Source organism: Euleptes europaea, chromosome 9 (assembly GCF_029931775.1).
Source record: "Euleptes europaea isolate rEulEur1 chromosome 9, rEulEur1.hap1, whole genome shotgun sequence".
Lineage (NCBI taxonomy): Eukaryota > Metazoa > Chordata > Lepidosauria > Squamata > Sphaerodactylidae > Euleptes > Euleptes europaea.
The window spans coordinates 60905548-60966495 of NC_079320.1; the positions used below are offsets into that span (position 1 = coordinate 60905548).

Consider the following 60948-nt stretch of genomic DNA (forward strand, 5'->3'; position numbering starts at 1 on the left):
GGCTGTCAAACTGACAGTGGGCGGCATTTTCTCTTTTAAAACAAGGCTTCAGAGGATTTGACAGCTATGTTTTTTAGCACGGCTTTTTTTATAGCCAGGACCCAGACAGTTATATAAGCACTTTCTATCCATCAAGTGGAATATGTTTCTTTCCCCCTCTCTCCCCACCCCCCCCAAAAAACTTGTTGAATCAGCTACCAATCAAGTAGAGTGAAGTGTGGTCTGGATAGGGTTGCCAGGTCCCTCTTTGCCACTGGCAAGAGGTTTTGGGGGTGGAGCCTGAGGAGGACGGGGTTTGGGGAGGGGAGGGACTTATATGCCATAGAGTTCAATTGCCAATGTGGCCATTTTCTCCAGGGGACCTGATCTCTATCGGCTGGAGATCAGTTGTAACAGCAGGAGATCTCCAGCTAGTACCTGGAGGTTGGCAACCCTGGGTCTGGAGGGTTGAAATTTGATCCTAAACTGCTGCTCTTCCTTCTACTCTGGGTGCTTCCACAAAAGAAAATGACTCAGGTCATTGTAGAGTCATGTTAGTCATGTAGCTTCCCACACTTTAGAACATTGGTTCCCAGACTTCTAACCGAGTCCTGTTATGAACCCATTAACCCACATTTCTCCCCAGAGTTCTCCTCTGGTTATTTCCTTTCCTCCATCACTGGACTTGTAAAATTATTGGGAACATTTCTGAACTTGCAAACATGGTTGTTGCAATACCTTACTTGTTCATTTCAGATCACAGTTTTGATTGAGCTGTTCAGCTCAAATTATCTCAAGGTCTTCCACGTTTTCTGTAAATGGATCCATGCTTCCTACAAACATTGAACAGCACTGCCAGAAAAAGAGTTGTCAGTCTAGCCGCAAATACAGTCACCAGTACCTTGTCTTTGTTACTGCTACCTTACGCAGAACAGTACTTTAAAGATATACCTTTGCTACAGCCATATCAGCTTGATACCACTTCTGTTTTCGATTGCTCTGGCTTTCCCCAAAGAACCCAAGTCATTGTAGCCTTTAGCGTTAGAGAAGTCTAGCTCCACACAGTTTGGAACATCAATTCCCAGAGTTCTTTGGGAGGAGGGAATTAACTAACTTAAAACTTAACTTAAACTTAAAAAACCTTTAATGGCATAAGGAGGGAATTAACTATCATTCCAATTGAAGTCATTTCTGTTACAAACTCATGAATCCTCTTACATCTGCCTAGCATTCTCTTCTGGTCATTCCTTCCATGAGTTTGGTGTGTTTGTGTCAGGTGTCCCAGCTAGAAATCCTTCCTGGCTAGAAATCAGGCATTTTCCAGCTTTGCCCTCTGCTGTTTAATGGTTTACTAGAGGATGTTCGCCCATTTTCCTCTTTGATAGCTTTTGGGAATTACTGTAAGATAGTGCTATTTCAGGGGGATTTTTTCTTAATTGTTGAATGTTGTTAATCCTTTTCAGTAGTTAAGGTAGACTGTTCACATGCTACAGTGAACACATGTACATCCTGCCTCTATGTGCATACATGTTTGTAAGAAAAAGCCAACACACTTTCACTTAATGAAGCTGGAGACAAGTACCTGGATAAATGTGAGGTTTGTATCACATGTTCAACAGTGTTATGTATTGACTGTAACATGAGAATTACTGCCAGATTCCAGTCCAGCAGCACCTTAGAGATCAAGAAGATTTTGAGGGGTATGATCTTTCAAGTGTCAGAGCTCCCTTTGTCAGATACCAAGAGAACGAGAATTACTGAATGCACATAACAAAGAACAATCAAGTGTACACTGTATACAGATTGAACACGTGCTCACTGTAACTTGTGAAGAGAGCTAATCCTGGCATTCAAGGTGCATATTTTCCAATTTTGGCACATGGAGACCCAGGTGTTTTGAGGGTTTGTGTTTATACACACTGAAAAATACGTGCTGTCCTATTTACAAAAAATAACAACTACATGCATCAGGAAGATTGCAGGTGGCATCGTCTCCCCTTACGTACTGTCCAAGCATGAAAATTATAATTCTTGAAAAGGGTTGTTGTTTTGTTGGATATGTGAAGGAAGAGATTTATTACTTTGTTATAATGATAGATTATGTGAGGCTTTTAAGTTTGTCATTGTTGTTAAGTGCACTGATCTCTATGAAAGGCACATTTTGCCACTACCGTGAAGAGCTTTGAATTCCTTCATGATCTGAATCTCATTTACACCTTTGCTCTTGATATATACCCACATGCCAGCCAGTTGTTTTCCATTACCCTCCTTTCTGGAGGCCCATGTTTACTATCCAGCACTTCACCTATCCAGCTCTTGCCCTCTTGGATGCTTGGCCCGAAGACGTGCGCAGGGCACCTTCCTTGTCTCGATTCAGAAAGGCTTACAAATATGCTTTATTCCAGGGTACTTTAGGTATTTAAGTTGTTGACTAAATTTATATGGTTGAACTGGGATCAGAGCTGCCCAGTTTTGTGAATGGGTGTGACTTTGAGGATTCATTTATGGATTGCGTGGTGCTAAATTATTGTAGTTGTTTTGGGGCTATTGTGGGTTTGGTAGCATGGCATTTTATTAAACTCTATGATTGTTGTACGTTGTTTTAATGATCTAGGTCAAGGCTCCCCAACCTTTTTGAGCCCGTGGGTAGGGGTGTCAAAAAAAAAAATTCGGTACAGTTCGGATTCGGCCGAATTTGACCCTTGTGGGGTCGGTACGTGCCGAAGTCCGAACTCCCCCGCTTGGATCCCCGGTAATTCGGGGGGATCCGGAGTTCGGGGGAAAATTCGGCCGAAGCGCGCCTTCAGGGATTCCCTGAAGGCGGGCGGGGGCCCTTTAAACTGATCTGAGCCTCCCAGTTGGGAGGCGCAGATCAGTTTAAAGGGCAGCCCGCCCCCTTCAGCGGGCTCCGCTGAAGGGGGGCGGGCTGCCCTTTAAACTCATCTGAGCCTCCCAGCTGGGAGGCGCAGATGAGTTTCAATGACAGCCGCGCCTCTCCAGCGGGCTCCGCTGGAGAGGCGCGGCTGTCATTTAAACTCATCTGCGCCTCCCGCCCGGGAGGCGCAGATGAGTTTCAATGACAGCCCGCCTCCCTTCAGCGGGCTACCCTGAAGGGGGGCGGGCTGTCATTGAAACTCATCTGCGCCTCCCGCCCGGGAGGCGCAGATGAGTTTCAATGACAGCCCGCCTCCCTTCTGCGGGCTACCCTGAAGGGGGGCGGGCTGTCATTGAAACTCATCTGCGCCTCCCGCCCGGGAGGCGCAGATGAGTTTCAATGACAGCCCGCCTCCCTTCAGGGGAGCCCGCTGAAGGGAGGCGGGCTGCCCTTTAAACTGATCTGAGCCTCCCAGCTGGGAGGCGCAGATCAGTTTAAAGGGCAGCCCGCGCCTTTCAGCGGGCTCCCCTGAAGGGAGGGCCGAATTGGCCGAATTTATTCGCGAACTCCCGAACTCGCTGAATTCGGCCCCCCCGGTTGCCCGCCAGATTTGAGTTCGGATCCGTCCGAACTGAAAATCACCGAATCAGGGGAAATTCAGTTGATTTTCAGTTCGGACCGAACCGAATTGACAGCCCTACCCGTGGGCACTTTTAGCATTCTGACACGGCATGGTGAGCACAGTAACAAAATGGCTGCCACAAAATGGCTGTGGCTGGAGCGGGAGCCAGTCATAAAATGATTGGCATAGCTTAGCTTCAGTAACACAGTGCAGATCCTTGTGCTGTGGTGGCAGTTTCTGCCAAAGCAACCTTGTAAAATATCTGAACAGCCAATCAAATCTCCAATGGTCAATTAGAACCCTTGCCGGGCAAAAGCTCTACCTGGCCTCGCCCACTTCCTAAAAACACTTGGTGGGTGCCAGAAAAGGTTTTGACGAAGACTGAGGTACCCACAGGCACCACACTGGAGACCCCTGATCTAGGTATACGTCTTGCACACCATGTATCGAAGAAGTGCGGTAAACATGCCTTAAATTAATAAGAGTAATACTGAACTGTAAATATGTCCTTAGAAATTCTGATTCTGTGCTTTAGCATTTTGCTCATGTTGAGCTAAGCGTCTGCATTTAATACCTTTTTTTCCTGTAGCTGGCTCTTCCAGGTGAAGCAACTCTGTTCTATAAGCAAGTAATCAACTGCATGCAGATCGTGAAGTATGCATGACTACACATTTATCTTTTGATCAAATCATTTTTTAGTCCATGAATATGTTATTATAGTCAATGATGTTTTGATTTGCAACAATAGTTTTGCAATTTACTACATTCATTTTTATGGATATACTGCTTAGCCCTTGTTTCCCTCATAATTCAGAGTAATTTACACAGCAGCCTACTCATTTGTCTTACATATTAGTTTCTGATTTTGTTTACGCTACTTGGGCCTTTAATAAAGTGTTTGAAAATGCTGAGCGAAAAAGGAAGGAGCAGTGTTCGTAGTCAACCGAGAGGTGATTGATAGATGCTGTGTAGTTGAACGGTTTGAAGCTATAAGCTACTCTGCATCCTGATGAGCACCTGAAACACACTTCTTTACAATGCATAATCTTGGCTCAGGCTGCTGTTCTTGTTTTTCTTTTTTTACAGTTTTTTCAGAACATAAGAAGAGCCCTGCTGGATCAGATCAGTGGTCCATCTAGTCCACCATCCTGTCTCACACAGTTGCCAGCCAGTTCCTCTGGAGGGCCAACAACAAGGAATGGAGGCTGAGGCCTTCTCTGATGTTGCCTTCTGGCACTGGTATTCAGAAGCTTACAACCTCTGAATGTGGAGATTCCCTTTAGTCATTATGGCTAGTGCACAATGATAGACCAGTCCTCAATGAATCTACCTAATGTCCTTATAAATCTATCTATGCCTGTGGCCATGGTTACATCATCTGGTAGCAAATTCCACTTTTTAGTCACTCATTGTGTAAAGAAATCTTTCCTTTTATTTGTCCTGAATCTACTACCCATCAACGTCATTGGGTGCCCCAACTTCTAGTATTTTGGGAGGGAGAAAAGGTTCTCTCTGTCCATCCCATGAATAATTTTATAAACCTCTATCATGCCCCCCTTAGTCATTGGTTTTCTATAGTGTAAAGTCCCAGACTCTTCAGCCTTTCCTCATATTTGCCTCTTTGACTTGCCAGTAATGATAGTGTTATGGAGTTCCTATTTTCACAACAACTAAACTGTAGGCTCACTGTAAACTGTAAGTAACCCTTTTCAGACATTACCATTTTATTGGGCCAACTGCATGTAAGGGGACATCTTACTATGTATAATAACTGTGGGCAGCATTATATCTGAATAGGGCAATGCCCTTATTTTCCACCTTCAATACGCAGGAATAGAACATGAGATTTGTGATAGTACACGTTTGGGGGTACCAGCGCTGGAAAATACGTGTGTTGTCCTATTCAGACAAAATGGCGACAACACAAAATGGGGATAACATCTCTCCTTATGCACACCTGGCTTGCATCTAGAAAGGGCTATAATATACTACTACAAAGCCAATGTAAACATTCATACAAGATGACTTTGCGCTTACCTGCTCTGTTTCATGCATTGTCCAGTTAGCTAGATCAACCAGTAGATTATCCAGTTAGCTAGATCAATCATGCATTGTTCAGTTAGCTAGATCATGTAATTGTGGAGGGAGTGGTTCCCTAATGGTTACCTATTGATGGGATAGGTTGCGACTCTGTAAGATGCTAAACAGTTCCCATAAGGGATTGGCTTTGATAGTGTACTTCTGAAGTGCCCCAGAAAATTTACTGTACTTAAGATACTGCTTGTTGAATGGTCTGCAAATGTAGAACATGGTTTTTAATTTAATGGTAGGGAATTTTTTTTTACAGGGATTCAGGAAGAACAATTTTCTAGAGGTTCCATTGGTGTGGTCATGCATTAATTTGGAGGCAATTTCTTTAAAAATGCAAAGAATTGAGAAAGAACATAAAGAACAGATCCTTAAAATTATTGCTGTATTTAGCAGCTTTTAAACATCATATTAGCATGCATATTTTCTGTGAATTTATATTTTACAAATATTTTAAAATACCAAATCTGAAAATGCTATCCATCTGAATCACTGGCCTTCTCACCAAAATATTGATCTTTGGCATAACATACGATGTTTAAAATTACATGTAACAAATTATACTTTCAAAATCATAATAAATATATATTTTAGCATTTAATAATTAAAACAGATATTCACTACTCAGTGACCCATACTGTATGTAGCCATCTGAGCAAATATTTCAAGGCATGTATACTTTCAATTTGATTTCCCAGTTTGTAAAGGAGAAATGAAAAAACTTTGTTTAAAAAATACTAATGATCAGGCTACAGAAACTTGAATACTTTCTCAGATGCATCATAAAACATTACTTTATGATTAGGCATAATGCTCAATAAGGCAAAATTTTTGCAAGAGTTTGAATAGCTATTTTTATTTTATTAAAATCAGATGGTCTGACCACTGTTACTTTTCTAATACCACTACATGCAAAATAATGTCTGTACACAATGAAGCATCCTTTAAGATGGAATCACAGTGAAGAAAGCAGTAATACAGAATTTATTTGTCACATGATGTCACAATAGGAGAGCATGGGCTATTTACACAGTGGTTTGTTTGATAAGAATGGTTTGAGTGTAAACAAAGATGAAGTCAAGTGCCTTGGGACATACATTGACTGGCTTGTTCAAACGTCTAAAGTTTGTGGTCACTACAAACTTAAATGAGCTAAAAACAACACAAACCCTCTTTAAGATAAAAAAGATTCTGTTCATTTGCCCAAATTTAAATGAGGGTTTCAAGCGTGTACAAATGTGTTTTGTTTGCATCAAGATCTACATTAACTTATATAGTACCACATGTCTCAAAAGAATTTTGATTGGGAGCTGCAGCTTTATAGAATATAACCAATATTTAACTTTTTCAAAGGTATTAGGTTGGATCTAGTGGAAACAGAAGAAAAAAACTGTGCTATTTAGCTTGAGCTAAGTCAAGCTTATTGTATACCCACTTGCCCTTGCACTTGCCCAAGATCTTTGCAGTTCAGTTTCTGGTCACTAAAATGCAATGGCGTCAAACATAAGGCCCAAGGGCCAGATCTGGCCCCTTGAGAGCTCTTATCTGGCCCGCAAACCAGCCGCCCTTCCCCACTCTCAATCTGGGCTGGCGAGGCATGGCCCGGCCCAACCAAGTGACATGTCATATTCTGCCCTCGTAACAATTGAGTTTGACACCCCTGCTTTAATGCATAGGATGGACATTACAAGGCATTTGCATGAGACGTCCAAGTGGAATGGCAGTGTCTTCTTGTTTCTCATTGTGAATGGCATATTTCTGAGGCAGCATTGCCCACGTATGTCCCCTACTGTCTTGATTAGTCCTAACCCATCTCTAGTTCTTACATAAATGAAACAAAAGATTAACGACTATTTGTTCTGTACTTCTATGATGTTTGGAGTTGTATTAATGAATGACTGGGCATGTTTCAGCCAAAGAACAACACTTGTTCCATCATTCCCTACAGTGAGAGATTCAAGCAATTTTCTCATTTGCATCAACAGGACTTTAAAATTCTTAACTTTCAGTGAATCACACCCACAGTTTGCAATATACCATGGAGTGCAACAGGAGGATCTTTATGTGAAAGCAGTTACTTTGGCTCAAAATACTGTACACAAAGCCGTTCTGAGACCAGCTTTGCCAGAGAGAATGGGATATCATAATAAATAAAAATAAATGAACACAGAACATCCAAGTGCATTTGTACATTAGGGGACGCGTGTTTCATTACAGTGGATGAACTGAGCAGATTTAGCATTTATGTACAGTACAATTTAGCATTTATGTACCGTACAATGTCTGCAGATTGACGGTAACAGAGTCTCTCTTTTTACACAGAGTCGACGTTCACCAAATTGTTGTTTGTGACCAGTGGTGAGGGTTTGCTTTTGTTCCTCTCTGCTGCATCATTCGAGCTCTCCTGGAAGAAACCTTTCGCTGTACAAATTGACAGAATAATTCGTTTGTATTCACGTCTGAAATTCTGGTTCAGAAGTCCATAAATGACAGCATTAAGGCAGCTGTTGAAGTATGCCATATAGTAACTTGAAACGAACAACCACTCTGGAATCCTGGGAATTACTGTTTCTGGGTTGACAGCCACAGCAAGGCCTATAAAATTCAAAGGGGCCCAGCAGACTGCAAAAAGCACAAAGACCACAAACATGGTGACAAAGTTCCTGAAGTCATGTGGCTTTAGTTTGGGGTTGTTGTCAGGTTTCACCCTCCGCCGCACCTGAATGACTAGGATCCATATCCTCAAGTAGCAAAACGTCACTATGGCTATCGGGAACATGAAATGGAAAAATACAACTGCTATTGTGTATGCAGAGCTGACTGACTGGGAAAAGGTACACGAGTAGATCCTTGCGTCATACTGAAGAGATCCCACAAAGAGATTGGGCACGATGGCAGCAAAGGTCAAGACCCAGATAAGAATGACGTAGCACAAAGAGTTCTTGTCACTATATAATTTGTCATACTTCAGGCTGTGGCAGATGTAGCAATATCGGTTGAGAGCAATTCCGGTTATGTTGAATATGGATCCAATAACACTTAGGCCTATAAGAAAGCCGCTGATTTGGCAGTGGATGTATCCCAGATTCCATCCATTATGAAAGATTGATGTCAGGACCAGAGGGAATGGGTAGATTGCCACAACCAGGTCAGCAATGGCTAGGCTGACGACGAAGATGTTTCCTGAAAAAGAAGAAAACAGACTTATATATTAATGACAGTAATTTTTAATGAAGCCACATTTCCGTGGAATGGCCTATTTTATGCAACCATGCAACCATGTTTTAAGATGACAGGTTTGGTCTACAGATACTACAGCAACATAAGGTGGTAGAGTGGAGGTGGAAGAGGTGAGTGTACCACTTCAGACTTTACCAGGGAGAATATAACTCCTGAATTCTCTCTTAGGCCATTTATGCTTGGTAATTAACAGCGCGCTTCAGGCTGAAGCGCCCCGCATATTTTTTAAAAAGTTTTTTACACTGAACCATTGTTCAGGAAGTGACTGCGAAGCTGGCACATACCTGCTTCGCATTTCTTAAGAGCCCCTTTAACACGACCTTTTGTGTTTGCTCCGCCCCCACCTTGAAGAATCCCCTGAAGGAAGCATGCAAAATCACAGCCGCGCGTTAGCTATGCAAACGGCAGTTGCTAATGGAAGGAATGAAGGAGCAGGCGAGTGGGGGGGTGTAATTGCTCCTTTTGTGTTGGGACCATGAATAGGCATTTTAAAGGTCACATTTTTTAAAAAGAGCTTTGAGTGAGCATCAAAATTGACCCTGCATAAATGGCCTTACAGTAAAAGCTTCTTGTGTGTAGAAAATGTAACACACCAAGGAAGCTAATCTAAGCAGCCCCCTCCCCGGAATTTTTTATTTGGAGGAAAGGTTTCTTTTTTTACAATTAGAATTTTTTTTTTTAAAAAAAAGCTCCCTTGTCTCTGTATTTGAACTGGTATAGTTTTTTCACCGCCTCTGATCTCTATTACCTCTTTTATATGTTCTGCTGCTGTCCAGATTCTCCCTAAAATGCTTAATTCTAAAAGCCCGCTTCCACTGGCATAATTCGTAGTTGTGTAGATGATGACAGAAGAACATTAATACGTAAATAATTCGCGGGGATAAATACTGTCCTAGCTCAACTCAGTTCAGGCCTTACAAATAAGAAAGCTGGTGTACTTCAAAGCAGTTCTTGCGACAAATAGTTACACATGACAAGAACTGTTTTTATTATGTACGTTTTTAATCTACTAGCTGCCTTGGTGGCCTGATGAGGGCAGAAAGGTGGGGTATAGAATCTGTAAATCAATAAACTAAACAGTAGACGGACTGCACATACCTCCAGTAGGTAAATTAGGTTAGATGATGTCAGCGACTGATGTTTATTTGAATGTGCATTCACTTCTACATTGTTATAGTAATCATGCTTAACGATGTGTGGCTAGATCTAGACAGGGATAACTGGTTTGACAGCCTCAAAAATGGTACCCAACCAATCAAAAGATAGACAAGTCCTGTAAACTCCACTAACTCTTTGGAACATCCGCCACTGATAACCGTCTCTCAGATGTGAAATGCTTATTTTAGAAACCAGCTTCTATATATAAACTTGGCTGGTGTATAAAAAGATTCTATGTCATGTGAAAATTTAATTATGTGACGGGGGCATGGGATTTACTTCTGAGTAACAAATTAAGTCTGGTATTGCGGGTAGCCGTGCAAGAGGATGTGAATGGCTTGAAGCCCAGAGACTGTGCAATACGACAGAGAAGTCACACGCCTCAATAGCTCTTCCTTTCTCCCCAACTAAAAATAGGCCTTACACTTTACATTATTTAGCAGTTTTTACAAGGCTCTATTTTAGTAGCTCAGTCAAGAGAGTTTTACTCTGCGGTAGCAGCTGTCACATTAGTAAATTAACTCAGCCAAGTGGCTAGGGGCAGGAGCTAGAAGTGGGCCTTGTCAGTCCTGGAGGACGTGACCCAGATAGACCTGCAGCTGGACAGCTCCAGAAACAAACCTTGTGAACTGTTGAGATCAAAACCTCCCCAGTTCAAACAGCCTGGTCATCAAGTCAGACCAGCAGGAAAGTGATGCAAAAAGGAGAGGGCCATTCCAGTGCAGTCTACATTCTTCTTGTATGGTAGCCTAGAACTCTGATTTTGGAGGTCCCCAGTTCTGGTCTCACCTCTGCCACAAACTCACTGGGAGAGGCCTTAGGCAAAGCAATATTAGCCTACGTTACAAGGCTATTATAAGAATTACAAGATAACATATACAAAGTGCTTTGAATACTGAAAGTGCTATGTGACTAGTAAACAGTATTAAATGTTTGAATATGGCATAGAAACTTAGGTCGTTAATGAATGGGTACTTTCACTCAAGTTCACCCCTGGACTGTCTTGGTTGCATGTATGAGTTTTCCGTCCGCTAGAGATGACCTCGCAGCCAGTCCTCACAAATCCCGGGTCTTCCTGTTCCTGTAATAACCCTGATTCTTCAATCTCCCCCGAGATCAGCCCGGGTGAAATCTCCATGCATAAGCCAAAGCACGCAACAGGGGAGTTGGGGTGTGTGTGACGTTTTTCTTACAGTAAGCACTACAGCCAATGACAAAGCAGTGTTTAAAGGAGCGAGGACTCAAATGCTTCTTGGTTTTTCATCTCCCAGCTAGAATTCTGAGTATATTTGTCACAAAAAAGGGTTTTAAAATGATGTTTGGGTTCCCTCCTTTTGTTCCTTTAAAAGAGCTCTTTTTTAACATAGGCAGGTTTCCATGTGGGGGGGAGAGAGGGGAAATGGAGGTTTTTCTCACAGTAAGCACTACAGCCAATTACTTAGCAGCATTTTCAAGGGGTGGGGACTCGCGCTTCCAGACTTGAGCATGGTGATAGTGCTGGTGCATAGCTTTTTTACAGAAAAGTGTGGGATGAGCAAGCATCGAGGCTCAGGTAAAACTCCCATGCATAAACAACTTTAAGCAGAGAAGACTGGGGAAGAAACTGTGGATCGATGTCATATTTTCAAGGAAGTGTGACACAGTATGTTTATCACTCAACCTAGTTTATGACTGTAATGACAGCCCCATGAATATATTGAAGTGGACCATTAAAATGTTTATTGTAATTAAGGAACCAATTTCTGATCACTGGATGGAGCAAAATATAGGCAGATAGTATTCTGAGAATGTGGACAGGGTCATACACTACACAGATCCCATTCCTAAGGCCTCACTCAACCAGTAACCATAGGATTGGGTCCTACTGTTGGAGATGACAAAGGAGACCTCATCCCTGACAATCTGATTTGTATAGGATAAAAACAGGTCAGATCTGGTCAATACACAGGCCGCTTCCAAGTTTACAAAAAATTTAGCCAGCTGTCCACAAATGGTAGGCTGGGAATTACTTTTTTCATGGAGAGAAATAAATATTGTGGTGACTAGCAAAAGCTCTTTAGATGCTTTCACTGATCCGAGAAGTATTCACTTGCTGTTAATGGATAGTTGTTATATAACAGTTAAGCTTTCCTTCAATGCAGAATTGAGAAGACTAGAAATGAGCAGAGAGTTCAGAACCTCTTCAGGAAGCATTAGTCTAAAGTAAATAGATTATCAAATGATGGAGGAAGCACATAATACTGGTTCTTAACCCGAAACAACCCTAGACCCAGAACAAGTTCTACTGAACTTAGGACTCTTGCAATATTTAAAGTTTAATTGCTTGTCTTAAAATTCCGTTTTGCTATGTATTTCACTGATTGACTTTTGAATAATTCAGAATACAGTGTATTTTATACACTGTATGGTAGTTACAGTTTTGATTTGGACAGATTGAATGGCTGGATCATCTTCCCACTGCCTCCCCCCTATTTTGCTATTTTAGGCTGGGATTATGAAACAGATCACTAAACTGGTGGGGGTGGCAACTGAAGCAAGTGCAGGATGAAGAATTAACAAATGATAAAAGAGGATATCACACTTAGGCAGAGTCCTACAAATGATTCCTATTGAATAAAACCATTTCCTGAAAGACTTGGGCTTTATGCCCTGTTTATTGGTCCTCCAGGTCAACTGGTTGGCCACTATGTGAAACAGGAAGAAGAGCTGGTTTTTATATGCCGATTTTCTCTACCTTTTAAAAGGAGAATCAAACCGGCTTACAATCTCCTTCCCTTCCCCTCCCCACAACAGATACCTTGTTAGGTAGGTGGGGCTATGAGAGAACTGTGACTAACACAAGGTCACCCAGCTGGCTTCATGTGTAGGAGTGGGGAAACCAACCCGGTTCACCAGATTAGAGTCGGTCACTCATGTGGAGGAGTGGGGAATCAATCCCAGTTCTCCAGATTAGAGTCCACGGTTCTTAACCACTACACCATGCTGGCTCTGGTCTGATTCAGCAGAATAGTTGCTATTAGAGCTGTCAGGTTCCCACCAGGGCAAAGGATCCCCAGCTTTGCTATCCATTGATGGTGTCATGTCACTTTGGGGGGGAAACCAGGAAGTGATATAAGCCCACTCTAGCTATTGCCAGAAACTCTGTGGTAAATCTCAGGTAAAACCCAGCTTCCATAGCACAGTGATGACTTGAACCTGGGTCTCCAGATCCAAGTCTGACAATGTAACCACTAAACCACATTACACATGAACCAGAGCCCTGAAGAAATCAGGGTTTTGTACAGCATATACAGGGCTAAATATGCATGCACAATGCACTCCCCCTTTCAACTGTGCTTACTGGATCACAGGTAGTACATGCTCCTGATATGCACATCTGGCATTGCTCCTGGTTTATGCAATCATATTGTCTGAAGCGGGCATGTGCTGAGGTTTGGTTTAAAATCATGATGGCAGTAAATTTGACCAAGTGTTTAAGAAAGGTGATCTCTGAAATAAAGTTTACAAACACGATGGGTGCATTGCTTAATTTTAGCACAATGTACATGAAAATACCTAATGCTTGTAAATGTTTCTAAACTGTCATAATTTGGCACACTACCAGTTCTACCCTTAAAATATAAAGATGCATTACATTTGAATTGCTACGACAGACTCATTAGGTTTTGGGGGGGAAATGATACACTAAACTGTACTCTGAATTCTCCAGTGCCTTTTGAAAGCTTCCAATGCCATTGACTCCTTTCAATTGCTGCATTAATCACTGACAGATATTTTAAGTACCAAGGTGTAAACCTCAATCTGTTATGACAATCAACATGAACAGTTTATTGTCTCCCTTGATTTATCTCAGCTATTCATGTAAGAAGTGTACAGAAAATTGCTTAGTTCTATAGATTTTCAATTTTCAATATGCAGAAATCCAGTCCATGTGACAGTCAGTGGTACAATTCTTTCCCCCACTGGTGTTATCCTAATTGAAACTAGGCTTGGAGGCTTCGAATGACACTAATGGTAGGAGGAAGGGGCTCTTCGGTGGACAGGTCCAGTTCTACCTCTCTCTGCAAGCAACCAGTTGGGGCCGATGGAATACTGGGCGGAGGGCTGGCAGACAGAGCTAAGGGAGATGACAACGTGAGGCAGTGAATGAGAAAATAATGACCTGAAGAAATAAAAGTTTGTAACTAATAGATTTGGAAGCATGGATCAAGTTAGGGATCATAAGTTCAAGTGTTAAGAAATGTTATATCCATTTACCTGAATCACTCCCATGTTGTTTTAAGATTTCAACAAAAGTCAATTCTTTTCCGGTTAACCCCGCTGACTGAATGTCTACTGCCTCAGGGAGAGGAATGCACACAAACATATATCTGTCAGGCCTCAGCCTTTCTATATACATACATATATATATACATATATATACATATTCTATATACATATATGTATGGCTAAATGGTGGCAGTGTGAGATTGAAGCAATGTGTGGGTCCCAACCCCAATAGCTCTGTGAAGTGTCTGAGTGAGGGGTGGTTGATAAGAAGACTGGGCTGCCCTGGCTGATAGTGTGTCTGAGAATGGTGTGTGAAAGGATAAAGGCACTCTATTTATTAAGAAGAGACAAGATGGGTGACTGCCTGACCTGCCTATACACCTGAACCTATGTGATAGAGGTTGCAGTGGGTGATAGTGTCTGTGAAGTGGGGTCATGGGCTCCTTTGCCTGTGATACAGGGACCAAAATAAGAATAAGATTTGAGTCCGGTAGTGTTTTAAAGTCCAGCAAGATTTCCAGGCAATAATCCTTTGAGTCAACACTCCCTTGGTCAGAAGGGACAAAAATAATCTATGTATTTATTTAAAATATCATCCCTCTTTCACCCATACAAAACAGTACCCAAGGCATGTAGCAAAACCATTTAAAATCCAGAACTATCAAGCACTAAAAAAAACCACCCAGATTTTTTTTTAATCAAGGATCACAGAATCATAGAGTCGGAAGGGACCAACAAGATCATCTAGTTCAACCCCCTGCACAATGCAGGAATTTCTGAACTACCTCCCTACCACACTCCCAGTGACCCTTACTCCATGCCCAGAAGATGGCCAAGGGGCCCTCCCTCTCATGATCTGCCTAAGGTCATAGAATCAGCATTGCTGACAGATGGCCATCTAGCCTCTTCTTAAAACTAAGAACAACTTAGCTGGCTGAAGCAATAAATAGTGCTCATTTAAAAAAATTTTCCTGACCATCTGCAATTACATGACCCCCTCCCCATCCTTCTTAAAATGTTCTGTTTTACAACTCTTCTGAAAGTGATGAGTTATACAATCCTCATAATGGATATACCATAATGGATACAATTTTGACAGTGTGTACTACTATTTTGGATTCAGTTTAATATGGGAGCTAGACCTTTTACTCAGAAGAATCCAAGGTGGCCATTCTTGTTGCTAAGCCAGTTCTGAATTTTTGTTATTGGCACGGGACCCAAAGGGCCCTAAATCCTTTATACATCTGTCAGGGAGTGTTTATCCACAGAATCAATACATTCCTACTATAAATATCACATGTATACAAGAATAAGCAAGGCTGATTCAAAAAACAGCCAAGATGGGTGACTGCTTGGAAATACATATGAGCCACTCTGAGTTGCTCAGAGGACAGCAAGTTAATCATAAAAGAGAAAAACAAAAACCAACCAAACAAAAAATAAACCTCCATTAATACAGACATGGAAACTGAAACCATAAGAGAGTTAAGGTTATTTAATGGAAATTATGTTAAATAATCTTGAAATAATCAAGATCAGAGGTTTGAACCCAGATCTTCCAGCTTGTCCCTCATTTCCCATGCCAGCACTAAGAGATGGCAAGGTTCTGGCCAGAACAACTTTTTGGGGAGTGGGAGAGAACCATGTTTTCCTTCAACTCTCTCAAAACGCCATTCCATTGCTCAGGGCCATCTTCTCTGACTGGCAGTAGCTTTCCAGATCACGGGAAGACAAAGGGGTTTCCCAACACCTACTGGCTCCTGGAGATGCCAGGGATTGGACCTGGGAACTCTAGCTTTCAAAACACTGAGCCGCATCCCTTCCCACAAGGCCTTTGATTTCCCACTTACCAGGTACTCTGTTGTGCTTTAGTCAAGGGCAGTGCAGGGCACTGACTTGCATTGCTCCAGTCTAAAGCCGCAAGAGGATGAGCCAGTTATGTCTCACACAATAAATATAAGCAAAAGGCCAAACAAGAACCACAAAAAAAATCCCTTTAACAAAACTGAAGTGCTAAAGATAGAGTGCTATATAGAGAGTGCTAAAGATAGTTTCCTTTGAAATATTAAATAACTCGCTTGTTCTCCCTCTTTACCTTAGTTTTAAGTTCACTGTCCTTTTTATAGCTGCTTATGTAGGAACTACGAGACCCGCTTTATTTTTGAAGAAGATCTAACAAGGCAGAAAACAACAAGGCCACTCTCTACCTGGGTAGCTAAAAGGAGGAAAAAATGAACTAAAAATAACTGTAATAACTGGCACAGTTTATACATTAAAGGCATTCTGGGGCCAAACTCTCCGTTTGATTGAATTCTGTATATAATTACGATGTGTGACACGATCATTCCAAAGTTCCATCATTTCACTATCAAGTAAGTTTAAAAAGTAAGGTCTATATATAGACTGCTAAAGATAGTTTCCTTTGAAATATTAAATAAGAACTCACTCGTTCTCCCTCTTTACCTTAGTTTTCAGTTCACCATCCTTTTTATAGCTGCACATGTAGGATCTACAAGACCTGCTTTATTTTTTGAAGAAGATCTAACAAGACAGAAAACAACAAGGCCATTCTCTACTTAAATGGGCGGGGGGGAATGAACTAAGAGTAACTGTAATAATTAGCACAGTGTATATGTTAAAGGCCCTGACCCGGATGGCCAAGGCTAGCCTGATCTCGTCAGGTCTCAGAAGCTAAGCAGGGTCAGCCCTGGTTAGTATTTGGATGGGAGACCACCAAGGAATACCAGGGTTGCTGTGCAGAGGAAGGCCCTGGCAAACCACCTCTGTTAGTCTCTTGCCATGAAAACCCCAAAAAGGGGTCGCCATAAGTCAGCTAGGACTTGATGGCACTTTACACACACACACATTAAAGGCATTCTGGGGCCAAACTCTCTGTTCGATTGAATTTTGTATATAATTACAATGTATGACATGATAATTCTAAAGTTCCAGTATTTCACAAATCAAGTTAGTTTAAAAAGTATCAATACTACCGGTGTCATCATCTAGGCCCGCAAGCAGTGAGGCTAAACTATGGTCTACTGGACAAAGCCTGTGTGGTGGGGGGCGTCAAGATTGCCGTGAGCATCACATGCCATTCCCCAAGGCTGAAGAACGTTGTAATTAATAACAACGGGGCGTTTCCCCATGCCAGTATGGATGTTGTCCTAACACTCCCCTCCCCATTGCTTAAGGATTGTCAGCCTTCAGGTGGTGGCTGGAGATCTCCCGCTATTACCACTGATCTTCAGGTGATAGAGATAATTTCCAGTGATGGAGATATTTAAAAGGGCCACTTTGGAAGGTGGAGTCCATGGTATTATACTTCATTGAAGTCCCTCCCCAAACCCTGCCCTCCTCAGGCTCCACCCCCAAAATCTCCAGGTAATTCCCAACATGGAGCTGGCAATCATAGGAGGTGGTGAGTGGGGCCGCAAAATGAACCCACGAGAAGGAAAAGGCTAAGCCTGAAAACCTGTTTTGTATTCATTTATTGGAAATCACATTTCTGCAACGTGCCTGAGTGAAAGAATGTGGAGCAAGTGGAGAATGCTTCACTCCCCATTTTTAGTCTCCTTTCTTCATTTCCTCTCAAATCAGGAATGAGGGCTAAAAGACATCTGAGACACTCAGGCAGACTTAACCCCAGAAGCTGTCACTAAAGAACAAGAAGTATTTCACTGCAGAGGGTCAAAGGGACGTGCGGATATAATATCTTGGCAGTCTTAAAATGGCTTTTCCTCACCTTACAGTAACGATACACATTTTGCTACCTGGTGTTAGGGGATAAGTTTCTAGATGAGAGGGAGTGATTTGCAAGCATAGGTACTTCTAGCATCTTCCAATTTAGGTTGCAAGCACTGACTGTATTGTCCGCGGATGCGTAAATAATGAGAGCCGACACCAGAGCTGGGATAATAAAAGGGCCAACTTTATTTAATCATTCAATAGGGATCTGCAGCGCACAAAACCAAAACATCCCCAATAACTGACTGCAGTGCGGGCCATTGTGGGGATGCTGAAGAGTCAGGCCTCCTCTTGCTTTTGCATCCCCGCTCTAAGGGCGAGACCCACCCTGGCTCTGAGCTCCGAGCCGTCACATGTGGTACGGCTCCCGCTCTTCCTTGCCAAGCCTTTTTAGTGCTCGAGGGAGGTGTGCCGCGTCCAATCCACCCTAGCAGCGAGGTCTATAGGTAAAGGATAGCGGCACCCCTCAAGGAGTTCCTGTCCCAGGTCCCTGCCAGGCACCGAGGCCCCAGTCCTGGTTTGAGGGTTACTCCTTCATCTTCCCAAGTGATGCCTCAGGGTGCTCACCGGAGTTGTAAAATGAACCATGAAGCCACCTTTCTCCCGCACTGCTCCCGCATGCTACCTACCACTTTCAGAGCAGGGTAGGCGAAAAAACCCCTTCGGCTAGTTGCCAATGGTGCCTGGGGGGTAAAAAATTCCTACCCGGCCCCCAGATGGGCGACCAGCTTACGCCTACTCTGAAACACGGAGAGGGAGGGTGGGATGTCTGCTCCGTCCGCTTCCAAAGAGGGAGGAAATTTCCACCCCGGCGCTCTTAAGCCCTTTCCCCCAGGCCCGCCCTCTTCCCCACGTCAGGCAAAGATGCAAGAGGACTGGCTCTCTTTTCGCGCCCGCAGACAAAATGCGCCCCTCCCCTCAATTCTTTGAATGCGGGGAGGGGGCGGTCTTGTCCGCGGATGCGTAAATAATGAGAGCCGACACCAGAGCTGGGATAATAAAAGGGCCAACTTTATTTAATCATTCAATAGGGATCTGCAGCGCACAAAACCAAAACATCCCCAATAACTGACTGCAGTGCGGGCCATTGTGGGGATGCTGAAGAGTCAGGCCTCCTCTTGCTTTTGCATCCCCGCTCTAAGGGCGAGACCCACCCTGGCTCTGAGCTCCGAGCCGTCACATGTGGTACGGCTCCCGCTCTTCCTTGCCAAGCCTTTTTAGTGCTCGAGGGAGGTGTGCCGCGTCCAATCCACCCTAGCCGCGAGGTCTATAGGTAAAGGATAGCGGCACCCCTCAAGGAGTTCCTGTCCCAGGTCCCTGCCAGGCACCGAGGCCCCAGTCCTGGTTTGAGGGTTACTCCTTCATCTTCCCAAGTGATGCCTCAGGGTGCTCACCGGAGTTGTAAAATGAACCATGAAGCCACCTTTCTCCCGCACTGCTCCCGCCACGGGGGGCGGATCAGCCCAATGCTTGGTCCGCCCCCAGCCCCCACTTGCCCTCTAGGCTGCCAGGAGGCCCCGCTGCAGATCCCTCAAGAAGATGTCATAGCCTGCATCTGAAAGATGGACCCCATCAGGTCTGTATAGGTGTGGAAAGCAATGCTTGATTTCCGGATGCGCAATATGCAAGCCATTCCCTGAGACTACTGCACGCCGTATTTCACCATTCACCTTTGCCCGAGCCCTTTCCAGGTGCCCTGGGGCCAATGCGCCCTTCCAGACCCGTCTCTGGAGCATGTCTGACCAAACCAACCGTACGCCGGGCACCAGGGCCCTCAGGTGCTCAAAATCCGCCAGGGCTTGCAAAACAATAGACTTTCCAGGCCGCTTTCCCATGTCATTCTCGCCCAAGTGGATGACGATTACTTGAGGTGGGTGAGACGCCTTCAGGTGGTCGTGGAGGGTTGGCAATAACTGTTCCCACTGCATGCCCCTTCTGCCCAGCCATGCAATCAGCATCGTTTCGCTTAAACCCAGCTGTGTGCCGAAACCCCCTGTGGCTGCCCTGCGGCTAGCCCAAAAGATAATGCTGTGGCCACAGATGAGGACCCGCCTCCTCCTGCGCTGGCAGCCTGTAAAGACAAAATGTCAGTGTGCCAGCAAAGAGGATCCCTGCCCCGGACCCACTCCTTGTAGCTGTGCCACCGCGACCAAAGGCCTGACATAAGACCTGAAGGCTGCTGATCGCCACCTGCCAACTGCCTTAACCATTTCATCCCCATGTCCCAGAGTGGCCGCTGTGGAGGCCGCCCCAATGCGAAATGAGTGAGTACCAAAAAGGTGAGGGGGGGCTCCCAGGCTGGCTAAAACTCTCTTCACCACCGCCCAGAACTGGTACCTAGTAAGTGGCTTGCCATCGGCATGCTGGAAAAAAGGCCCAGATCCCTGTCCCCGTGTTGCAACATAGCTCTGCACGGCTTGCACGGGGCAAATGGCCACTGATGCACAGGGGTACAATTGAAATACCTCTCCCTTACCCTTCTGATCAGTCTTAGATGCTCGGAGCGTGACCGCCAAACCCGTGGCCGTTACAGAAACATCCCGCATATGCAGTGCCCTGCCTGATTGATCCCACTTGGACTGCACTAACATTTCACTAATCCGCAGGGCCCCAAAGAAGGCCAGGAGGGCAGTTGCACGATACAGTTTGACCTCGAAAGCTGAGGCGCAGTGCGCTTCTAGGGCCAGCGACAGGCCTGCTAGCAACTCAGGGGACACAGGGGCCCTGGCATCTGGCTTCCTTGGCTTTTCTCTGGCCCACCCCTCTAGCATCCTCCGCACCCTAAAGTCGCCTGTCGTGTCTGCCTTCCCGGCTGCCTTTGCGTAGAATGCCAAAGCTGACAGGCGGCCAGATATAGTGGAAACCGTGTACCCTGTGTCGTGCAGCTGGACGCAGTACTGCATGAGGTGGTCCACCGGTATAGGCCAAGCCAGCTGCAGCTGCTCCTTCCCCCTAAACTCCTCAAAAGCCCGGAAACTCCTGGCATAGCCATTCCGAGTACGCGGAGCCAAAGAGTTGTTTATGGCACGCCAGGCCTCACCCCTCCAAGACTCCACAGTGCCACGGGCATCTCCTCTGGTGATTCCTGGGCTAGAGGGGCCAGGCTCCTGAAGCGCTCTATCTGAAAACGGGATAGTGCATCAGCGCAATTATTTGTTATTCCAGGAACATGGCGAGCTGAAAAGAGGATGTTATATTTGAGGCACTGTAGTACAAAAGCCCGCACCAAGGACATGACTCTAGGGGAGTGGGAGGACAGTGTGTTAACAATGTGGACCACAGCCTGATTGTCACACCAGAAATGCACTGAATGATTGGCTAGAGCCTCCGGCCAGATGTGAACTGCCACAACCATTGGGAAAAATTCTAGGAAAGTGAGGTCCCGTATTATGACACTGGCCTTCCATTCTGCTGGCCACCGCTCGGCACACCACCTGCCCCGGAAGTAAACGCCAAACCCATGGGCCCCAGCTGCATCAGAGTGCACCTGAAGTTCTGCCTCGAGCAAAAGGTCTTCCCTCCAGAAAGATACCCCATTGTAACTTTCCAAAAAACGGGCCCACATGCAAAGGTCCTGCCGCATGGCAGAAGTGACCCGTATCCTGTGGTGGGCGGCCCGCACGCCGGCCATGGCCCGGCAGAGGCGACGCACAAAGGCACGCCCCGGCGTGACTACCCTGCATGCAAAATTCAAATGTCCCACCAAGGATTGGAGCTCATGCAGCGTGACTTTCCTTGCCCGCATAGCACTAAGCACGAGGCCCCGTAGCTCAGCAAGCTTTTGGACTGGCAGCCTCGAAAGCTGGCCCACGGTATCCAGTTCGATACCTAGATAGGTCAGTTTGGTGGATGGGCCCTCAGTCTTTTCGTGGGCCAGGGGCACTCCCAGCTCCTGGCACAATGTATGAAATCGCTGCATGAGCTCCAAACACCCATGCGCCTCTGGGGGGCCTGCAAAAAGGAAGTCATCTAGATAATGTGTTACACCTGATAGACCAGAAAGCACCCTAACTGCCCACTCAAGCATGGAGCTGAATTTCTCAAATGCCGCGCATGATATGGAACAGCCCATAGGCAATGCCTTGTCAAAATAGAATTTGCCTTGAAATGAGAAACCTAGGAGATTGAAGTCAAGTGGATGGACGGGGAGGCGGCGGAATGCAGACTTAATGTCGCACTTCCCCAACAGTGCACCCTCTCCAAAATTGCGTATCAAACGCACTGCATTATCAAAGGATGAATATTTGACCGAACAAAGCTCCTGGGGAATGGCATCATTCACCGATCCGCCCTTTGGGAATGATAGATGATGTATCAGCCTAAACTCCCCAGGAGCCTTCTTTGGGACTATACCCAGTGGTGAAATACGCAGGTTTTTTAGGGGCAAGTCACTGAACGGGCCTGCTACTCTGCCTTCCTTGACTTCCTTATCAATTTTTGTTTTAACTACACCCTCCATCCCAATTAATGACTTCAGGTTCCTGGCCATGCTATGAACCCTAGGGCCCACCGCTGGGATCCGAAAACCATATGTAAAACCATCAAGCAAATACCGTGCGTCTAAGTCCTTCGGGTAGGCAGCTAAAAGGCGCCGGAGTTCGGGAACTTTAATTGGACTGGGCGCCTTTTGAAGCAGCACCTGTGGCAGTTCCCCCACCTCCTTTCTGACCCCAGCCCCGGTCCCCTCGACCCCGCCTATGGGGTCGGCCCTTGGGGCAGGAAGTGACGGGGTGGGGTTCCCTACAGATGGGGCATTCGTGTTTGTATCTGCAGGGGCGATGATCACAGCGGCCGGTGGAACTGAAATCCCAGCAAAGCAAGCGGGGTTGAACCGCCTGGCCCCCCAGGGGCCTAGAGCTTGGAGCACGATCGATGAGGTGTCCACTGTGGGACCTCTCACCCTGCACAGCCCTTGCAGGCATCATGCACTGCATCCACAATTCACCCTGCGGGACATCCCAAGCAAGTGCCGGGTTACGAGCCGCTCGCAGTCTGAAATTCTCATCGTATTGGAGCCAAGCCTGGCCCATGAACTCGCTATAAGCATGATTAATGATGTCCAGATACTTGACCAAGGCCAAGGCCCTGGATGGCTGTTCACGCACAATCACCCCCTGATAGATAAGGTAACCTACCAACCAGTTGGGCCAAGTGCAGTCCACTTTCTTCCTTCGCCACTTATCGTCATCTCTATGCCCTTCCTTGTCTCTCCCTTTTGGCTCCTCATCCCCATTCAGGAGTGAAAACATATCCACATATTCCCCTCTAAGTATTTTGTCTGTGAGGGCCTGGGGAAGGTGGGATCCCAAAGGAAGCCCCATCTCCCCATGTGCCATCAACTGAGGTTGAGGGCCCTGGCCAAGCGTAGCTGCAGCAGTAGGCTGCCCAGCCACTGTAGCGGGCCCTGTGGCTCCCCCGTCCAGCGTCCCCCGGGGGCAAGTGGCCTGCTGTCCTTGCCAAACCTGATTGACCACTGACATTGGATCCTGGGCAGTGGCAGCAGGCTGACGAGAAGGCTGCCGCCCCCGCCCAGAGAACTGCGTGGGCCCCAAGGCAGGCAGTGCTTCATTTGACTGGTAAGGGGGTGGCAAGTCCATTGCCTGCTCATTAACTAAAGACTCCCCAGTAGATGTTGTGGCCCGTGACTGTGTGTGCACTGGGGACTCACCTGATTCCGGGAGCCTGGGTGGAGAGCAGCTCTCCCTTGTTGGTGCAGGGGCAGACTCACTGCCCTCCCTGGGTTCACTGGCATTCCCCTGCTCCAGCGTATCCATACGCCCTGCAATCTCATCCATACGTCCTGCAATCACGGACACAATCTGGTAAATGGATTCCAAATCATGAGCCCCCTGTGGTGAGGCCCCACCCCGAGAAGGCGGCCTCCCTTGCCCCACGATTCCTTGCACCCCACCCACTGCTTGAAAAGCACCGCCCCGCTTCCCTTTCCGGGCGGTCGTGCTTCTGGCTTGGATGTGCCGGGCCACGTGGCCAGCAGCCTGCCCCTCCAGCGCTTTTTGAGTAGGTTTTCGTGCCCTTTTAGACCTTATGGCCTGTGAGGGCTGTGTGCCCTTCCTTGATCCCATGGCTGGTAAAGGCCCGAGGTTGAGGGGTCAGAGAAGGAATGCAGGGGCTTCCGATTCAGAAACGTGCGAGAAGCAGGAGGCAGATGCTGCAGCCGAGAAAAGTTTCTGTTCTAAAACGTGCGTGAGCGAGAAACAAAAGCTAAGCCACCAGCCCCTTAACAATGGGGGCAGTAGGACCCTGTTGCCGGGCAGCCCGTCCTCAACCCGGCTTCCTAAACAGGACAAAGGATATGACCCTTAAAAGCAGAGGAAACAAAAGGAGCGAAGCAGCGAGCGCACTTGGCAGGAGAAGAAAGAGGACTGTGTCTGGAGAGGCAGACAGCGGGAGATGCTGATACCCTCCGTGCACAAGCAGATGCTTGCCACCCCCTTGGGAGGACTGTACAACACGGATGCCGCCCCCCTGCCTTTCTCCCTCGCTCGGATACTTAGCCACGTGTCCGGGTGTGAGTTCCTCTGTTCCTCCGACTGCTATATGTCTGCTCCGTCCGCTTCCAAAGAGGGAGGAAATTTCCACCCCGGCGCTCTTAAGCCCTTTCCCCCAGGCCCGCCCTCTTCCCCACGTCAGGCAAAGATGCAAGAGGACTGGCTCTCTTTTCGCGCCCGCAGACAAAATGCGCCCCTCCCCTCAATTCTTTGAATGCGGGGAGGGGGCGGTCTTCTCCACTCCACACCTTTCCCAACACAGTTAGGACTACCCCACAGCTTTATGCCTTCTTACAGAACATGATTCTAGACAGATCCAAAGCTGAATTTAACCCATAGGGATGGATCTGTCTAGTTATTTATAAAATTAATTACAATTAATACATCCTTTTATGTATTTATAGGAATCATGTTCTGTAATTTTTCTTAAAAGTCTGTTTAAAATATTTATATCTTAAAAATCAAAAAAAAATATTTATACAATTAATTACATTGTCATAGAAGTTTACACAGGATACTTATCCCAGCAGACTTGAGTATCAACACCTGGTAGATTTTATTTAAAGAAAGGCCACAGTGCATGTTACTAAGAAATAGAGACTATGGGTCATGCCTGTGAACTGCAAGGCTGCAGTCAGGTAGGATAAGTTCACTATTATTCACAATTGTATTTACACAAGGGTGGGGGTGTTAGGCAATAGTATATACTCATATGTTGTTAATGTTTTAGAAATGAATAAGGGCACAGTCTGATGAAGCGAAGTTTACTCTGCGAAACAAGGATAAGACAACCGGGAACTTGTAACCATATTTTGTGCCATAATTACCATAACAACAACAACGCGAAGTTACAGAAGCTAGCGTTTGAAACCGGCTTACCAGCAGGAACGGGATTGGAGCCACCGGATTGGTTTACGCGGGATCAGCTGACCGCGATTGGAAACAATCTTGATTTATACTGCCTGAGTTGTGGCGAATTGAAATATATCCAATAAGACTTTGCGACCCGACTGCTGGTTGTAAGAATGATTCCCCCGGGGGTTTGTATGTTCTGAGATGAATGTATTATTTGAAGAAAATTGTTTATGTACATAGAGTTTTAAGCCTATAATTTTCAACACGTTTAGGCTATTTGCAGCTCAGAACTTTAGTGAGAAGAGTGCTACGCATATACATGTGCATATTGTGAAAAAATATAAGTAAATTTGAATAAGTTAAAACGATCAGTGGCTGTGTACTGAAATTATTTCCTTAGGGATTTACTATCTGGAGGTTGGCAACCCTATTTATCATATTATACTGTCCCTGGAGGAGAAAAACTATAATGGCAGCAGCTGTAAAAAAGACCCAGTTTGAGAATATTTTAATTAAGTTCCTGTACATATGGATAACTGCAAAATGCAAACACTGCAAAAAAGAAATGCAAGGCCTGGTGGCCCAAATGAAACTGGAGATAATTATGAAATTATTGCAAGGTGAACTATGTATTTCTAATAGTATAACTAAATCAGTAATTTTGATATAATTATAGAATTAATCTGAAAAGCTATTATTCTGAAAATGAAACCTTCTCCTGGTTGTAAATATTAAGATTATACCAGCAAGGATGAGGCTTCATGTAAAAAACCATGATTTAAATCTAGCTTTACTAGGATTGCCAGCTAAAGGTTGGGAAATACCTGGAGATTTTTGGGGCGGAGCCTGAGGAAGGTGGGTTTGGGGGAAGGGAGGGACTTCAGTGCCATAGAGTCCAGTTGCCAACGGGGCCATTTTCTCCAGGTGAAACTGATCTCTATCGGATGGAGATCAGTTATAATAACAGGAGATCTCCAGCTAGTACCTGGAACTTGGCAACCCTAAATCTTACTGACTAGTGATGAAAATAAAACCCATCCTGCAACAACCCTGTGAGGTCGGTAAGGATGAGAATGTGTGGCTGTCCCAAGGTCATCCAGCAAACTTCCATGGCGGAGTGGGGCTGTGAAATTGTCTCCCAGATCCTAGTCCGACACTCCCGCCACTACACCACACTGGCTCTCAAATCAACAAAGGGCTCCAAGCATCACTATGGGCAACTCACTTTCCCCTGGATTGGTGATGGTATGCCACACTAGAGATATATTAAGAACAACTTTACACTTGGCTTGCTTTATACTTTATTCTTTGTGACTTCCTAACACTACACTGATATTCAAATGCTAAACTTTTTAAAGATTTTTTAAAAACAAAAACCACTAGCATAATATGAGATTGTTCCCCAAGGAAGTATAAAGGATTTTACAGGCTAAGATGCAGATGGGTGATATCACCTAGGATCACATTAATCTCTAGTCCTGCCTTTGTCCAATTTTGCCAAACTGCATTGAAGGAGTTAGACTTGCAGATTTCTACTTATACTTGACTTCTATTTACAGGCTTCACAGTTAGCTACCATGTTACAACATGAAACCCTTTTCCCCCCTACTAATGAGATAGCGGCTTTATATTTGTAAACTACCAAAACTGTTTTTGTAAATTAAGGTTACATTGGACAGAGCCATGAAGCTGAACAGTTCAAGTGGCTGCTCTGATTGAAAAAGTGCAAAAATTGAAAGGGGGCAGGAACAATAACAGGCAAGAAAACTGACATAGGCCGTTTATGCATGGGAGTTTTATCTGAGGCTCATTGTTCGCTGGACCCACACTTTCCTGTTGGGAGTCTATGCACCAGCAGTGTCCAAGCTCAAATCAGGAAGTATTTGAATCCCTGCCCCCTGAAATGCTGCTTTTTAATTGTCTGTAGTGAGAGCAAAGTCCTCCCCCCAAACCCAGTTGCTGCATAAAAAAACATTTTATGAACGAAAACAAAAAACGGTGCTATTTGAAAGGAATGGGGGAAGAAACCTTCGTTTTTAAAAGCCTTCTGCTCAGAAAGAACTTTGCGAAAGCAGGAAGAATCCCCGCCCCTTGACATGCTACTTTGTAATTGGCTGCTTGCTTGCTGTGCGAGAAACCAAGCTTCTGCGTCCTGCGCTTTGCCTTATGCATGGGGATTTCAAGCGGGCTGAGCTCAGGGGAGAGGGAAGAACTGGGTTAATAGATGGGAAGTCCTGGGATTTGTGATGGCTGGCAGCGAGGTAATCTCTAATGGAGAGAAAACTCATGCATAACTTCAAGGAACAACCGAGACAGACGGGGGGCGGGGGGGCGGTGAACGTGAGTGAAAATACCCAAGCATAAATGACCATACACTTTATGGAAGAACCAACTCTGTGTTTTTTGTTACATCTTGTTAAATTGCTAGCATTAAATGTTGAGGATGAATGGCCCAGTTCCAGAAGCTTCAACACCGAGGGAGCAGTTTTCATCAGATGGAACACTATGTTCCCAGCCCTGGAGATAATCATTTCTCTCACGCCCTTGGCCCTTCCAGTGTAGGAATATCCATTGGTACGCTGGGTCAACAGCTGCCACCCAATTTTGCTGTGGATTAGTTAGGCCACACAAGGGCAGTCTATAACCATCTTTCAGGGGTGGGATGTCTTCTGTGGCATCCTCTGAGGCTTTTGGGCCCTATCTAATGAAATCTGCACAGGAGACTCTGGCCACAGAAACTGTTGCTGGCAATTTTCCCCTTGGGAGCTCCAATTCTCTCAATCTTTTTCTCAAATAATGCATGTCACTATAAGTCACGAAGTGGAAAACTACTAGATAAGAAAAGGATTTCTATGAAGGCTGAGAGTTTCACTTCAGGGAAGTACATTACGGTGACATTTAGTCATGTTAAATGTGCTGGTGGCAATGTAAGGGCGCACAATAATAATGTGGCATCAAATCCCTTTCTTTTCGGCATATGATGCAATGTCAACAGTGAGCAGTTTTATGGACAGCTTGTCTCCAAGGTATTTTTTCTCAGTTCAACAAATGCTCTTTGACTCCTTCACAGTAACTGCCTCAGGACAGCAAGCATATTTCAAATTCAAACAAATATAACAAACATAAGGACAGTGAGAGTTTTTCTGTAGAGGCAGAGGGAAAGAAATGGAAATGTATCCAATAGTGGGTAAAGTGAGCTTCTGGCTCAGAGACAGCGTCTCCCCGATATAAATGTACACATGCAATGTTATTGTGTAAAACACAGAAGACTCAATACATGTGTTATGGCTCCCTATATGGAGACTTGAAATGACTCAATTTGGCATTCATGTGCCATTATGCAGAGCTTAAACACAAAAGGGCTGCAGGAGCATGGAAAAAATATTACCTGAACTGCTTATTAAGCTATTGTAAATCCTGTAGTGATTACCATGGAGCACCCTAAAGCCACTTCTACAAGATGGCCATAAGGTACAGCAGCCCATGACGGTTCTTGACTCAGCAGACTGATGTTAGGTAATAATCCCTAAGAATATGAAGACTGTTGCATTTGTCAGTTCTGGCCACTTAGTTATGTTTGGAAGAAGGAAGTAGTCGGTATAAAATCGGAACTGTTAACAGTGGTTCCAACTATGATTATTTAGAGGAGAAGCTCTTATACTGGTGCCAATCATCTCTCCCTATGAAAATGTGTGTTAAGTGCCGTCAAGTCGCTTCCAACTCATAGCGACCCTATGAATCGATGTCCTCCAAAACGCCCTATCATTAACAGCCTTGCAAACACATCTTGCAAACTGAGTGGCATCAGCTGGATGTGCAAGACAGAGCTGAGTGTCATCCGCATATTGGTAACAACTAGGGTTGCCAGTCTGGGCTGGGAAATACCTGGAGATTTTGGGGGTGGAACCAAGGGAGGGCAGGGTTTGGAGAGGGGAGGGACCAAAGCAGGGTACATTTGTCATCTACAAAACAGCCATTTTCTCCAGGGAAGCTGATCTCTGTTGTCTGGAGATCTGCGGTAATAGGGGGAGATCTCAAGCCCCACCCGGAGGTTGGCAACCCTAGTGACAACCCAGCCCAAATCTCCAGATGACCTCTCCCAGTGGTTTTCTCGTAGATGTTAAAGAGCATACAGGACAAGATGGAACCTCATTGAACCCCACAGGCCAAAGGGCCAAGGGGCTGACTAGAAGAACCCCAGCACCAATTTCTGAAATCTACCCTTTTGACCTACAGAGCCCTAAATATTCCAGGCCTGGGGCATCTGAAGGATCTGCCTTATCCCATATTAAATATTTTGTACCAGTATATTAACATCTGCTGATGCCTTGCTACAAGTACATCCAGCTTCAAATGTCAGGCGGATAACTACTGAAGATAAGTGCCTTTTCCACTGTGGCACCCAGTTTGGGAATATACTTTCTAGATAAATTTTTCAGATGCATACACTGTTAACATTTGTGTGTATTAAGTGCCATCAAGTCGCTTCCGACTCATGGCGACCCTATGAATGAAAGTCCTCCAAAATGTCCTGTCTTTGACAGCCTTGCTCAGATCTTGCAAATTGAAGGCTGTGGCTTCCTTTATTGAGTCAATCCATCTCTTGTTGAGTCTTCCTCTTTTCCTGCTGCCCTCAACTTTTCCTAGCATGACTGTCTTTTCCAGTGACACTTGTCGTCTCATGACGTGACCAAAATACGACAGCCTCAGTTTAGTAATTTTAGCTTCTAGGGTCAGTTCAGGCTTGATTTGATCTATAACCCACTGATTTGTTTTTTTGGCAGTCCACGGTATCCGTACCACTCTCCTCCAACATCACATTTCAAAGGAATCTATTTTCTTCCTATCAGCTTTCTTCACTGTCCAGCTTTCACACCCATACATTGTAATAGGGAATACGATGGCATGAATTAATCTAGTTAACTTTTAAGGACCAATTAAAAACACACGGTTCACCTGAGATTTGGGAAGCACTTGGTTGGTATTTGCTGTTTGTTTTTTCTGACCTTGGTTGCTGAATCTAATTGTTTTATGTTTTTATTGTAACAAATATTGTTGTTAGCCACCTTTGGGGGGGGTTAAATTTGGTAGAAAAGCAGGACATAAATATACTAAATAAGTAAATAAAAATAAATCATTTATCCTAACGCCCCCCCCCCCACCTTGTATAACTAAGATATCTCTTCCTTGGCTTTGGTAGGGGATCAGAAAACTTGTAATTCTGAATATTTTTGCTGTTCTAAACTATTCAGTTTCAGTACTAAAATACACAAGATGAATTCTGATGCTCTGTCATTGAATAGTATGCCTGGAAGCAGTGGAATAAAAATGTTAGATTTTGTTCTAGTTACATTCATCTCCATGAGGGCAACTTGAAATTCCTTTATGGACAGTAGCTCTGGGTTACTATTCAGTAGGTTAACTCAAAGAACAGAGAACCTAGACTACTTTTTAATTTGCTTGAAATGAAGCATGAGCCACGATCTTTTTAAAACGATAAGATGGGAATCTTTGCATAGCTCAGTGCTGTAGCAAATTGTATAACAACTGACAAATTCACCAAATGCCGGATAGAAATGAGCATTATTAAGCGTGCTTCTTGTGGGATATAGTTGGAGGATTTGCTATAAAACCAGCAAAATAGTAGTCCATGTCAAGAGAAATTAGCATGTTAGGCTGATCTCTATATTTAAGACCTAGGTAGGAAGAGGGATAAGAGAACCATAAGAGCCCCCCCGCCAAGACTCATGAGAGGATAATTCTTGTTGTCCTTTGGCAATCCACTTACCCCCTTCTTTCTCTGGCTTCTCTTGCTCTCCCTCTTTTTCTCCAATGTAGCTGTGCTTTCCCCCATCCATCTGTTCATTCGTTCCCCCCTTGCCCATCTCCCTTTCTGCCTTCTCATCCCCGCCTGGCCCACTTTCTACACTGCTGCCTTATTTATCCTCCACTTCTCAACCCACACTTCCCGCAACCCACATCCTGCTGGATTTAGCCTCACTTTTCTTCTCCCCTTACACCCTACATGTCATGCTTTTCAATGACTCCTGCTGTCACATTATCCTGAGTTGATGAAACAATATCTTTATGATGGTGGAGGCCTTGCAATTCTGAGGCATTGCCATGGCAACAGAGATCTTAGATCATGGAATTAGATGTGTTTGAGGGGGTTTGCAATCTGTGTGCAGATGCTACTTTTAGGGTTTTGGGGGGTTAACTTGCCCTTTAAAAAATGTTTTCCACTTTTCTACAAACCTGAATTTCCCCTGGGTTTGCAGAAACCCATGTCATTGTCATTTTGTGGATTTTTTGATCTACACAGTGGGTCCATTAATGGCTATCGGGTACATACAGATGACAAAGAAGAAGACTTCGTTTTTATATGCCAACTTTCTCTACCACTTAAGGAAGAATCAAAGCGGCTTACAATCATCTTCCCTGCCCCTCCCCACAACAGACACCCTGTGAGGTAGGTGGGGCTGAGAGAGCTGTGACTAGCCCAAGGTCACCCAACTGCTTCATGTGGGGGAGTGGGGAATCAACCCTGGTTCTCCAGATCAGACTCCAACGCTCCAAACCACAGCTCTTAACCACTACAGCAGGGGTCCTCAAACTACGGCCCACGGGCCTCCTCCCGCGCCTTTCCCCCTTCCCCTCAGGTGCTCTTTGCCAAGCAGGGGGCCAGCCCAGCCCACCTCCCGCTCCAGGAGGCGGGAAAGGAGGGCGCGCGCCGGCGGCGGGGTGGTCTCTCAGCCCAGCGAAGGGGGGCATGTCGACCATGGAGAGGCACCTGGGGAAGGGGCGGCACGTCCTCCTGCCGCAAGTTAACTTTTCTTTGCCTGGGCGCCTGTCTGCCTTCCCGTTTGGGCGGGGGGGGGGGGGCGGCCGGCCCCCAACAGTGTTTGAGGGACAGTGAACTGGCCCCCTGTTTAAAAAGTTTGAGGACCCCTGCACTACAGCATGTTGGCTCTCAAACTGAGATGGAGCTAGGAATTGGCTCTGACAATACACCTGCTATATTCTAGGACATTCTAACTGGAATTCACTCAAATCAATGACCAAGCTTTCCAACTTCTATTACTAGTGGAAGGCCAAGAAGACCTACCACTCTTTTCCTATCTAGGTCATAAATACAGACATCAGACCAACAAGCTCTTGTATTTGCATCTGCCATTCATTCCATAAAATTCTTGCTGCTTGCAAGACACTGGGTTGGATCAAAGCAGCTTTTCTATTGCTGACCCAGGGCTAAATTGTGGGATGAGGCAGAGAACTCAACAATAATCAACAATAACCACGCTACTTAACAACAGAATAAGAGAAAACATTTTACTGGAATTAAATGGCCACGACTTAAATTGGCAATTGCTGAAACTGCATTGGTGCAGCATGGGGACCGGATCAGGAACACTGGCCGACCCCATGCGGCCGATGTGCACGTCCTACCCGCAGCGAACCCGCTGGGAATAGCAGGAATGGCAGTACTGGGTATTCACCTGGGTATGAGCCACTTGGTGCTCCCCCGCCACTTGGGGATCCGTCTGCTTAACCAAGACAACAACAAAGCAGGAAAAAACTGTAGCTCCAGCTGGGCGAGCCCCTTTTGTTAGGTAGAGCTGGCTGACTGGAGTGAAACTTTGACTCCAGCGTCTGCCCGCTCAACTGCCTCCCCCAGACCACGGCTCCCGTTAGTTCAATTTGAACCTCAATGGGCAGCCGCATGTCCAAGGGGGCAGGGCAGGCGTTCGCGAGCAAAGAGGCGCTGCACTCCCCTGCACTCAGCTGTCAGTCTCCCAGGCTCTGCTGTCTTAGTGGAGCCACCTTCCCCCCTCCCCTTCTTGGTGGCTCGCAAAACATGTGGGGGGGAAATCCCATCTCCTTCCCTTGCAACACCAGGCCTCCTCCCCTAGGGTTGCCAGGTCCCTCTTTGCCACCAGCGGGACGTTTTGGGGGTGGAACCTGAGGAGGGCGGGGCTTGTGAGGGGAGGGACTTCAATGCCATAGAGTCCAATTGCCAAAGCAGCCATTTTCTCCAGGGGAATTGATCTCTATTAGCTGGAGATCAGTTGTAATAGCAGGAGATCTCCAGCTATTACCTGGAGGTAGTCCTTGAAAAGAGCACTACATTGGACTGGATTACTGGAATTTGGACCTTGAATTGGAATTTGGACTTTGGACTTGGAAACTGACTTGGACTTTGACTTGCAATTGACTTGGAAATTTAGTTTGGAGTTATACTTTGGTGAAGCAACCGTTTTGTGTTATATTGTTGTCTTGGTGAAGTAACTGCAATGATTTATGTTTAGTGACGTGACAATTAGCTTAGTCATTAAAAAATTTTTGTTTAAATTATTATAGAGTTGCATACCTTACATTATAGTCCCAGTGGGGACAGTTTGGTTCTTTTTACCTTTATAATTTGAGCTGGTGCTGCCTATCTTTTTAACTATAGTTATTCAGCACACGTATTATTCCTTTAGCATTACCTGGAGGTGGGCAACCCTATCCTCCCCCCCCAGCCCCACTCTTTCACCAGCTCGCCAAGGGGGAGACCCGTGAAGGGAGTGCGTCTGGGCCTGCTGCCAACACCCAGGCTCCACTGCTGTGCTCCCAGGCTCCCCAACCTCTCCAAAAGGGTGATTCTGCCAGGACTGCTGCGGCCCCCGGTCTTCCGCTATCTCCCCAAGGGTGATGCTGCTGGGCCCAGAGGATCTCTGCCGCTGGCAGTTCAAATGTTAAGAGTGCTGTCTGAACATGTGCAGACAGTTATATTTTTTAAATTGGGAGAAGTTAAACCACCCTGGGTTTTTTTAAATTTTTCAGATTTTTCTGCAGGCCTAGGGGGTCCCCCACATCTGCAGAAAAACCTGTTGGGGTGTGTCCTCTATCTGAGGATTTAGATATCAGCAGGCGGGGACACATGTGGGAATTAAGATATATAGCTTGTCTAATATAATTTTTTTACTTAGCTTCTTGATAAAACATACCAAATAATAACAACAGCTAGCATGTATATTGCAGTTTAGAGCATCAAAGGCAGCTCACGGTAATTATTGCAGTAATCCTTAACAACCCCATACATGATTTTATCTTCTGGTTTGAAGCATTTCTCAAATGAATTGTTTTCTCTTCTGGGCTAGTGGTCCCATTTGTGTCAGTTCTTGTATGCAGACAGAATATTGAAATGGACAAGAAACTGTAACACAATAGGGGGGAATGACAGAGCTGACAGAAGGGCCCTGTGCAATGTCTTGCGATGGAATAGCCTGTAACCATGCAGTTCCTGCTTTTGCATATATTCTGGAAACAATCACTTTTCATTAGTCATCAGCAAGCCAGTGCAGGACTATAACCAGTAAAACATTGTCTTCTGCAAGTCAACGCTTTGTTTGTGGATATTGACATAACTGTAATGCGGAAAACCGATGCTGCCGATCTGTGCTTCCAAAGAATTTAGACATTTTAGGATGAGGGTAGGCAAGCTTTTTGGCCCAAGTGCTGGGAAAAAATGCAGTGTTTACCTGTGATGATGTTGGTATGCTGGCAATCCAAAGCAGGGTGGTAAGTGGTACTGGGCTAAACACTCTTGAGAACAAGCCAGGTCCCAGCGTGGTGTAGTGGTTAAAAGTGGTGGTTTGGAGTGGTGGACTCTGATCTGGAGAACCGGGTTTGATTCCCCACTCCTCCACATGAGTGGCGGAGGCTAATCTGGTGAACTGGGTTGGTTTCCCCGCTCCTCCACATGAAGCCAGCTGGGTGACCTTGGGCTAGTCACACTCTGTCAGCCTCACCTACCTCACAGGGTGTCTGTTGTGGGGAGGGGAAGGTGATTGTAAGCCGGGAAGTGGTACAGAAAGTTGGCATATAAAAACCAACTCTTCTTCCCTTAGCCCTAGATTGTGGCAAAGCAGATCTGGGGTGTGTGTGTGATGATGGGCATTAGCTGTACCTACCACCTGCCCTTTTTCCACTGGCCCCAGTGGCGCTTCCAGTGCTGCCTCAGCGGTTTGGCAGGAGAACTGCTACCTCATGCTGAGCCAAATGGGCTGTTGATAAACATACCAGGGATTGTCTATCCCTGTTGTAGGATATACCAAGCTGCTCAACCTAGATATTGGTTTTTTTAATGAGCTAATGTTAAATGATGTTTAGAAGACAATGTGTCTGCAATTTACAACAATGAGTGTGTGGTACCCGAGAAACTCTGGAAAATGTAAGCAATGCCTTTCTTCTGCAGTTATTTAAAGCAAATTAAATTACAGGTGTTGAGAATATCCTCTGGATATTACTCTGGAATACTACTCTGGCTAAAAACTGGCTAAAAAATAGGAAGCAGAGAGCAAGAATAAATGGTCAGTTCTCACAATGGAGGGACGTGAGCAGTGGGGTCCCTCAGGGATCTGTGTTGGGACCAGCGTTTTGAAACCTCCAGTGACCTGGAGATGGGGATGAACAGCAGGGTGGCCAAGGTGACAACAAATTATTTAGGGTGGTTAAATGGATCGTGAAGAGCTCCATAAGGATCTCTCCAAACTGAGAAATGGGCATTAAAATGGCAAATGAAATTCAATGTGAGCATGTATAAAGTGATGCATATTGGGGCGAAAAATTCCAACTTCACATATACATTGGTGGGATCTTGGAATGGTAGTGGATGAAACTGTCAAGCCAGTGAAAAAGGCAAATTCCACGCTGGCCATAATTAGACAAGGCATAGAGAATAAAACTGCTGCTATCATACTGCCTTTATACAAATCTGTGGTGAGACCACACTTGGAATACTGTGTACAGTTCTGGTCACCACACCTAAAAAAGGATATTGCAGAGCTTGAGAAGGTGCAGAAAAGAGCAACCAAAATGATCAGGGGACTGGAGCAACTGCCTTATGAGGAGCGGTTAAAACGCTTAGGGCTGTTTAGCTTAGAAAAAAGGTAGGTAAAGGGAGACATGATAGAGGTCTATAAAACTATGCATGGTGAGGAGAAAGAGGACAGGGAGAAGCTTTTCTCCCTCTCTCATAATACTAGAACATGGGGTCATCTGCTGAAGCTGAAGGGCGAGAGATTTAAAACAGACAAAAGGAAGTATTTCTTCACACAAGAAGAATGATGTAAGTAACAGCGTTAGAAAAAGGCCACAAGGAAAATAATCCTGTCCGTTGGGAAGTAGATTCTATTTAATGGTATGCTATTTTAACAGTTTTAAAAAACTGTTATTCTGAATGGTTGAAAAGAACAACACTCTATTCTGCAGAAGCAAATTCAAAATTTAAAGCCATATTTGGAGATATTAATTTGCACATCTGAGAGTAGAATGTGTCTGGAAATGTTTGGAATTTAAAATCACTTGGTAAACATTCTGCCTACAGCTAACTATTATGGACACATTCAGTTCATTGCCATTTCAGTGTTCTCATTAATCCAGCAAATAATGATTCCCCAAGCAGAATCCCCCTGTGTTGTGAAATTTTTAATTTACAAGAGTAATATATTTTCAAAACCCTAAACTGTTTATGCCCTGACCTGGATGGCCCAGGCTAGCCTGATCTCGTCAGATCTCAGAAGCTAAGCAGGGTCAGCCCTGGTTAGTATTTGGATGGGAGACCACCAAGGAAGACCACGGTTGCTGTGCAGAGGAAGGCACTGGCAAACTATCTCTGTTAGTCTCTTGCCATGAAAACCCCAAAAAGGGGTCGCCATAGGTCGGCTGCGACTTGACAGCACTTTACACACACACACAAACTGTTTATAGAGTCACGAGTTGAAAGCCAAGGAAGCACTTCTAGGCCTTTGCTTGCTCATGCAATAAATTGCACACAATATTTATGCACCTGCTAAGAGGCACTCATTTGATGTGAGACTAATAGGCTGGCATGCGCTGCAAATTTATTTGCTCAAAGTCAAGTCAAAATTAATGCTGACGCACCTGAAAAAGATGGTGTTTTGTCTGAAAAATAGCTGAGCCCCAGAGTGGATTTATTCTAAACCATTATTAAGTGGTTTAATAATGTTTATTTTGTGAATAGGAACACAAGCTTGTTTTGCCAAGTATGAGCCAGGTGACCCAGAATCTATTTTAGCCTCTTTATATGTTCAGATTGGGACCACTGGCCGAAGAACTATGCAAGTACCCAAAAACATACATGAGGAAGAGGATTGATAAACCATAAGAAGTTTTTCTCAGACAAAAATACTCATGAGCTAAATATTTATTTGCTACAATACACAGTAATTTGCATTCAGGCATCATGCTTCATAAACAGATGTGAGATCTGGGGATCACAGGAGCTAAATGGACAAAACCCATGTGGGATAGGGCTGTAGTAATGAAGGGAACTGTGCAAGATTGAGCTAAGTAGCTAGATGGATCCAACCCAAATCTTCTATGTGAGAAGTGAAGCTGTTTTGAAGAAATTAACTTCAAGTCAAATGGATGAGCACATCATCACCAGCTGTAACAGTGTAAATAAACTTGAAATAAAACTCAGATATGTGAAACAATGAAAGTCTGCTCAGTCAGGAAGGAAAGCAACCACAGTCATTTCAGAGCTCATACTGTTATGCTAGCTGGTGTGTAAAAACAAAAACAAAATACAATTTGGGCACATGACGTTTCTAATAGGATCAAGCATCTGCCAAAAGTTTAGAAAACTGCCATTTGGAGGAAACAACCAATGTGTTAATAGATTTGCTGTTATTAGACCTCTTCAGAACGGTATGATCTTAGTCAGGGCAGGAATGTTGCCGACATTTGTATTGTCTGCTTCAGAATATATAATTTTCGAGCTCATGAATTGAGCATCATTTTGTCAATTCTTCTTCTGAGGCTTTGGTTTGGTTCAGACATCAGGCAAGGTCACACCTTAATTAAACTAACTATGGTTAGTAGATCCTCTTCCGCCAACTACAGTTACTTTGGCTGTCTAAAACTAGGTACTGAAGCTAGGATCTAAACCCAGTAGGGAAGCATGGACAGAATGGTTGGGGAATAAAGCAAGTGGTTGGGGGTGGGGTAGGATTTCCCCCAGAGTCCTTGTGGGTCCCCAATTGCATCTGTCTATATGTAATAGCTTTCACATTTTACTTTTACTCTGCACTGCAGGACCGGTGTGGAACAACAAAACGTGCTATTTGTGGTTCCTTTCTGCACCACTGCTCTGTCATGCACTTTTCTGCACAACTGACCAGTGCCCTTAATGGGTGTCTTTACTTTGAGAAGAAGGGATGGCTGAAAACTACAATTCCCAGGGGGCAATGTGGTAAGATACACACAATCAGATGAGGTTTTTTTCCCAACAGCTGTTAGAGGGGGGTTCCGCACTTGTATTCCCAGCGATGAATTAAGAGTTTGAAAATGTTATAAAAAATACTGTTTGCACTTTCTGTGTATTCCCACCGATGTATTTAGAGTTTGAAAACGTTATAAAAAATACTGTTCGCACTTTGTTTGACCCCTGTGAAGACGTCTTCCAACCATTTATAAGCCATGGTATCCAAAAACCCTTTTAAAGCAATGTTTTTTATAACATTTTCAAACTCTTAATACATCACTGGGAATACAAAGTGCGGTAACCCCTAATGAACGCTCACCTAAACCGATTCTGAATTGAGCGGAGGAGAGTTCAACCACCACTTATTCAGTGCACCACTCTATAATGCTTCAAAGAATGTCAGAGTGTCAAGGTGCTTGAATGAACTAGTCCAGACTAGTTGGGATAAACTCCCGTGTCTATTACATCTAATAAAACATGAACACACATTCTCACATACTGCCTTACCCCAGTGTAATCAAATAACGACAGTCTCTTCAAAAATGTTCCATCGCCTAGTTTACATTCAAAGCTTGGATTTCTAAATTCCTCAATTTTGAAACTCCTAAACAGTGCTACTTTCTGATGCTTAGGCTTGCCAACCTCCAGGTGGGGCCTGGAGCTCTTCTGGAATTGCGACCAATCACCAAACTACAGAGATCAGTTCCCCTGGAGAAAATGGCAGCCTTGGAGGGGGGTCTCTATGGCATTATGCCCCACTGAGGTTCCTCCCCTCCTCAAACGTCACCCTCCCCAGGCTCCAACCCCAAGTCTCCAGGAATTTCCCAACCCAGAGTTGGCAACCCCACCAGATGCTACATCTCCCACTTATATGGGAGAAGGCATACAGACAAACCTGTAGATATGGAGTGTGTGAGAGAAAATACGAGACGTTTGCTGGAAACTATGCAGCTGAAGCTTTGAAAAATGTGATGGTGTAGCTAGATTGCAGTGGCTAATTGGATTCTGAACACGGCCTCAGTTGCTGTTAAATAGATTTATGAAGGTTACAAAAGGAACATATGTTTCATTTTGATAAACAGCAGTTTTGAACTCAGGTCATAGGACAGAGCAGAAATTTTAGAAATTAGAAAAAGCAGAGATCACAAATAGATTATTATTAGCCTCCAATCCCAAAAACACATTCTAGGAAGTACGTCGTATTAGATCCCATGGGCCTTACTTCTGGGTAAATATGCAGAGGATTGCGCTGCATGTCTGCCAAGTTGCCTAGTAACATTTCCTAAGTAAACTGTTTCAATTAATTACAATGTGGAATCTCTTGTACTTATATTTTGTAGAAGTATCATACATAAAGAAATATAGCTAAACCCAGCTGTTTTCCTCTCTTCCTTTATCTTTCCATATGCTAGCATTTGGGGCCTTGAATTATGCTTGATGACTGCCCTGGCCAGCCTAATCTTGTCAGATCTCAGAAGCTAAGCAGGGGCAGTCCTGCCTAGTATTTGGATGGGAGACCTCCAAGGAATACCAGGGATGTGACATGGAAGAAGGCAATGGCAAACCGCCTCTGAAGTCTCTTGCCTTGAAAATCTTATGGGGTCACCATAAGTCAACAGTGACTTGATGGCAAAAAACAACAATGCTATGACTACAGAATTGCATGGAAAAGCCCACCTCCTAGCCGTTGATCTCTTCCTTTCTCATTGCACACACCTCAGGGGAAAATGCCTTCACTGAAAAATTTCTGGTACCATCACTGTTACTGTCCTGGTTCAGGGTATATGCAAGGTGGGGGGGGGGGGGAGAACCTTGAGGCTTCACTGACATAACAGGCAATTTTGGACTAGAGAATTCATTTACAATTTTTTTCTGAATCATAGAAAAACAAACAGTGGCATGTGAATATATTTTGTGAAAAGCAGATTATTGCACCAGGGGGCGGAGGAATGTTCTAAATATTACTGCATAAAATCAAACCAGGTGTTACAATAGTGCCAATTTTGTAAAGTGATTGATTCTGTCTTTTAAAAAAAGAGAGACAGACCACGTTGCTTTCTCTGGTTCTTTAGGTAACATTCTTGCTGACCAAGGATTACTTTAAAAGTTCTCAGGCAGGTAGCTTGACACTTTAAACGGAGGAGTTCAATTTTGTGGGATGTGGGTTAATTTCTCTTAAATTGCCCTTCATCTTAATTACCAGATTAACAGATTACTACCTTTTTAATTGCATATTACACAGAAGTAAGTTACTATAATGGAAGACCTAACACAGAATGGAGTGTCTGATCAAAACTTGTCCTCAGAGCAAAAAGCATTAACCTTTCTATGGATACTGTTTGAGAGGCGCAGATCCATTTTTAACAGACCTGCTTCCTTTTTAGTGGATGAACAATAACGAGCAAAATGCAACCCAGAAATCAAAACCATAAGATCCCACCTTTGAAAATTGTTCAACAACAACCCCCACTAAGAGCCCTAGCAAAGAACACAGCCTTGCATCTGTTTGGTACAGCTTTCTGCAGTATCACATCTAGTGGAAGATAGCCAATCAACATAAGGCAAGGGGAGTGTGCGGAGAAACGAAGTTGAAGAGTATAACTATTCCAAATTATTATAAATTAAATTATATAAGCTTTAAAGTATAGCCTGAAGACCATTGGCTTTTGAATGACACCTTTTTGGTTGAACAATTGGGAAAGCCTTTCAAAGGAGACTGAGGTTTGACCTCCTTTCTCCCTTCCCTTCCCTTGTTAGACCTAACTATATTTTGACATTATATCTGCACCAAGTGCTAACCATGGCTAATGCTAGTCTGTTCTCCCATCTTATTAACAGCTTGAAACCAGGATCAGTAGAGTGCAGATTAAAAAAACGCAAGTTGTTAAAATGTGAAGAATATGATTACTCACCATATATATATTTAAATATTTACCAGTTCCACTTAAGATATCTGACCTATTCAAATAAATAATGGGGAAGGCAAAGAAAGATGGACAGAAAAGGACATAAAATTAATAAATAAACTAATGCATTTGTATTGTTCTTGTAAAAATCTAGCAAAGGTGAGATGTTGCATTGTTCTTCAGAATTCCAAAAACGTGGACCATTTTTCCCTCTAGTGTCTGATGCTATCAATTACAATTGCCTGAATGCATTTCTCAGCCATAATTTTAACAATTTCTAAAGTCTGAAATGTTACTTCAGGGCGCACAACACAGCTTTAACTTAAATCTAAGTCACAGAGGATTGGATCGAGCCAGCACTTCCCGATGAATAATGGAGCATGGGATTTTTTTTCTCCAGCTGCCAAGATCGCCAGTATCGCTACTGACCATATTAAAACTATGCTTCCCTTTGCAGGCTTGGGGCTGGATCCAGACTAAATTTTTCTGCCAGGGGAGGGGTTCTCCTTTCTTGTGGCAGACCCCCAATTTGTCATTCATGCTCTTCTGGAGGATCCCCTCCCCCAGGATCAGCATTTCAGAGAGATCTGTTGGTTTCAGTGGGTAGAGAAAGGCAGGAAAGCTCCATTCCACTTGGAAGCACCTTCCATTAGTGGAAAATTTAGTCTGGATTCAACCCGTGTGGCTGGAGATGTGGGTAGAAAAAGCTGTTTGGGAACAAGCCCTAAGAAGCCTAGGAGCGTTTTTTAGGGCTCGTTCTCCACAAAGCTTTGTACCTGAAGACGGGAGTTAGTATGCGAAGATTGCAGCCCTATATAAGGCTAACTGAATGATAAGAATGATAAGTCCAAGCCACCGATCCTCATAGATCTCCATCTCTCTTTCTTTAGCCAAAAATGATAGGAAAAGGTACCTAAGTTTCATTCCTCTTTTTTATTGGAAGGAAAAATAGGAAGGAAGCTGCATAAACACAGCAGCTTGTTTTTTAGGGCTGCCAGCCTGCTGGTGGTGGTTGGAGATCTCCCGCTATTGCAACTGATCTCCAAGTAACAGAGATCAGTTCCCCTGGAGAAAATGGCTGCTTTGGAAGGTAGCTCCTATGGCATTGTGCCCCATTGAAGCACCTCTCCTCCTCAAACCCTGCCCTCCTCAGGTTCCACCCCCCAAATCTCCAGGTATTTCCCAACCCAGAGCCAGCAACCCTATTGCTTTTGCATACCTGGGGCCATATAATTGGCAAGGGAAACAACAAGTGGTGGGAGGCATAAGATATAATACATATGCAGCAACCTCATGGAGACAGGTTCGACCATGTGCATTGTCTTAACAAAAGAAGTCACATTCTCCTCCTGTACCCATCTATTCTCTGTTGTGGATCCCACCTGGTGAAATGGTCAGCCTGTCAGGAAGGCCCCCAAATTTTCAACATTGCACAGAATGCATAAAACAGAATTCTTCATGAGGACCTTTATATAAAGGAAATAAGGTTGTAGTTTATTTAATACCTTGTTTTTATTATATTGTTTTAATTCTTATAACCCTCTTGTTATTACATTTTTTCTGATTTTGTAATCTGCCATGATTCTCACTTTTGAGAAAGATGGTCTATACATTAGGTAAATAAATACATATAAAAATTATACAAAATAACATGTTTGATTATTTTGATTACAAAATGCCAGTGCCAAACTTCAGTAATCTAACAACAATATAATCTGGTTAAATACGGTGATACTAGTTATGATTTATATCAGTGGTTCTCAACCTTTTTCAAGTCGCGACCCCCTTTTACAATTGCCAAGTAACCTGTGATCCTCGTCACATTTGCATAAATTTGCATAAATTTGCATAAATGACATTTTCAATAGGATAAAGAAAACACATTTTTTTTGGCAGTCCAGGGTATCCATATATATAATTACTTTAAATTTTAAAGTTTAAAACAAACAAGCAAACGGTACTACCACCTGTTGAGCAGCAGCTGTGACTGTGTGGCGCTGCAACCTTTCCTGGCACGGAGGAAAGAGTGCCTCTGAGCATGCACTGCATTCCTTGTCCTCCCCTCTCTCCCCAAAAACTCTTCCAAGCAGGCCGGGGCTCTCGCGAGGAAACCCCCTCTCTTGTGACTGGAACACTGCTTGTGCACAGAACTGCTGTTATCCCTCAAAGCGGAGCTCCGTTTAATCACCTCACAAGAGCGAAGGGCCGGGAAAGAGCCGAGGGCTGCTTATCCCGCTCGGACTTTTCGTGCCTTTTTCTCCCCTCCGCCAGTCACCACTCCGTCTGCGCCTAACCGAACCTGTGCGCTCGAGGGGGAAATCCCGAACTGCGCATGCACCTCGACTCTCTCCCCCTTGGCCTTGCCAGAGTGGAACTGATGACTCAGGGCAGAAAAGCGAAGCCACACTACAGACATGCTCACTTGGATTCCAGGCTGAAGCTCCCGCCCCACCCGAGCGCAGCTAAAAGTAAAAACAATGTGGCTGTAGCGGCCTCAAGGGGGACCGCCCTCTTCTCCTTCGAGACCTGACCTGGCCGAGCCAGGGGAGCTTCCTCGGCCTCCCACACATCCTGCCGCATCATCCACCCGGCGCAGGTGCTACCGCGCCCAGGGCTAGCCCGCCCGCCTCTCAGCTGGGCAGCGGGGCTACAGCTGGTGAGCGGCGGCAAGCCGCTGCGTCTCTGCAGCCCGGCTCCTTCTGGCTGTCGGCCGGCCAGTTCCTCACCTCTCTGCTTGGGGTCTTCCCTGCCCTCGTGGACTGCTCAGGGTTACAGGGCGTCCGGGTTAGTCCTGGACAGCCCGGGATGGGGGCTGTCCCAGGACAGTGGCGGCGACCCCCCAGAAAACACTTCGTGACCCCCTTGGGGGTCCCGACCCCCAGGTTGAGAACCACTGATTTATATGAATTTTATCAATTCATCCTACTATTGAGTACAGAAGAATCTATAAGGTTACTTGCTTTGACTCTCAGAGAAAGTAGGCAGACCATGACAGGGAGGGCATCTTGGCCATCTTCTGGGCATGGAGTATGGGTCACTGGGTGTGTGTGGGGAGGAGGTAGTTGTGAATTTCTGCATTGTGCAGGGGGCTGGACTAGATGACCCTGGTGGTCCCTTCCAACTCTATGATTCTAGGATACATTGGTGGTTTTTCTGTGTTAGGAAGCAAATTCAGCTAAGATATTAAACTAACTGCTTTCACTTCCACATGTTCCTGAACAAGGATGTTAGGTAGTTCATGGGAAGATATATTTGCACATCCAGGGAGCATCCTTAGAGGTGTTAAGAAACCAAGAATTCTAGAAAAATTCCTCATCTATAAGGTGCAAGAGCGTATGACTAAGGATATCAAGAAGCTTGTCATTTATGAACCTGCCATCATCCTGGTCCCACTCCAGCCTGACAGATTAATCCAAATACCTGCTTGCTGACTGTAAGCTCCTACAATGTTGTTTATGGGATGTTACACTGCTACATTTAATAAACATTGTGGCATGCTTCTTTTGAGCTTTGTCTGTGTGCATGTGTGCCCTTGATTGGGTGTTCACTTGAGGGCCCCAAGCACATGGAAATATATAATCAAATCCATTATCACAAAGTTTACATCAATCTTGCATTCCCTGAGGTATAATGATGTAAGAACATTCAGTCATATTGAAAATGTACCGTTAACGTACCAGCAGTGGAGGCAAATAAGCAGTAATTAGTCTAATGCTGTTAGAAAACTACTCCTCTTGCTGATGCTGCTCCAGGATAACTTGAGAGTAAGCGATGTGTGGATAATTATAACTAATTCAATTAAGCCAGATCTCATTTATCAATATTTCAGAACTCCACAAACAAAACAGGAAATATTTACAAGGAGAACAGTGCTATTCTAAGCAGAATTACATCCATCTTAAGTCTATTGAAATCTGCCCCAGCTGGCACTGAAAGACTAATGAAGAAGAAGAGTTGGTTTTTATATGCCGACTTTCTCCTCCACTTAAGGAAGAATCAAACCGGCTTACAATCACCTTCCCTCCCCCCCCCCCATAACAGATACCCTGTGAGGTAGGTGGGGCTGAGAGAGTGTGAATAGCCCAAGGTCATCCAGCTGGATTCATGTGTAGGAGTGGGGAAACAAATCCAGCTCATCAGATTAGCCTCTGCCGCTCATGTGGAGGAGTGGGGAATCAAGTACAGTTCTCCAGATCAGAGTCCACCGCTCTGAACCACCGTTCTTAACCACTATACCACACCGGTGACTCTTTACTACAGTATTCTGTCAAATTTTACCAAAGTACTATATGTTACTTCCAAGGCTTTAATCTTTTTCCATGACCCTAGGTAAAGGTAGTCCCCTGTGCAAGCACTGGGTCATTCCTGACCCATGGGGTGACGTCACATCCCGATGTTTACTAGGCAGACTTTGTTTATGGGGTGGATTGCCAGTGCCTTCCCCAGTCGTCTTCCCTTTACCCCCAGCAAGCTGGGCACTCGTTTTACCGACCTCGGAAGGATGGGAGGCTGAGTCAACCTTGAGCCGGCTACCTGAAACCGACGTCCATCGGGATCAAACTCAGGTCGTGAGCAGCGCTTGGACTGCAGTACTGCAGCTTCCCAATGTGCGCCACGGGGCTCCACGACCCTACTGATCAGATTAAGAAGTAAAATCAAGTATTTGACACATCCAGAAAAAACATGTTTAGTTCACAATCTTTGTGCTAGTGAAGATTTCTCATTTTCTCCACAGAAGCTTAGCAGTAGCAGTGAGAAACTTCATTGCCCTGATTAAATGAATACAAGACTACTACAACACCCTAAAATGATTGTCTAGAAGTATTCCACTCCAAGTCCTACTAATACTATTGCTTTTGGACATGTTTGATTCTCACAGCGTTTTTATTTTACAGACATACATATATGCTGGCATAGTTTCTTATAAAGTATTAATGGAAAAGAGGAACAAAATAAATTTAAGTTTTCACTGTCAAGTAAGTACATTATTTTAAGTACTGTACCACGAGACAGTTAAACACAGACTTAGTGTGGGATTTACAAATCCTTAATTTGGGTTGTCACATACTCTTTAACTTGCTCTTAATGCTTAAAATTATTTGGGAGGGTGTTAGATCTTATCGAGACTCCACAAAGGAAGGCATGTTTTCACTTGAAATGACACATTAATTAATACTTTGCTGTGTCATTATGTGGGCCTGGATTCCACATAAAAGCTCACAGAAGGAACTGGTGGAGAGAATTGTTCCCTGCTAACCCCATTCCCAGGCAGCCTCCAGTTTGCTCCAAAAATCCTCCTTGAGGAGGACCCTAATGAACCTCAATTAAATTGTTCCTCTGCAAATCAACCCATTTCCTTTTAAGTGCAAGTTCAATGAGCAGAAGATTGTAGGCGGTGGAACAGATCTGGATAAGGAGATGTTAAGAGCCAAGTGTGAGGAGGGAGAGGCAAGCAACACAAATGAAAGTGAAACTTTTTGAGCAGAATACTCCAGCGGTCCTGAGATCTGTGCGAGTGTAGCCTGAGATTTATCACATTATCCTCTCCTTTGAAGAGAAAACCTACAATGGCAACAGGCTATAAAAGAGACCCAGTTTGGGAACATTTTAATGTAGTTCCTCTACCCATGGGTAAGGCAGGCACGTGTGCAAAATGCAAATAGTTCAACAAAGAAATGAAAGGCCTGGTGGCCCGAATGAAAGAACATCATGAGAAGTGTTCCTTCGCAGGAGAAAGTTGTGATGAAGATGACAAAAGGAACATGTTTGAACAAGCAGAATCTTCAGGTGGGTAAACTTTTTTGATTTCATCATATTTCTTAAAGACCACCTTCAGGAATGGTCCCATTTGAGCAAAAATATATTTGTTACCGTTACTGCATGGTCCTGTCATTTTTGATACTGTTGATAAAAATAAATAAATAGTTTAAACAGGCAGATCTATCTTTTTCAGGCGGTATTGGGTGGCAGCGAGTGCAATGGGTAATACTAAATAACCAGAAATGGCATAAATAATGAAATAACAGCACTGACTTTTTTGTTTAGGGGAATCTATCATCCACATACAGGATTCTGGAAACGATCCCCCTTCGAGATCCCTATCTTCCTGTTCTACAGTTTCAGAGTTATCTGTCCAGGAGAATGTTTCAGTCATACCATATACCCACTGTGTATCACCTAAAAGAAAAGAATCAACCACCCAGGAACCACCATAGATAAGTTTGTGATAAGAACCAGCATATTAGAAAAAGAGTTAATTGATGAAAAAATTGCCAAACTGTTCCATCTGACTGAAAACCCACACTTCATTAATATGATTCAGTCATCAAGACCAGGAAAGGGTACAGTACTCCCAGTAGAGCAGATGTTGCGGGGAAAAGGCTGAAGACAGTGTAGGAAGGAGAAACTGAGCAGTGTCCAACCAGTAAAATGGTTAACCTTGGTCTTGATGGGTGGGGCAATGTCCAAAATGATCCTGTTGAATAACAATAGAAGAAGGGAATGTCTTCCTTGCAGAAACAACTGATAATGGCAGAACAGTGGAATACTTAGAGGGAGTTGCAGTAAAAGCTATAATAAAATGTGAACAAAAATTCAAATGTCTAGTATGCAGCTAGGTCACAGACAAAGCTGCAAATATATCCAAGACGAAAAGAAAGTTAGAAGAGAATGATGAGAATACCAAACTAATAACACGTGGTTGCAGAGCTCATTTGATGCACCTCCTAGCCAAAGACTTCAGTGTCCCAGAAATAAAGGCTAATATTGTTGAAATTGCTAAATACTTCTGTAACAATCATTTTGCAGCAGCTGCTCTGAAAAGAATGGGTGGAACCAAGTTAACTCTCCCACAGGATGCTAGATGGAGCTCTGTTTTGTGCAGAATATCAAGAACTGGCCTATTCTGATGACAGTTTGCGAACAAAATCAAGAGAAAATAGATGGCACTGTCATGCCCAAAATCCTCAACACTGGGCTTAAGATAAATATTGAACATATGCTCAGAATCCTGAAACACATTTCTGAAGCTTTAAACGAAATACAGGAAAAAAACAGCGATTTTATTGCTGATGCTGTTGAAATTTGGAAAGAACTGAGTGAACACTTAAAAACAACACTATGCAATGACAGAATTAAATTACAAGCACTGACAAAATGAATGGGACAAGCACTATCTCCATCTTATTTTCTCACAAATATCCAGTACCAAGGTCAAATTTTAAGCAATCCAAAAGAAACTTTTCAAACTAGTTAGCAGAGTCATTTTATATTTAGTAGAATTTAATGAGTACCAAATGAAAGAAGAGAGGTGTTCTAAGTGGTATCCTACACCACATCATAGACAAGAACAGATTTTAGTATGGTGACCTCTGCCCCCAAGCCTCAATAAACACATGGTGTTGCTTTCCCAAGATAAGGTTTTGAGAACAATCATACAATTGTTCTTGTGAACAGGGACAAAAATCTGATGTTTGTTGAATTTTGCTAAGTGATGCCAAAGGAAGTATAAATCAAATACTTTGCCTAAAATGGCTTTTAACTAAAATTCCTTAGAGTTTTCTGTGGATGAATTAACAAGCAGTTGGTTATAGCGGGAGTTCTCTGTAGACAGCGAGCTAATGAAATGTGACAGGTTGAATGGTGCAAAGATAATGGCCTGTGATGTCCAGTGACTGTAAAACAGAATCTGGATAAGGTAATTTTTTTTTTTAAAATGTATACAACAGGGGTCCCCAACCTTTTTGAGCCTGGGGGCACCTTTGCAATTCTGGCACAGGGTGGTGGGTGTAACCACAAAATGGCTGCTGTGAGAGGCAGAGCCAACCATAAAATGTTAGGAACTTGTGGGGTTACACATAACTCTTAACTCTTCAATATTTCAGGCAGAAGCTCTGTTTAACAGGATGCCTTTTAGAATGAACATACTGTTCTAAAGTGTCTTGCATTCACACAACTTACCTTCAGACATACAGTGAAGATTTTTGTGACTGTGTTGTCCATGCATGGTTAGGGTACCTGAACACTTGATTCATGTCTTACTGCACCGTAAGGTTAATTTGAGGCCGAGGAATGTTTATATCATGCCTTTGTTGTGGAGTGCTCAGTTTCTCAGACCAGCAGTTGGTGGTGTATCTTTTATCAGACAGAAATTCTTTTATCACTCAGCAAGCAGCCAGATACCTGCTAGCTGTATCAAGGATACGCAAACTGCGTGTACGCGCCCCTAGATAATGTTGCTAACAATGCTTCTTTAATGCTTTTCTAGACTATTTGTTTTTTGTAATCTTGTTTTATAACTATGGTGTGATAAATGCCTAATAAAGGTGATGATGATTCTGATGATGACTAATGCAGTTCATGCTTCCCTGGATCCCACATCTGTAAGGAGAACCTGTGAGATAAGAATATATAACATGGTTTTTTTCCATCCATGCCAGCAAAACCAGCCAACAGAAAGGGTAATGATACCTGTGCCTGGCCCATATGTTCCTTCTCTCCAGATGTTACTGGGAGAGAAAGCAGCAACTGTGCAGTGCTGTAAGTCTGAACTGGTGTGGGAAGATGCATTTCCTTTCTTCACTCTGTTCAGTAGGGATTCCTCATATGCAACAACAGGTATGTAATTCATGACACACACACACACACACATACATCTTTAAACCCAGGACACAGAAGATAAAAGAATGAAATCAGCAATTGAACAAAGATCATAAAGGAAAAAAACCTGCCAAGAACAACAGTATATAATTTTCCCCCTAGCTGAAAAACTGCATTCTAGCAATGCAGAATATTCTGCCCATGACAAGGAAAGCCCAACAGACATATGTGCATTGGTGATACCACTTCTGTTGTCAAAATGTTCCATAATGCTCACTGCCCAAAAAGCATTTGTGAAAGCAGAACAGCAAAAGGGTAAAAGATAACAGAAGTACAGCCCAGAAAAGAAGGAATGAAAGAGGTAGACAGGCCTTTCATTGTTTCAGATGCCAATCAATCAATCAATCAATCAATCCCATGACCAGTTCAGAAATCAAGACACATTTCATGTAAGCATTGGCATAGGACAATGTTATATTTAATTGTGTGTACATTAGAAAGTCCATTATATGCTATAGTGATACTTCAAATTTCAGAAAGAACAGGAGATATAAAATTTAATATAAAATTGCATTTGAAATGTAACCCGGGGTTCGTTTTTGCCTACAGCTGACAAAATTCAAAAAGCAGGCAGACGCTTCCCCCATCATTTGCGCCGTACACAATTTGCTTACCATTTTGCTACCTGATATTTGCAAGACTGAAATATCAATGTCCATTGCCATCCCATTGTCCATCTTTTTTCATCAGATCCTACGTTCACGTGTTATCAGCTGGTCTTGTAGAGGGTAGCTGAGCTTCTGATGCTCTAGATGTTCCATGCCATCTTCCATTTTGCCTCTGGGCATCCGCAAGCAGTTCAAACGATACCTGTAACAAAACAAGAGCTTTCTTACTTCAAAATTCAAAACAGCATCAAAAATCTATTTAAAAAAAAATCAGGCAATGAAAAATATTGACAGAAACTATTATTCAATTTAAAAACAAACCATCAAGAACAAGGGTGAAAGTGTCAGCCTGATTATCAGACAAGGATTCTTATCCTGCATCTGGTAATTTGTCTGTGAACAAATATCTATACCAGTGGTTCCCAAAGTGGGCAGTACCAGCCCCTGGGGGGCGGTGGGATTACCTAGAGGGGCACTAAGAGGCAAGGGGGCAGCAGGGGTACTGGAGGTGGGCCCCTTCAACTGTGTTATTCACTAATTTACAATAGATCAAGCTATGGCACCATGCTGGCAAATTTGGTGATAACTATCAGAATTTTTCTTCCAGACTTTGAGGGGCTGGTACCCCTGGACCAAATTCATCAGTTTTGTTGAATAAATTTCAACTAAAAAGTTTTAATTTGATTTTGAATAGATGTGCAATTAATTGTTTCTGTTTTGAATTTTTATTGTTATTATCTTCTTTAGTGAGTCAAGCAAACCCTTATTTTGAATAATGCTTTTTATAGGGTAGGGTAAGGGACACTGGGCTTGAGTTTGTGGAACCAAGCGGGTGGTGGCCTGAAAAGTTCAGAACCACTGATCTATACAAAGAGACCAAAAGATTTTTCATCAGCCAGATTATTGTATTGCTACTCAAACAACACTTATATTTCACAAGAAGCCAAGATCCTAATCTGCAAGCTCAGAGGATGAAGAATGTTGTTAAGGGCTTGACTGTATGGGTTGCAGGCTCAATGAGAGTCAAGCTAAACTATCAGTATAATGGCATGGTGCATTTAGGGTTGCCAGGTCTCCCCTTGGCTCCGGCGGGAGATTTCTGGTGCAGAGCTGAAGCAAGGGATTGCATGTGGTGGCCGCGCTGACACGATCAAGTCACTTCCAGTTTGACGCGATCAAGTCAAACATGAACCACTGGGAGTTTGAGTGGCAAAAGGCCGGTTGCGATGCGGCACCTGGATGTAAACCAGAAGTGCCGCGATCGCGTAGGAACAGCCACGCGTGCACGCAATCCCTGAGCTGGGCAGCAGATTGGCGGGCAATTGCTTGCCAATCTAAGCAACCTGGCAACCCTAGGTGAGGTCCTCAGTAGACTATACTATTCCAGACTGGAGGTGGGTGCATAAAGGCTTGAATCCTCCACAGTTCCCCCCCCCAAAAAAAACCTTCCCTTCACATACAAAAGTAGCCCACCACAAGAAGAAGATGCCCTAGTGTTCTATGTGAGAGGAATATTTGTAGATGTGAATGCATTTCAATATACAACTGCCCACCTGAGTTCTGAAGTGGTACAGTCCAGCACAGCTGCACCACATGATCATGCTGACCTTTGATACATTTTCACCATGCTGTTTATAAAAGGCTTGGACAGACAGACCTCTGGTTCCCTGCATGGTTTGCAAATGGAGAGCAGCCTTGTGAACGTACCAACTGAGTGCCAGCTCCTCGTGCTGCCCCTCACTGTGGCAAATTCTCTCTCCCTTCCCTCATCAGCCTCTCCTGTGCTTAACATCTGAAGCAACATGGACCTCCATCAACACTAACCAAGCTCAGAAGTGGATTTGCAAACCCTAGTTTAAGAGGAGACCTTGGTTACAGTTGATCATGTGATAATGAAGAAATGATGCTAAGCCGTAGTTAAGACTGTCATTTGGATGTGAGAAGAAAAGTGGGACGGTGCACGAGCCCATGATTGGTGCCCGATTTGCAACACGGGGAGCCAGTGTAACGTCTGCACAGCACCCTAGTAAAGCCTGAGTCAAGAGAAGAATATTGAGCCTGCACATTCAAAAGACTTTGCTCTCCTTCACTTCACTGGTTTTGTGACATTTTATGTCGTGTTTCATAACTGTATCTTCTTGTTTTGCTAGGAACAGATTAAATGCAGCAATGTGTATATAAGATATAATTCAGTCTTTGTGCTGCCCATACAAAAGAACAGGGTGCTCTCTAAATATTAATGAGGTTTGCAACTGTTCAGTTCCAGTGTTCTTGATTTCTTTGCACAAATACCACTGAAGGCATAAGGATATGATCAATTAGAGAAGCGCTTTAATCCATCTAGCATGCTTCTTCAAATTCACAGATATCTAACAAGTCAAGCTTGACTGCAAAAAGAAATTGCCTGCTTTGTCCTCCTACTGCGGGCCCACACAACTTGAGAACCCACCAAATAGCATGCAGCCCCAAAGCAAATTCTCTTTCCCTTTCCTCTGTGCTTAGCATCTGCAGCAACATGAACCACCATCAACACTAAGCCTCCAAAGAGCACGCAGCCCCAAAGCCAAGGCATTGTGTCTTGCAGAGGTTTGACCTCCCTCTCCCCCATTTTTTGCAGTTCTGAGCAGGAAGGACTAGAAGACTGCAGATCTATGTTCAACTTGATGGGCAACAAGATCTTCTGGGTCATGTTGTCCAAATATTGATTCTGTTTCTTTTAACCTGCCCATCTTATCCTGATTCTTGCAAATCACTGTGAAACACTGAACCAATCCTATAAATAAGCAATAGGGTTGCCAACTTCCAGGTAACAGCTGGAGATCTCCTGATATTACAACTGATCTCCAGACGATAGAGATCAGTTCACCTGGAGAAAATGGCCGCTTTGGCAATTACACTCTATGGCATTGAAGCCTCCCCAAACTCTGCCCCAAAAACCTCCCGCCAGTGGCGAAGAGGGACCTGGCAACCCTAATAAGCAAGGATGAAGTTAGTACACACTGAATTGCCTATCCCCCTTATTGTTGAATGACTTAATAGTTCTAACAATACCAAAGCCTTCTCTTCTGCCAAAACTGCATTATCTCCAATCCTGCTTTAGTTTCTTGTTGACCTGCTCCCAAACAATCTGTTTCCAAAAGCATTCTGTGGGAAGGGTACCACTCCTCCCACATCACAAATTGCGCCAACTAGCAAACCAACTTTTCAGGACTTCATCGCACAAGGTGACATCCTGCAACAACATCGCTTCTGCATAACAAGTACACACCCACCATCACATGTCAAGTCTGAAAAACAGTTTCCTCTTCCTTATTAGTGTGTATAAGTGGTTAGGGTTGCCAGAAGCCAGATCAAATTGCTTCATGGGATGTCATCCCTGGGTTAAGCCATGACCAATTGTTGAACTTTCCTGGTCCTGGTGGTGTGAAAAAGTGGGGAAATAGGATAAAAAAAGATCAGGGAAGCTTCCACAGCCAGACTGCAGCAGTGAGGGTCCTTCTGGGGACCCCATGGAGAGAACATATTCAACCAGTGCTCCACCAGCTGCATTGGCTCCAGGTTGAGTACCGGATCACGTTTAAGGTCTTGGTATTGAACACATGAAGCTGCCTCATACTGAATCAGACCCTTGGTCCATCAAAGTCAGTGTTGTCTACTCAGACCAGCAGCGGCTCTCCAGGGTCTCCGGCAGAGATAATTCCTATCACCTACTTGCCTAGTTCCTTTAACTGGAGATGCCGGGGATTGAACCTGGGACCTTCTGCATGCCAAGCAGATGCTCTACCACTGAGCCACAAGCCCTCCCTTCAAAGATCTTCAAAGTCCTAAAACAGTCTGTGACCATCATACCTACGGGACCGCCTCTCCCAATACACCCCTCAAAGAGTACTACGTTCAACCAACAACAACTTATTAGTGGTCCCCAGCCTGAGAAGTATCAGTCTATCCTCAACCAGGGCCAGAGCTTTTTTGGCTCTCGCTCTGGAGGAACTCTCTGTCAAATGAGATCCGGGCCTTGCAGGACTTAGCTCAATTCTGCAGGGCCTGCAAGACAGATGTTCTGCCAGGCCTCTGGCTGAGGGCAGCAATGGTTTCATCATAACTGGCCTTCCTATTCCATCTTTACTTCTGCCTATTCTGCCTTCCCACTTGAACTGATGAAAGGTGCCATCTGGATCTTCTGAACACACATGAAGCTGCCTTATACTGAATCAGACCCTCGGTCCATCAAAGTCAGTATTGTCTAAGACTGGCAGCAGCTATTCAGGGTCTCAGGCAGGGGTCTCTCATATCACCTACCTGCCTCGTCCCTTTTACTGGAGATGCTGGGGATTGAACTTGGGACCTTCTGCATGCCAGGCAGATGCTCTACCACTGAGCCACAGCCCCTCTGGTTTTAAGCTGTGCATTTTTAGGATATATTGTAGGTTTATTGTAGCTATAGTTTATTGTATTATGATGTACTGTATTTTAATTGGAATATTGTTGAATATTGTCTGGATGTGAGCAGCCCTGAACCCAACCCTAGTAGGGAAAGGGCAGGATAAAAATCCAATAAATAAACAAACAAATAAATAATGGGAGCAAAACTCCTGTCTTCCACAGGGATCACCCTTCATTACGAATGTTCAATAAAAAAACTTGACCCAGCACAAAGCTACAGAACTCTAAAATTAAAAGTATCCATTGTGTTTGAGAGATGCAACATTCTGATCAAAGAAAAAGAATTACGTTCTGCGACATTCCGATGTTTTATAATAATGAATCACCCTTGACAAGATACATCAACCTACTGTTAAGTGAAGACAGTTAGACTCAATAGCCTGTATTTTACTACTGCATTCAGCAAAACTGGAAGCCTTTCACTAGGTTAATGAGCCTTTCTCCAATTTAGCATAGCTCTTTCCCTGGCAGAAGAGCAACTTAAGTTGTACAAAGTCTGCTTGCACTGAAGGAAGGTGTCCAGGTTCACTAAGCAAAGTGATATGATACAGGCTACTTTAATTCACACCCTAAAATCCTTATGCTTTCTATGTATCCATAGCAGTTTACAGAAAAGTTAAATCCCAGTAGATGTATAGGACAACATTTAGTTTTTCAACCCTGATCCATCCTGAGAGCCAGTGTAGTATAGTGGTTAGTATCAAACTAGGATCTGGGAGGCCCAGGTTTGAATCCCCACTCATGCCAAGGAAGCTTGCTGGGTGACCTTGGGCCAGTCACAAGCTCTCAGCCTCACCTACCTCACAGGGTTGTTGTGAGGATACAGTGGAGAAGGGGAGAATGGCGTAAGCCACTCTGGGTTCCCACCGGAGAGTAAAGTGGGGAAATGAAGGAAAATAAATGCATACATTCCTTCCACAAATGGATGTGCTTGCGTACACATAGAATGCTTCTTGCCATAAAGGGCTGACCCAGGCATTTCAATGGAGGCCACACATCTATGGATATAGTTTTGTGTGCCTTCTGTGCAAATCTGCTCTCTTGAACTGAACGGGGTACCCTGTGTGTTCAAGACCTCTCTACATACATATCAGGATCAGGGTGTTAGTGTAAACACGTGCAGCTGGGATTGCAGTTGCTAGCATCAGGGACTGAACTTTTCTCCCAGAGTATGTTAAATCCTTTTTAAAAATTATATAAATCAGATGAAACTCATTACAGGCAAGCACAAGAAATAAAAAAAAAGTCCTACCAGTAGCATCACCAGCTTCTGTGTTTGGAAGAGCATCTATTGAAGCCATGCGTGTGACTAGGAAGGTGCCCTTTGAATCAGCTACTCCTCTCTTGCTGGGGCAAAACAAAACTTCTTTGGGGTACTGCTTTGAGAACATTTTGGCTCTCCTCGCTAACCTTCTCACTGCCAAGCAGAAGGTGCCATTTCTTGCCAAGTTCGTTTAAAAGCCTTCCTACTGTGTCCCAGTCTTTTGATGTTCACTGCCATTAAGAAGTCCAATAATCCATTCTGAAGTTGTCTTCCAACCATTTTGCAAAGAGAAACCTCCCCAGAATCAGCGCCACCAGATCCACTTCTTTTGGGAAAACGATCTTCAATTAGACATTATTATCTTCAGGAGGGCCTCTTCTGTTCCTCCCTCACCTAATCCAGGTGGACCTCCCAGCCAATGTCCAAAAGAAGTTCCATCAAATGACCATGTTAATAGGCAAGGTTCCATTGTGACTCCGCAAACAGTTGTATTTTTCCTCATACTGAACAAACTGAAATTATATATATATAATGATAATGGGCAACCTCAATTACCTTCTCATACGTGTGAAATTTCACTAGTGTTGATAGCCCATGGGTTGGATCCAACCAGCTTTTCCACTGGTGAAAAGGGGAGAAGGGGTATTCTTTGGTCACCAAAAAGGCTATGCAGGAAATGGTTGGACCTGAATGGACAAAAGCCATATGAAAGGAGGGGGCAGTAGAAAGGACAGGAATCGCATGAAACTGGATGAAGCCAACTCTACAGTATCTTATTTAAGAGACCGTTTCCACAGGTTAAGTTGGACACTTTGAAAAAGAGTTGATGACATTTATTTACTTTGGTAAAATAGCAGACCTCCCACCAATGTGGGTAAGGCTGTAGATCCTAAAGGATCTCGACTTCCCATTTTTCAATGGCCAACAATGGTCATTGCCCATTTTTCAATGGCCACCCTGAGCCTGGTCTTTGGGCTGGGGAGGGTGGGGGAGAAATTTAATAAAATAAATATATAATACAAAAAACATTTTAAATAACAAAGTGCAGCTTTAGTTTTATGAAAAGTTTAATTAGTTGGGAAACTTTCAAACATCCTCTTACTGTGCTACGCTTACCTAAATTTTGTTAATTATAGTAGTATAGTACACATCTGTTCCAGAACCTGCCAAAAGATGCTTCAAAATTGCAGGAATTCTTATTTTACCTAATTGTACTCAGTTACTCTTTTAGCACAACTCCACTCCCTCCTCAATTTTAGCTGTGAGAATAAAATTGAAGGAACAAGCAAAGGGATGAGCCTGAGGAAATAGGTATGCATGATGACAGCAGCAGAATGTTGTGAGGAATCCTAGTTCTTAACTTGGCACATCTGCTCCTTGAGCAATGAAAACAAGTTCTAGGCAAGTGTGAGTTCCAGTATGACCCTTCCTAGATATAGTAGGACACTCCTGATCCCAAAGATCTGATCTATGGGGAAAAGTACTATTCAGAACGCTTTGGCCATTTATGCCAGGCTGTTTCCTCACGGTTACCCCATCGACTACTTCAGGGCTTTGCTTTGATTATGCTTGCATTTTCTGACTGTCAGAGGTCGCCTCGCTCTCCCCACACGTTTTCTGGATGCTGGCTAAACACAAATCTAGAAAACGCAGGCAAAATGTGCGGATAATCAAAGCAAAGCCACGAAGTCAGTCAGCGGCGTGACCGGGAGGAAACAGCCATGCATAAATGGCCTTTGACATTCAAAAGCCCAAATAATCATCTGATTTATCAAGACGCATAAGAAACAGCTATCAATTTGTTCAGGTCACTGGTCCATTTAGTTCACAACTGCTGTCTTCACCAGAGGCCAGGACTGGAACCTGGGACCTTCTTCTCTTCACTAAGCTATGGCCTTCCAGTATGGGAGATGCTTGACTGGGTGAGTCTAGAAAGACGATTCATCACAACAGCTTAATGCCTTGGCTCAGGAATGTAGGTAGCTTACATTGCATGAGCCTCCGCATGCCTTTACTAATTTCACTAAGAGCCTCTTCACACATTACACTTTTTAAAAATAGAAATAAAAGACTCCCATGTAGGAAATAATATTCAGGACACTCTAAATTGTCACACACGGTAATCCCAAATGCTTCCCCCCTTGCAATTATATATTTTCTGAAACTGCAAGCCGCCACATATCTCCAACATGTGTCTTCACATGTTGCATTACCCACATGAGGAGCTGTATAATTTGGTGTTTCATTTGCTACACGGAAATGCTTTCATGTAGCAAAAATGTTATGCCTACTGCGCCCCTCAGAAGATTACAAATGAGCGAACCAACCTTTTTCCCCCCAAAAGGGAAGCACTTATTGTATTTCTAATTTCACAGACCTGTCACAGGATACCGTACATCAATTTCCAGAGAAATAAATGGCAACAGAATTGCTGCAGATCACAGAGATTTCGGATCCTGCATTTCCCCCTTTACTGAACAGATGACATCCCCACTGACAGGTAATTACGTAACGAACGCTGTTCCCTTCGTGCTAGAATGGGACCAAAAACCCATTTGACTGATGTACGAATGAGATTTATTCTAGGACAGCACAGAATCCTGAATGTGACACGGGGCACATCCAAGCCACATGCAAAATAATGTTCTTTCAGAAACGGTCCTCAGAATCCAATTCAGTTTGTTTCGCCAATTTTTTTTAATACTGCCATCCTAAACGGACTTTGTACACTGCTCTAATCTCACTGAGTGCAGTGGACTTTGAAAGGTGTAACTCTATTTAGGACTGCACTGGCGAGAACCACAGTCGCCAGGGATTGAACCTGGGACCTTCTGCATGCCAAGCAGGTGCTCTGCCTCTGAGCCACAGGACCTCTCATCCTAAACTCAGATCCTTGTCCCCAAGAACAGCATGCCCCCAACACACAGCAAAATAATGTTTTGCTTGTCTCGCTCTGGATCGCGTTTGCACTCAAGCAGTGCCGGCTCCGTGGCGGGTACTACAAACACACAGGTGTCTCTTCTTCACCGAACAGATCTGACACTGAGAAGCCAGGCAAAGTTCTCAGCAGGAGAGGTCGGGGTTAAGACTCCTGCTTTCCTCCGATGGCAGAACCCCTTTTAGTGCAGGGGCTGGAGTCCGGCTACCCCCTCCTCTCCTTCCCGCCCCCTGGCCTGCATTGCCACAACCCCCCCTTCCCCCTGCCCCACCAAGTTTTACTCGCATCGTCCCATGCAAGGGGGGGGGGATGGCCATTACGCAGGGGAGGTTTAGCCTTGGATTTGCTGCTCTCTAGATGCACATTTTTCTCATCCGAATTCTCAAACATCTGCATGGGGCTTGTTTGTGGCCATTTTTGCATGGCCATTAGCCGAGTGTTGCAGGCTGAATGCCCCCGTATATTTTTTTGAATTTTACACGCTGAACCATCTACCCGCTTCGTATTACTGAAGAGCCCACTTAACGCGACTTTTGGAGTTTGCCACGAAGAATCGCCCTCAAGGAACCATGCCAAACAACAGAGGCGTGTTGGCTATGCATACACGAATAGCCATGCAAACCGAAACAGAGGAAGCCGCGGCCCTCAGTTTGCAAGATCGGAGCAAGGCTGTCAAAGATAGGTCAGTTTGGAAGACTTCCGTAGGGTCGCCAAGAGTCGAAAGCACTTCACACACGCACACCCCTGCAAATCCAAGGCAAAAGCTCCCATGCACCATTTCCCCAACCAGATTTCTCCCTCCAGGCCGAACAAGCAGCCCGCCAGGGGGAGGTCTCCGGGGATCCCGGGCTCTTCCCCCCGCCGCTCAGCTGTTGGCCGGCGCGGGCTGGGTCCGGGCTGCCCCCGCCGCTCACCCGCGTTCCTCAGCTTCTTGTTCCTGGAGACGGAGAGGATGACCAGCAGGTTGCCCAGGAGGTCCACCACCACGGTGACGATGAGGACGCCGGCCAGGGTGTGCGCCACCCAGGGGGGCCGGGCCGGAGCCGGCGGCTCCCCCCCTCGCATGCTGCCCCGGCCGCCCGGCCGCTCACACGGGCAGCATCCCGGCCGCCGGGGGAGTCCGCGCCACGTGTGAACGAGCTGCCGCCGCGGCTCGCTTTTGTAGCCTCGCCTTCCTCTCCCCCCCCCCCGCTCGCCGGCCCGGCTGCCTCCCGCCCCTCCCCGAACGGCAGGCGGCCCCCTCCCCATCGCTGCCTCCAGGGGACCTCTAGCGTCGGCGCCGGGCCTGGCCGCCTTCTTCGCCGGACACGTGCGCGGCCGGGGGGCTCGGGTCCCCCCCCCCCGGCTGCCGGCCGAGCCTGCAGCGTGGCAACAGCGCCGCCCTGAGGACTTGGGCGGAACGAGGGCAGGCTGGGTTTTCCTCTCCCGCCCCCCATTCATCCTTCCATCCATCCATTCATTTTTATCCATCCATCCATTCATTTTCATCCATCCATTCATTTATTCATCCCCTCGCTAG

The 60948-nt window shown here is 44.6% G+C and overlaps 1 protein-coding gene across 1 annotated transcript; it reads right to left on the reverse strand.

The window, feature by feature from the left end:
- Positions 1-7878: 7878 nt before the first annotated feature.
- On the reverse strand, positions 7879-60494 carry MTNR1A (melatonin receptor 1A). Its single transcript, XM_056855071.1, has 2 exons — positions 60344-60494; positions 7879-8747 (listed from the first exon to the last, which is right to left on the reverse strand). Exons 1-2 carry the CDS (start codon positions 60492-60494, stop codon positions 7879-7881), a joined length of 1020 nt encoding a protein of 339 aa, XP_056711049.1.
- Between the last annotated feature and the right edge of the window lie 454 nt (positions 60495-60948).

Excerpts from the sequence above, each read along its gene's own strand:
- MTNR1A (XM_056855071.1), bottom strand. The coding sequence starts at position 60,494 with ATGCGAGGGGGGGAGCCGCCGGCTCCGGCCCGGCCCCCCTGGGTGGCG. Across the intron at positions 8,748-60,343 it reads CAAGAAGCTGAGGAACGCGG|GAAACATCTTCGTCGTCAGC; the intron begins GTGAGCGGCGGG and ends CTTCTTTTTCAG.